This window comes from Eleginops maclovinus, chromosome 23 (genome assembly GCF_036324505.1).
Source record: "Eleginops maclovinus isolate JMC-PN-2008 ecotype Puerto Natales chromosome 23, JC_Emac_rtc_rv5, whole genome shotgun sequence".
In the NCBI taxonomy this organism is placed as follows: Eukaryota; Metazoa; Chordata; class Actinopteri; order Perciformes; family Eleginopidae; genus Eleginops; species Eleginops maclovinus.
This window is the reverse complement of record NC_086371.1, coordinates 19923809-19994274: the sequence shown is the minus strand read 5'-3', so window position 1 is coordinate 19994274 and position 70466 is coordinate 19923809. Positions and strand designations below refer to the sequence as shown.

The 70466-nt window shown below is 40.9% G+C and overlaps 7 protein-coding genes across 10 annotated transcripts in view; 5 read left to right on the top strand and 2 right to left on the bottom strand.

Annotated features, from left to right (window-relative positions):
• The first annotated feature begins 6391 nt into the window (after positions 1 to 6391).
• On the top strand, positions 6392 to 13245 carry tbx22 (T-box transcription factor 22). The gene is made up of 8 exons (XM_063877026.1): positions 6392 to 6524; positions 6937 to 7180; positions 8331 to 8432; positions 8503 to 8677; positions 10368 to 10532; positions 11232 to 11296; positions 11518 to 11603; positions 12464 to 13245. Exons 1-8 carry the CDS (start codon positions 6392 to 6394, stop codon positions 12958 to 12960), a joined length of 1467 nt encoding a protein of 488 aa, XP_063733096.1. The 3' UTR covers positions 12961 to 13245.
• An 8497-nt stretch (positions 13246 to 21742) lies between these two features.
• On the bottom strand, positions 21743 to 29873 carry LOC134860023 (charged multivesicular body protein 1b-like). Of its 2 annotated transcripts, none has more exons than XM_063876854.1 (9): positions 29764 to 29873; positions 29176 to 29232; positions 28815 to 28912; positions 28571 to 28717; positions 26519 to 26587; positions 26329 to 26436; positions 25821 to 25864; positions 24120 to 24192; positions 21743 to 22565 (listed from the first exon to the last, which is right to left on the bottom strand). In XM_063876854.1, the coding sequence occupies exons 1-9, from the start codon at positions 29810 to 29812 to the stop codon at positions 22518 to 22520; spliced, it is 693 nt and encodes a 230-aa protein (XP_063732924.1). In that variant the 5' UTR covers positions 29813 to 29873; the 3' UTR covers positions 21743 to 22517. The 2 variants fall into 2 exon arrangements, with proteins under 2 accessions (XP_063732924.1, XP_063732925.1); XM_063876855.1 differs by having other exon boundaries at positions 29695 to 29796.
• A 932-nt stretch (positions 29874 to 30805) lies between these two features.
• LOC134860022 (mucin-2) lies at positions 30806 to 38925 on the top strand. Its single transcript, XM_063876853.1, has 3 exons — positions 30806 to 31204; positions 33533 to 33847; positions 34128 to 38925. Exons 1-3 carry the CDS (start codon positions 31190 to 31192, stop codon positions 37503 to 37505), a joined length of 3708 nt encoding a protein of 1235 aa, XP_063732923.1. The 5' UTR covers positions 30806 to 31189; the 3' UTR covers positions 37506 to 38925.
• A 9601-nt stretch (positions 38926 to 48526) lies between these two features.
• hmgn6 (high mobility group nucleosome binding domain 6) lies at positions 48527 to 52050 on the bottom strand. The gene is made up of 6 exons (XM_063876260.1): positions 51886 to 52050; positions 50897 to 50929; positions 50680 to 50709; positions 49779 to 49826; positions 49536 to 49655; positions 48527 to 49436 (listed from the first exon to the last, which is right to left on the bottom strand). The coding sequence occupies exons 1-6, from the start codon at positions 51898 to 51900 to the stop codon at positions 49389 to 49391; spliced, it is 294 nt and encodes a 97-aa protein (XP_063732330.1). The 5' UTR covers positions 51901 to 52050; the 3' UTR covers positions 48527 to 49388.
• Positions 52051 to 52912: 862 nt separating this feature from the next.
• Positions 52913 to 63967, top strand: sh3bgrl (SH3 domain binding glutamate-rich protein like). Of its 2 annotated transcripts, XM_063876258.1 has the most exons (4): positions 52926 to 53186; positions 61240 to 61425; positions 62660 to 62740; positions 63124 to 63967. In XM_063876258.1, exons 1-4 carry the CDS (start codon positions 53142 to 53144, stop codon positions 63157 to 63159), a joined length of 348 nt encoding a protein of 115 aa, XP_063732328.1. In that variant the 5' UTR covers positions 52926 to 53141; the 3' UTR covers positions 63160 to 63967. The 2 variants fall into 2 exon arrangements, with proteins under 2 accessions (XP_063732329.1, XP_063732328.1); XM_063876259.1 differs by lacking the exon at positions 63124 to 63967 and having other exon boundaries at positions 52913 to 53186; positions 62460 to 62668.
• A 2096-nt stretch (positions 63968 to 66063) lies between these two features.
• si:dkey-237j10.2 (uncharacterized protein LOC568721 homolog) lies at positions 66064 to 68216 on the top strand. Its single transcript, XM_063875862.1, has 2 exons — positions 66064 to 66350; positions 67001 to 68216. The coding sequence occupies exons 1-2, from the start codon at positions 66191 to 66193 to the stop codon at positions 67657 to 67659; spliced, it is 819 nt and encodes a 272-aa protein (XP_063731932.1). The 5' UTR covers positions 66064 to 66190; the 3' UTR covers positions 67660 to 68216.
• Positions 68217 to 69661: 1445 nt separating this feature from the next.
• The window catches only part of LOC134860355 (sodium/hydrogen exchanger 2-like), a 7864-nt gene continuing 7059 nt past the window's right edge, over positions 69662 to 70466 (top strand). Inside the window, exon 1 of one of the 2 annotated variants that reach the window (XM_063877315.1) lies at positions 69662 to 70466. This exon is cut by the window's right edge and continues 267 nt beyond it. The gene's annotated coding sequence lies outside the window, so the exon portion shown is untranslated. The other variant, XM_063877313.1, reaches the window with a different exon arrangement.

Below are 70466 nucleotides of genomic sequence, written 5' to 3'. Positions count from 1 at the left end.
TCTCTTGGGTAAATGTAGCAGTCTGTGACTTGGTACCGTTAAGGAGTGTTGCTAACTAGCTAGCTAGCCAGCTAACAGCACTGATTGTCAGCAATCTTCAGATGGGTGCACATCAGCAGTGTGTGATTTGAGAAGATGCTAGTCGGACGAAATTCACAAACTGAGCATGTGTTCAAAGTCTACCACATGCAGTGCATTAGGGGAAGTCTGTCTTATAACTCTTATGGTGCGTTCACACCAGATGCGATGCGATTTTTGGGCGCGTCGCGATTACATGTAAAGTCAATGTAAAGACGCGGAGAGGCTTAGTCCCAGAACAACAGTAGAACCAACTTTTCTACAACTTAAACAGACATTCTTGTCTTTGTGACTGTTGGCTTTGAGACATGGAATTGTTAATAGATTAACAGTGTTTCCTCTTTTCTTATTCTTTCCTCAGTTCAGCCTGTCTACCCCAGCTAGAGTCTAGCTCAGGCCAAACTCTGACAGTTTAACCTTCCTCAGAGGTGGCTCCTATTCTTACAGCAGCCAGTCCAGCACAGCCTCCAGCTTCAGCTCAGGCCAGTCCTGTATAACCAATCATACGCGTACACAGGCCCATTCTGCAGAGATGAGGGAATGAAAGGTCCGATTAGGGCCTGCTGGAAGTATTCAGCGTGCAGCCCCCGCCCCGCCGGGACCATCACCCCAGTCAGTGGCCCCTTCTAACCAGCCCCCCTACCCTCGGCCCTGTGCTGCTCTGAGCTGTGATTGACATGTGAATTACAGTGTGTGGTGATGATAATAAGAGTGCTACCCGGGGCCAGGCCTGCTCCTTCCAGCCAGCAGCCAATCCCAGCTGGCACGGCCTGAAAGACGACCGCTGCCACCATCTGAAGAGGCAAATAAAAATGACAAGCTAACTGTTAAAGAACTGCACATTTTTCACATGTTGTTTTAAAAGCTTTTGTGGTCCTGCCAGATCTTTTTTCTCTTCAAATTTTTCTCGACCACATCCAGATATATGAAACCCCTCATTTATCAGGGCAATCTAAAAATAATTCCCCTCCTCTGTGGCATGGCTTTGATAAAAAATATTTGTGTTCAGAATGATTGTGCACAGTGGGACAAAAACAGATAAAGACGTGTGCTATTGCGGGGTTCCTCACAACCTCAAACATTATGGGTTCCCCCGATATAATTACTACTTCCTCTCACCATGCATGTTAACAACACCGAAAGAGGACGTCAACACATTTGAAACTCCTCTTTTAAGTCAGCTAACAAGCTGAAAGCATGCCCATGCTTGAGTGTTGACAATGTTTTGCATAATTTCATCCAAAATTCAAAAATAATGTGCTATTATTCTGTTAGAAAATTACACTCTAACACCATGTGGATTAGTTTTCTACCCTTTGACATCCTTCTGGGAAAGGTCCTGCTTGGCAGAGCTGCCCGTCTGGCCGTCACTCCAAGGAGCAAGGAGAGAAAAGGAGCTCCACTGAGATCCTCACATGCAGAGTCTGATTCTCATTATCAATTACGGCTGTTTTTGTTTCTTTTTACCGCAACCATTAACCACAGTTACTGGCAGCAAGGGAGCGAGAGAGGGAGGAAAAGAGAGACAAAAAGAGAGAGAAAAGGCAATTTTCATCAAAAAGAATTAGCTATCCAAACAAGTGAGATGAATGTGCCATAGAGCTGGATTCACAGTGGGCCTCATGAAAGCGCTGTGGACAGATGAAGATCTATATGTGTTTAATAGGAAGAGGGTGAGTAGCAAGGGGATAAGTAAAGGCTTACAAGGAGAAAGGGAGAAAGAAAAAAAGGAAGAGGGGGGAGATAATTCACAACACACTTGTGGTGAGAGGAGACTTGGCTGAGATGTTACTCTCCTCTCCTGTTTTCCTCCTGCCCTCATCCCCCGGTACTCAACCGGGCCGGGCGGAGGCAGATGGAGCCAGTGAAGGCTGGATGCCGTGGCACATGAGCCATTAAATCTTCCTACACTGTGGGCAGGGGGGGGGGGGGCGGCAATACCAGGCCTCGTGCCCAGGCTCCTCAGACACTGCCAGCCCAGAGAGCAGAGGTGCTCCTAAGAGGAATGGGAGGACAGATAAAGTTATACCTCTTTTGCACATGTTACACAACATTTTGGAGGCTCAGATGAGAATTCTTGATAAGTTTAAAGGACAAGCCTGGCAAAATTCTATATTTTTCTTACAGTTAACACAGCCTGTGAATCCCAGCTGGACACATAAGTTTCTTAGAAAAGCCGCAAGTTTTATGCTCAAGTGTCTATGCCAGCTGTTAATGTATTTGGGATTGACTACAGTGTCCATGTAAAGTACATTGCAACAGTGACAGTTACGTATGTTTTTTTATGGTTTTTGGACACCAATTGAGCTTAGAGGATGAAGATGTACCATAAACTGAATATTCTTATCAGTAGGAAGAAATTAATGTTGCTTTGGGTATTTTCACAGGCACCAAACAGGGTTTTGGGATTGTTTTTCTGTTCAGTATAGGATAACGTAAAATCAACTGGCCATAATAACACAAAAATTTGTGAAAAAGCTTTGCAGCAGATCTGGATGTCACGTAATGGATACATGTTTAACTTACACTAAAAACTGTGAGACATACAGTAGCATATGGCATTATTTGTTGACTGCGCTCTCCAAGTGCCTGTATAGTCTTTTCTATACTTTTTAAATGGTCTTTAATGATTTAATCTTTGCATTAAAAATATTGAATTATTCATAATTTAATCTTATATCTCCAATTTCTTATTTGTGCACATTCGTCTTTATTTGTTTACTATTTAAGTCATCTGTGAAGCACTGTTAACTACAATAATCTGCAAGGATGATGCTGTTCAAGTAATTTCACTGTTTACTTGATAATGAAGGTTGGTGGTAAAGCAGATTTGTAGAATCTGAGGCAAGAGGTAAGACAATGTTCCTCTAACCATGAATGTGTCATTTGGTGGTTCAAGAGGTAATCTTTATCCCTCAGCAGCCAGAATCTGGATGCTTTTCAAGCGCAGATCAAGAGACAAGATGCAACTGTGTGGGCGGACACAGTCATTGACCTCCCTTAGGCTGAGAAGGATAGGATGATCAGCATTAGAGCTGCTGGAGAAGCCACGAGGAGAGCTTTGTTTCCGCACAGCGAGGATTCCGGCGGGGACTTCAACAGTGGGAGAGACCTCAGACAGCTGTAGCCCCCGAGAGAGGGACGTGAAGGAGGTTATGAGGAGCAGATGTGACACCACACACCATGGAGCTGATGACATGTCAGGGTCGCTGGAATTTGTCGCTCTGTAATCATTCATGTTGTAGAACTCATGTTCTTCTCCTTTCCTACAGCAAAAATAAAAGCAGTCAACAGAAGTGAAAACAAAAAAGCCTGTAAACTACTTCAAATCCAAGAATGCATTTACTGTATGTAAGCAGTGTTGGAAACAATTAGCACGTCATTGTCCCAGTATGCAGTGTTCTCCAGGTGAGGCTCTGTTTATGTCCAATACGGAGAACTCACATCCCATTAGTGCCACAACACACTAAGTGTTTACAGCGTTCTGTACTCAAACACTCAAACGTGTCACGGCGGACGGGTGGTGCAAGTTTGACGTTTGGCAGTGCGTCGGCATCCGCTTCTGCAGACCCTGCCCAGAATAACCATTGCACACACACACACACACACACACACACACACACACACGTACACACGTACACACACACACACACACACACACACACACACACACACACACACACACACACACACAGCTCGGCATCAGGATTCAACTTAAAACAAACCATCAGGGGGCCCCGTCACATCCACTCAGCACTGAGCAACAGACAGACAGGCCTGTTTATAAACATACACACACACACACACACACACACACACACACACACACACACACACACACACACACACACACACACACACACACACACACACACACACAGTACAGACAGTGTGTGTTTGGCTGGTCGTGATTACTCTTTTGGAACCAGCCACACACACACATTCAAAAGTGTCAGTCATCAAGTCATAAACAAAGCATTTGTATTAAAAGTACGAAACATATACATTTTAGTCGATAAAAGCCATATTTTAAACAGCAAATTTCCCCTTTAACCAACCAAACTGAAAGGTATCTTAGTGATGAATGTGTTGCAATCTGTGGTTGCACATAAGGCCCAAACGTGTCATTGCAACCCAATTACCCAATTATTAATGATTAATAATTAGTCCATAGACACGCAAATCAAAAGCATGCTAGCCACCCTGAAGGCGCAACATGATTGGAAAGGCTAATTGCAGACTGATCATCAAACTTCCGCATTAATGGAAACCCGAGGCTTTTGCTAAATTGGATTTGAATCTCTCGTTTCCGCTATTGTGCCTAATAAGAGGAAACACGTGTGCCAAACATCCCCGGAACGGGACCCATGAAGATTTGCACTGGATTAAGCATCATAAAAACAATCCAGCAGCAGCTTCCTGTTGTGTGCAGCAGCGCAAGGCGTCACTTGCCTGCACGCCTGCCATCACTCCGGCTGACATCCCATAAACCCGTGACGAAGATTTATGATCTGACTGCTGAAGACAACATGGAAAAATAATCTCTCAGACTTGTGGAAACAAACGACACCAGCTATTTCTACCGGCGTTTTTTATTCGGGCCTGTGCACACGGACAGTTATTTGTGTTGCACTATTTCCTGTTAGGTCGCGTGTTTAGCAGTTTTTTGTTCCGGTTTTGGGAGGAAAACGACAAGTTAGGAAAAGAATAAACATAAATCCAGGCCGCAGTCCTGAAACAGGTTATGATGACAGAGAGCATGCGATTCCGGTTGGTCATAGTTCTCCATTTCCCGGCTGTTGTCAGAGATTTCCATCAGCAAGCAAACCAACCGTGTCGTAAACACAGCCCTCATTTGTTTTCTCCTCACAGCAATTATATCATGTGATTAAAAAACATTTTAAATAGAGCCTTCGCTGACTTTTATTTGTGTAAAGCGGATCTATTTCATGTTGAGCAGTAATGTAATAATCCCGAGCTGTCATTACGGCCCTGTTTTCCCCCCAGTGCGCCGAACTCCATCTGATCTCCGCCCTTATGAGAACCAGACCAAACTCTCACCGGGAACCGCAAAGAGAAGGAAAAAAAACCCAAAAACTTTTATACCGGAGGAACGGGAGACAAGAGACCACTTTAAGGAAAGCATTCAAATTAATATAGGAAATGTTAGCTTCAACATATATGGAGCGAGTTTCGGGGAGATATTTCACCTTACATATGGTTTGAATTAAAATACTTAAATATGTGTGCCTTGGGTCCCCCTCCGGAGCTCTTAAATGCTCAATCTATTTATCCATAGGATGTCTACGGGAAGCAATATGGACAACATGGAGGTTAATCTTTTTTTTTTTTTAAAAAGCCCTGAAGGTTAGATCAAAATGGAAGCTTACGGTGTTTCATCAATAATATTCATGACTTTATATTGTATTCTGCGGCCATCTATAGTCAAATTTAGAGTCCACTAAATCTGCACTATATTACATAATTCAATAAATCTAAATAAAAAAGACACTTTTTTACCATTCAGCCTTAACAGTGTGCGTAAAGATGCTGCTGCTTGTTCTGGAAGCTCAAATGCCTCTGAGACCAATGAACACTGGAAAAAAATGTAAAAGTATTTACTGAGTCTAGTTATTTTTCTCCAACTAAAGTGGGGAAATGATAATTGATTGGACAATTTAACCTTGCACATAAACTAAGAACAATACGTTTATTGAATAGAATGGCACCTGTTAATACTGATAAAGTGTTCAACAGGTGTTTCAAGGTTGTGACATTACCAAAATAAATAAATTACTCTACCTTTAGAGAAAATGTGTTTGTTTTCTCAGTTTTTCAGTAACATTTTGTGTAGACAACAATACTATTTAAGGCCGGTATAAGCATTAGGATGTATGTGTTTTGCAGCGCAGGCCCATGAGGAGTGCACGCTGCATTCTTCCCTCCCTCTCTGTGACGCACAGAGGGGAACCAGAGGAACAAGCCTTCTGTGAGGCAGAGAGGAAAGGGGAGACACAGAAACGGATTAAGGGGGAGAAGGGGAAACATTGTAGTGAGGAGGAGAGGCGTTCCAATAATCAAGGATTTTGGATGAAGGTGCGCGTCTCAGAGAACACATGGGAAGGCACCGGATCAATTACGCAGCGTCACGGAGCCGCGGTGAGAGACGAGGGGCTCCCTGAGGTGCTGTTGCTGCTGCTGCCTGTTCTACCCTGTCCTGTCCTGAATGCGCTGGGACTCTGAAACTTGTGCGGGACACAGTCATCGATCAGACGGATATACGAGTCGCAGTAAAACGGGTTCTTTCGCCAAGATGCAGGGTCTGAGTTCCCGGGCTCACGCGTTCTCTGTGGAAGCGCTGGTCGGGAAACCCTGCAAGAGAATGAAAGTGTCAGATGAGTCAAGTTCAGCTGCAGAAACCGGCATCGAAACGAGCATCTTCACCGGTGAGCCAAGGACTCCTGGACTTTTCGAACACCTTTACGCATTTTACGCACAGCATGGAACAATAACTGATCACACAATCGGTGTTATTTTTGCTCAGACACAACCATTGATTACATGTTCACAATTCAACATTATGTATACATGTATTCTTTAATTTTATCAGCTCAAAAACTAAAATGATCACATTCATTGGTTTTCGAGAGAAACATGTTTTGCTACTATTGTGATTTTTGTCAAAATGAAGCCACGTTCTCTCCCTTTAGAGGACTATATGTAATATCTACAGCTTATTCTATTAAATAGGAAAACATTCACAATTTACGTTGACTGATAAATTATTTTGGATAACACTAAATCTCATTTGGCTTCTTTCTGAACCTCACTCACCCCAGTCGTTGCCCCTTTTTATAGGCCTGAACGAATATCCTGTCAGCCAGATGAAGAAAGCCGGTACATCATCTCCGAGGAGGGCAGAGTCGGAGAGACAGACTGTCAGGTCCGGGGCTGAGGAGGCTGACCCCGGCGGAGAGGAGAACAAGCCGAAGGAGAGCAACCTCCTCCCGGACAGAGAGGTCCAGGTGGAGCTGCAGGGCTCCGAGCTGTGGAAGAGGTTCTATGAGATCGGAACCGAGATGATCATCACCAAAGCTGGCAGGTACAACATGTGGATGAGGAACACCACTTTAAAGAGCTCCAGTATCATGGTTTTCTGCTGAAAACACTGCCCTTCAGGTGCCTTTATCCTATCCTGCAACACTGCAAACGTATTTGACCTACATATCATGGGAAGAGGCATTTTTGAGGTCGGTTCATAAAAATATATATTTATATTTGTAATTGTAAAAACTGGAGACATTAGCTAAAACGAAACAAAAGTCATATTTAATAAATTAAATGTATTATTGGGTCTTTTAATATTTAAATGTTCGATACTTTCTTTCAATATGATACACAAAAACACTTTAACATCATATTAAAACCTGGCTTCCCGGGCCTTACCTTTCAAACGATGACATATTTGAATAAAAGTATTTTATTATCAAACCTTTCTATTATTGAATTTTAGTTTCCGTGTTCAAGTCAGTTGTAATACCTGCAATACAAGCTTGATAGGTCATTATCGGTGATGTGATGCATATTGTAAAATTTACATGAACTGATCTGCGGTCACAGGTGTAAAACAGCCCTGAACACAACCAGTCATAAGTCAGAATCTTAATAAAAAAATAAAGGCTTGTCACCAGTTATGGTGTCTATTTTATCCTGTGTATGTATTACATTGTAAAGACATAGACAACTTATACTTTTCTGGTCTATAAGATTTATTCAGCTGATATTTTAGAATAAAACAACAAATAGGTCACATTAAATACCCTCTGAGGTTGATGTTGAATTATTAAATTGTATTGAATTCAATTAAACGAACATTTTTAGTCGTTCTGGACAAATGTATTTATTTTTAAATTACGATCCAAAAATATAAATTACAATGCAATGTTGTGACAGTTGTTCTTTCAATTTAATCTTTCAATTTAGAGAAATTACTTTGATAGGTTTGTGCGTCTTTTTTTTTCCTGGTATGAGTTATAGGGACATAACGCTGCTGAAATGTAAGTTCCGTTTATTCTATTACGGGGAACACGCGCAGTGGCTGTGCCCTTATGGCCCCTCGAGGACCCTGAACTCTCCTCTGTACATGGCCGCGATTGGTCTTTCCTAACCTATCTGATCTGTTTCTGTGAGGTGTGAGGATGTAACTTTAAGTCGAAAACATGATCTAAAAAAACTGTATCTTCTCTCGTTAGGAGAATGTTCCCCTCTGTACGCGTCAAAGTGCGCAATCTGGACCCGTGCCAGCAGTACTACATCGCGATGGACGTCATGCCCGTGGACTCCAAACGCTACAGGTGTGTATTTGACTACATGAACTTCCACCGTGTCTTTTGTTTACTTACTTACATGCATATTCCCGGGCAGGTATGTGTACCACAGCTCGCAGTGGATGGTTGCGGGTAACACGGACCACTCCTGCATCTCCCCGCGGCTCTACGTGCATCCCGACTCCCCGTGCGCGGGAGAGACGTGGATGCGTCAGGTGATCAGCTTCGACCGGGTCAAACTCACCAACAACGAGATGGACGATAAGGGGCATGTAGGTAACCCATCTGAGCATGTGCAGCTTCACCTGATACCAGATAGTAATCCTGTAGATCAGGCCATTTACATTTTTTAAAACTCTTTTTAAAAATGTATTTATTATTTATTGCCCATTCTTACTTTAACTTTTTATGTTTATATAAGATGTCTTAATTGTATTTTGTTATCCTTTATTTATTAATTTATCTTTATTCTGTATCATGGCAACTAACACAAAACCTAATTTCCCCCAGGATAAATAAAGTATTCTGATTGATAAGTGTCCTAGGATCTGTATTTTACTTTCAAAAACAAAACAGATATATCTTTATATTTCTTTGTTAATCTAAGAGAGATCTTATTTTATGTATACAGGTTTTGATTGTTGTGGCACTTCTGCTTTGGTTGTTGTCACAAATATTTAACCATCGTGTAATATTGGCTGGTTCCTCATTGAAAGCCAGTGTGCATTTAGGGATGAAGGAAGTGGAAATCCTTCTCCGCTGCAGAAATTCCTATAAAGATTCAGTGATGTACAGATGTGACAGATGTGGTGACTGCAGAGGCTGTAGGTGGATTTTTACTTGATCCTCGTGTTTATAAACCACGCTGGAATTGGTGTGTTTAGGGGATTCATTTTTCTGGAGGAGTTTAGAAAGTGTAGAAAGAGCCTCAGAATCTCTTGTGAAGCTGCGGTCAATTCAACGCATTACACTGCCTCTCTGAAACAATTTACTACTTATAAACACTAATATTATGTTGATTTAAATATATCTTTAGAGCTGTTTGGCATTACACTTAGTAGTGTACCTGCTGTGTATTTTGGAAAAAGTATTGTTTCTTGTGAAACCTTACCTTAGTGTTTATATTTTGTATATGATCTCTAGTAAACCTGTGGAAAAACCTTAGATTTTTAAATCAGAAATTAAAAAGTGGTCAAACTGTTGTTTATAATTTTTTTTTAAAACACTAAAGATGCAAAATGAAAATATTAATCTTGCAAAAAATGCTACACTCCAATCTGCTGATTTCAATTTAGAACTTTTTTAATAGATAAGATAAGATTTATAATAATAGTCCCTTAAATCCCTTAAATAGTAAGTGGATTAATATTTGGATAATGCACTAATTAAATGATATATGATGTTTTGTTTTTAGATATATTTCGTTAATGTACGTAACAGCCTACACTGTTTTTTTTTGCAATTAAACATTTTGTCGTTTTAGATTGTGATGCCTGTTGAGATATTTAATAATGTTTGGAATTATTTTGCTAATGTCACACCATTTTTAAATAATAAGAAAATCTGTGCAAGGACTGAAAAATAAACAATTATTTGGATGATTTTCATTTTTACATAAGGTAACATATTTCAAGCAAAAATCAAAGAAGTTCTCTCATTCTAGACGCTCAGCTATGATGATAAGTTGCTTCTCCTTGTTTAATGTGTAAAGTAATTTGAAATCCTTTGGATAAATGTTTCAACAAAAATAACCATTTGATGATTTACTTTCTTTTATAATTCTTTATCGGAATTATCGATACGTTATTGTTTGACATGTACAATTATAATATAAGTGTTATGATTGATAATGTCATGAAACTTTGGTTTTGGCCTATTTGCATTTTAAAGCTTCCTCTCTTAAAGACAGTGATATAATAGAGGTTCATCTTGTATAAAGTGTCGTCTTATCTCTCAATCCAGATAATTCTCCAGTCGATGCACAAATACAAGCCACGTGTGCACGTCATCCGGCACGACCCTCGCATGGACCTGTCGCAGATCCAGTCGCTGCCTGCTGAAGGAGTGCACAGCTTCTCCTTCCCCGAAACAGAGTTCACCACGGTCACAGCCTACCAGAACCAGCAGGTAACAACCACTGAAACGTATCCTATAGAACAGCCAAATATGAAGCACACACTATGGATTTGAAACTGCAGCCTAAACAGAGAACAATGGGAAATATCGGAAATGTCTGCTTTTGAAAGCAGCATTTATGTTTTTGTTGCTATAGAACCATGCTACAAATTCCAATCCTACACCCTTTAAGCGCCAGAAAGCAACTATTTTCAATGGTCACGCCAACAGTGGCGGTATCCTCCAATGAGCCAATCTATGTAACATTGTGCTCTCATCTCAATCATGAGTTGCAGTGGCTTGATTTCCAGTTGCTCAGAGCGGGCGTTTGTTCCCGTGCAGGGGATCTGACTCCACTGTTGGCTGCAGCTCCTCCAGTAACCGAGGCGTCCGGGGGGACTGCCAGCTCTTTTCATCAGGGCTCCTTTTACGACCAGCGAACGTATTATTACAGAAACTCAATAACAAGCTGTGACCGGGCCCACTGCTGGAGTCCGCAGCCCATTAAAGCACCAAATAAAACCGTACGACCTCCAAGAACCCTGTTTGACATGGCTGATCGCCCTGGGTGCTGCTGGGAGATGCAGTCCCATAGGGGGGGAGCCCTGCCACTCTCCACGCTGTTGTAAAAGCTGAGCTCATTGTTGGCTTAACACGTCAGCGGCTGACACGTCCGCTCTAACCCATGTCTGTTCCTCTTTCCCGGGCAAGATCACAAAACTGAAGATCGATAGGAACCCATTCGCCAAAGGCTTCAGAGATCCAGGAAGGAATAGGTAAAGTAAAACCTTACCAAACATCCACACTTTTAGTTTTAACTCAGAAAGTGGACCCGAGAGGATTTGGGGGTTCAACCACCGACATTTGAAACCACGTAAAACCTTCCAATGAAGCTGAAATGTGTAGTGCTGAATTTCACACCTCTCAAAAGCAATATTTAAATACCTGAATAACACGTTGCAGTGCTTTTACAGTAACTGTGTGTTTGTGTGTGTAGGGGAGTGTTGGATGGCCTTTTGGAGTCGTATCCCTGGAGAGGCCCTCTGAGCTTGGACTTCAAGCCATTCACCATACAGCTCCAAGGTACTGTGCTGCAGCTCTTATTACCTTCGCCAGGTGTTATATGGGGGGGGGGGTTATCATATCTTTTGTCATGTGTATGTGTGCTTGGGTGTATATGTATGTCTATGTCTGCAGTCAATCTCACATACAATTGCATCAATCAGCCTAATAGCCTAATATTTTATTGCAGAAGGACCTCTCATGGTTGCGATGATTCATATTTTTAAAAAACCTTGTGTACCATCATTTCCTGCTGTTACAATTCACCTAACTGGACGGTAGTTTAGTACAACTGCTAAAACGAGGTACTAAATCCTTGTTTTTGTTACCTTTGCCACCTACTTTACTGTAAAAAGGGCTTCGGAAGGAATATTCTAGTTTAACTTGCATTTCAGCATGGGGCATACTATTTTTTTTAATGATAAATAAATAAATAAAAACATTTTTTATGAAATACCTCATTGTTGTGAACTAGACATTTGGTCTTATTTCGAACCAGAGCATTATCAGATTGATTCCATGATGATGACGTTCTAGAGTTATGCAAGATACCAGATGAATTAGTCAGATTAAATTACAATTCATTACAAAAAGTGCACTCAACCATAAAGACATTCACTCAGAAAGGAGAAACCTGCAAATACATTTGGTTAGAATAAGCCAATCTTTTTGAAGTGCTTTTTGGGGGTTGGGTTTTAAAGGCTTTGATACAGTCAAAGCCGGTGGGTTTTCAGTCTGCGACGGAGGATGTGTAGGATTTCAGCAGTTCTGATATCTAAGGGAAATGCCCATTTATCACAGTTGCACTCCACGCAGTTCAATTTCCTAGTGACTTTCTCTTTGTGATTCAAGTTTCTGACTTTAAAAAAAAATCTCGACAGGGAGCTCGGGGTCGCCGACCAGCAGTGTGAAGACTCTTCTCCCCCTTTCCTCTCCCCTACACCCGTTCTCCGTCTCGGCGCTCTCCTGCCAGGATGCCGCTCTCCACACCCTCGCTTTTCCTCTCTACGGAAAGACGTCCACAGCATCTCCGCTGCCCAGCAGGGCATTCTCCTCCCTGGGAGTAGACAGACTGAGAGGCCTGCCCCCACTTCCAGACCTGCCTTTCCTATCAGCGCTTCAGCCAAAGAAACCTCCCCAATGTAGGGACCCATATCCGGGGAGCCTCTTCCCCCTCCACAGCCCCCTCGGTCATCACGGGCCTTCTCTGCTCCCTCATCTCTCTGACACTACGGGCCCCTACTGTCTCTACCGCTACAGCTTCCCCTTAAACCCCCAACTCACAGCTCTTTCCCGGCACGCCAAACTTGCCGAAGACACCACAGACTGTCTGCTGCGCCCGTCGCCGTGGCACCCAACCACCAACCACTGCCTCTGACAGCTGGACCGCACTTCCAGGCTCCGGCCCATTGAGTGTTACGAGCCAGAGCTTATTGCAACAACACAGAGAGGCCTTATGCTCAATTCGAGAAGGACTCAGAGGAGCAATAAACTGTTTTGTACGCTGTGTTGGACTTACACAAGAACTGATCCTGAAGCAGATCATGTTGCTCCCTCTTCAGTGTTCACACCAGCCAAAAAGCCCATGTGAACACAAATGTAGGCAGGATGTAAATTTTCATTCGGGACAGTTTGTTTATACCACAGGGAAGATCCCTTTTAATTCGCCTTAACTACTTCACATGCTGTAATCAAACAGCGTCAGCATTAGGATCTGAGGTATGTAATATAAATATTAATGAATGACTGTTAAGCTGACCATGAGTGCCTATTAAAGTATTTTACATTTTATTTTATTTGTTTTGATCACACACAGCCTTTTCAAAAATCTGCTTTTTCTGCATAAACAAAATCAAAGAGGAAACACTTTTTTATCCTGTTTTCCAGTGATATTCACATGAATATGCAGCGTATTTAAAGGAAAAATAGAAACACATGGCTTTTTGAACAAGAAATGATGCAAAAACCTCCACGGAGGTGCTAGGACATACATTATGAAAACAAGGTGTATTTTGTGAGCTCTAAACTGAATCTCAGTGTCAGGCTTGGCCATTGACTAATAATATGAGCTCACCAGGATCTGTGATTTTTAGGGGAAGAACAACAGCTGCCAGGTTTCAGGCGGCCAGTTTCCATTCCTGTCCTTTATTACAAATAACAGGACTAATCAGAGACGCATGGAGGTGAAAGGGTTATTTTATATAGAGGCCTTTATTAGGCGCAGGCTATAACAAGACTGGAAGAAGGTTCCTTGCAGCCGTGTCATCATTATTGTAATCATGGTTGTAACATTGTTCCAGGATCAACAGTAAATCGATACTGCTGTGTGAAGACATGTGGAAGGCTTTCAGAGATCCCAGTGAGGAGCAGAGAATCAAAACCTACTGTGGGCCAACCTAACACTGTGTGTTTTTTTATCCATACCAAAGGGGGCACGCCCGTTCAGCCGCTGATGTGATAATTCCTGCCTTCAGCTCCGACTCAAAACCCTGCACCATATCTCCCTCCCTCCTCTTTACGCAGAGCGAGGAACAGCGGTTTAGGCAAAGCGGGGGGAAATAGCCTGTTTCCCGACAAACGGTCATAACCAAACAGCAATTTACTTGTCATGGCGGAGCATGGCAGTGAGCTAATGCACGCTGGACGAGGAAATAGCAGGAAGGAGTTAATTGAGGAACTCGTGAGGCAGGGGATGGCCCCATGTTTCAGTGGGCGGTCAGGTGCTCTGCTATCAAACAGCCTGCCCTTTGTCTGCACACACACATAATCTGTGTGGGTTATTTGATACTATCTGTCATTTCCATGTTTGGCTATATTGGACAATTTATGCTCCTGACTAATTCCTGATATTTCAATTAGACTGATTGCTTTCATGCCAGGATAGCTGAACTCCGCACCTGCTGCTCTCCATATAGTAACACTTAAACACAAATAACATGGCGTAAAGAATCCAGGACCTGTCATTTGTAGTGTGTGTAAATACAGGCTAGGTTGAAGTAAAACATAACATTTGGAAGATTAGCCTTTAATTAGCACATGCTAACATTTTGTAACAAATGTAGCTTTCTTAACTCAACCTTTAAACAACCTTTTTAGCCCGAAAAAAGTTTGACATTCTTGCCAAAAGTTAGACGAGAAGAATGCACTACTCTCATATTTATATCTAAATATGAAGCAACAGCTAGCAACCTTAACATAGCATTAAGACTGAAGACAGGGAGCATGGCTCTGCTAGGTGTTTTGTACTTTTTTGGACAGATTTAGGCTAGCTATTTAACCAAACTGGCATCATGTATGTAATCTCATGTTAAACAATCAAGAATGTGAGTATCAGTCTTATCACACAACTCTCTGCAAGAAATGATATTCATTTTAACTGTCATAGGTTTTAAAATGAAGTTTGTAAATGTTACATTATAAGCTTGTATATATTTCCTACTGGCCTTTCTTGTCTTATCAAACGTCACATTTGTTTAACTTGTTGAACAGAACTGTTGAGTTAACCTTCTACCAGCCTGTCGATGATTAACCACGCTGTTCATCCCCTCACATCATCAATTTGCTTTATAATGTGTCGACATAATCCTCATGAAGGTGGCGGCAGGAATAACATGGAAACTGTGCTGATTCGACTTTTTAAAAATAACACAAGGAGGGAAGTTTTCTGGGTCGTTTGGCAGTGATTGACAGGCAGTAAAGGGAGAGAAATTTGACCCTCAAGTCATTTGTTTCCAATCATGTGAAATGGCATCCTGAAACAGGAGAGACGCTCGGCAGAGAGACAGGACGTGTAAATATACTCTGCCTTCATTAGATTAACATACTACATGCACACACTTATAAACGTCAGTTATCTCCTATTAATAATTGCCATACACACATGCACAGATGTTTGCACGTCCAGCTTTGTGCCCTCCAGCCTCGCTCGCATTTGGCTATACGAGGGTTTATACTCGACGCTGTTTTCTCTGCAAACTCAATAAAAAGCTAGTTATTTATCAGCTCAGATTATGGGACGTGACTGAGCTCAGCTGTAAAGTTGAAAGTGAAACCAGCTGTGGCTGAAATTGAATTACACAGAGTGAGTAATGTGAAAAGCAAGGGCAGTTTAACTGTGATTAAGCGCTCTTGTACTGCACTATCAAGCAGGCATATTGTGATCCGTCAAACTCTTCCTCCTTGACAGTGAAATTCCTCTCGTCTCTTCACTGTTTTTAAATGGGCGAATATCCTCTGTTGTGATCTTGCAGGATTAGCTCAAAATGCTATTTACTTAGCGTGTGTTTGTGTGTGTGTGTGTGTGTGTGTGTGTGTGTGTGTGTGTGTGTGTGTGTGTGTGTGTGTGTGTGTGTGTGTGTGTGTGTGTGTGTGTGTGTGTGTGTGTGTATAGCTTGCAGCATCGCCATGAGTGTGTGCAGGACATGGGGTCACCCGGGTGTTGCATGGGCATGTGCTCCCTGACAGGCCCCTGTCTTCCAGGAGCAGAGGTCAAATGAGTGGAGGACAAACTGCGTTAACATGTGTCCGGGCACCTGGTCTGCTTGTTTTCTGTGTTTGTGTGTGTGTTTTGGGGTTTCCTCTGAGCGCTCCATCTGTGGACCTCACACTCGTGCCATTCATCAGAGAAAGTGTTAATGACCCAAACAGCTCTCGCACTTTCCCTCACGCCTCACCTCTCCATTTACACCTTTACTCCCTCATTCATGTGAAGTGAACTCAGCAGTACTGCAAGTTCATTCATGACGGGCACGTCTGTGATTAGTGTAATAAACAAAGCACTGATGCACTGGAAGTTATATGTACATTTACTCAATCGATGTAGACCGTTTTTTTAAATGCTATGATACTTTCTACTTTACTGCACTACAGAGAAAGAAATATTGCTCGTTTACTACATCTATTTACCCACAAACGTGACTATGTAGTTAAATATTTTACGATCAAAACATGTTAAATATATGTTCAAATAAAATGCAGTGATTAAGATTAAACCAACCAATATCAGGTTAATCTACTTCATCTAACTACAAAATTGAAGCAAGGGCACATTTTCATGCATCAAAAATAACAACATTATATTTGAACATCAGTTTAGAAAATCAAATTGGTTTTTAAGCTTTTATTTTTTCATTCATTATCTTAAAAAGTGTGAGCATTTTCTAAATACATTCAGTTTACCTTAAAAATTAAACAATTTTTCTTTAAAAAGGACACATTATCACATTTCAAAGAACATGTTTTATTTTTGGATGGCTACATATAACCTTTTGGGGTAAACCTGGATTTATACTTGAACTTAACTTACATTTTTAGTTCATGACTTTTACCTGTGGGAGAATATTTCTACATTGTGGTATTGCTACTAAGTAAATGACTGGAACACTACAGCTTTCCTGCTACATTTACCTGTTAGTTTGAATATGAAACATTTACTGAACATATAAAATCTGATGGGTTATAATGCAGTACATAAATATACCAAACACGGATTAAAAGGTTTTTATTGTAACCCTCTCAGCCTTACATTAAAAAATGTTTTACTGACAAAACCGCCACACACGAAATTGCTGCTACTTTTAATCAGATTTATATATTAGATCCACCATATATTTGAATTCATAACAGTCACAGCCACATTTATGCTCAAGTCTTTCCACGGCCTCTTGATTTAAATACTTTTCTTAAACTTTTTCTTTTTAAGCCGATTGTTTTTTCATCAATTGGGGCTGTGTGTTTGAGGGTGACTGGAAGAGGGCTGTCAGCACTCAGCTTAGGACCAACAAACAAAACGCACACTCTGACCTTGGCTGTCCATCACACAGGACCGTCCCTCCCCACCTAAAGAGTGTGTAGGTATGCTAATTCCCTCCAGTCTAATGGACCTGAGGGGGATTCTACAGGTGCATGTGTTTCTGTGTGTAAGTGAGAGAATAAGAAAGCTAAAGAGAGGTATTGGTTTTATTAAATCAAGACCCATAAATCAACCCTTTTTGGAACAAGAGATGTGAGATATTCTTTTTCTCTTTGCCCCTATCTCTGACAGTGGGATAGATGGTTCTTACCTCTATTTGCTTCCTGTGTATGACAGGTTATCACTCCTGGGACAGAGTGGAGAATAAGGAGAGTGATGGAGGGAGAATGATGCTCCGTGGCTGATGTATCGGATTGCAGATGAGGGGCTGGGGGGGAGAGAAAGAGAGTGATTTAGCGTTGGCCTGTACTCCCCTCTCCTCTTATCCCTGGCCCGCTTCTTTCATGTCTCAACCCAAGGGTCGACCCGCCTGCTGCCCCAGATGGTGCTGTCTGTCTGGGCTGCCCTCTACAGGATGTGCCCCTCCTCACTCCCACCAGTACAGACGTATACTCGCTTAATTGATTTCAGGGGGGAAGGCCCTCTTTCTCTTCTGTTTCACACACATACACACACACACACACACACACACACACACACACACACACACACACACACACACACACACACACACACACACACACACACACATACACACACACACACACACACACACACACATACACACACACACACACACACACACACACACACACACACACACACACACACACACACACACACACACACATGACTTGCCAACAGCTAGTGCCCCCATTACACACACACATACACATGGCTGGTGCTGTGCGCTGTGTCAACGCTAATTCAATTTGAGACGCGGGAGTGTGACTAACAGCAGACCTGCAGAGTGTTTTACCATATGCACACACTCACACACACTCCTAACAGATCACTCCACACACACAAACACATCGGCTCTGTCATGTCCACTGGTATAATAATAATGAAGGTCCAGAGGTATAAATACTGTTAATAGATTTCCTCTCTTCCTGTTTCTCTCATTATCAGCCTGTCATCAAGAACTGAGTAAAGCTTTATTAATCCCTTCAACTTCAACTGCCTGATCCAGAATGAATTTACAAAACCAGCAATGTGTTACACACTGTCATGGCATATTAATGTGAAATGAGTAGGGGCAAGTATGTAGGTTACAACAAGAGAGTTAATTCAACCTCCATTGAATTAGCTGTGATCATTTCAATTATGGCCTGTAGGGAGAATGGGCTGTTGATCGGTGTGTTTCAGCAATGTTCCTTTATGTTAATGATCCTCAAGTAGTTGATGTAATTCACAAGTTTAGAGAAACTATACTAGATTTGTTTAGCTGTAAAATGAAGGCTTAAATCGCAATTTGAATTTGAGCATTTGCAGATTAATTAGTGAGGATCTTTGCATAAAAGTGTCAAAGATGGAACTTATATACATAATTGTTGTGACCTAGCACACAATCATCACATGAAAGATATATAAACAAAACTAGGTTTGTTCCTCCATGCTAGCAGCTGAGTCTGTACTTCAGAACAGTGGTGCTTTGAGCAACACTTAGCTTAGTGCATTAGCATGCAAACATTTGCTAATTTGAACAGAAAATACAGCAGGGGAATGTCAATCATTTTGCAGATAATCTCTTATAAAAGCCATTTTTCTCTCCCTCTCACCGCGAAAGATAAGAAATAAAGGGATTGACAACGTTATTACACGGGATGTCTTTAACATATCATCCAAATGTTGAGGGAAAACTGATATTAACCGAGCTAGCGTTTTTAGCTAAAGAGTCTTAGCATGGCAGTATAAGAAAAGGCCGCTTTTAAAAAAAATAACTTTCATTTGTTTGATTTGGCCTGAAGCAGCAGTTTCCTTTGTGAGTTGATGCACTGTATTGTAATCATAAAGCGTGGTACACCTTCCACAGCACATCCATGTGTGAAGACACAATGACTGGCAGACAGCCTCAATAAAGAGCAATAGACAAGGCTATATGTCCATGTTCACGGCTTGTTTGACTGTAAGAGATATCAGGCTTGGTGATTGGGTGAGGCAAGGGTCATGTGGAAGGTTGGCAGGATCAGGTGTGTGTTTTTGTGCAACAGAGGTTGTGACGGTGTGAGCAGGACATTGGTTAGATCTTAATGAAGCGTGCTCTGGAGAGCAGGGATGGATAGGGCCAGCTGTGTCGGCGCGTGTGTGTATGTGTGTGCATGAGACAGTAAAACTGATTAAAAGCGGCATTAACACATCTGACAGGAAGCAATGGTCAAGAGGTGAGTGGAAACTGGGGAAAGCCTTAGGGTGGAACGATTAGACACACACACAGCGGCAGCAGATGGAGCCTGAGGAAAGCCCTGGGCAGCAGCGATTGGTCACACATGTCCATCGATATCCTAGTAGAACCAATCAGCTCGGCTTCCTGTGTTTGACCTGACCCTTCACGCATTGTAATTGAATATTTCTACTGAGGCGAAAGAAGATAAGGAGAGGATAAGAGCCACTGTCTGAAACTTTTCCATCTCAAAGGCAACCTTAAATAGATGTTGATTGTTACTGTCTACACTCAACACTGATGATAATATATATATATATATATGTATATATATATATATATATATATTTAAATACACATATTCCAGTGAAATCTACTACTGTATGTGATATAAAAGCAATAATCTGATGTTTCTTATATTGAGAAGACATATTAGTTTATGAATATGCAGCGTCAAGAGTTTTTATCTGTTGTATTTGGGATGTCAGTAATTAAAAGGGGAGTAAAGTTAACAATGTAGCCTATTAGGGGGAACTATGTTATTTTGGTCATTAATTACATGTTAGGACACATACGTACAATAGATATGTGCACATTCAATAGCAGCGATATCCATAAAAGAGTCAACGGTTATAAAACATCAGTACGTTTCTTTCAGGGCATTTGCTAAAAAGGCCGTTGCAATTAACTGGACACAACCCGAGGTAAATATTCAAATATTCAAAAACTCAGAAGACATTTTTGTTTTAAATGACATTTAATGATTTAATGAAGGCAAATACATGTAGTAAATCTTTAAATAAGAGAAGTTGGAGATAATATTTTTCTTGAATGTTTAAATTTAGCTTGAACAGTTTTGTGATAAATCTACTAATAAAACATTCATGACTTTTCTGACTAATTTATTTATTGTTTGAGCTAGAAACACAAGTGATTAGTCAATCCTTGTGAATATATTTTTGGAAACTGTATACTTTGTGTTTGATTCTTTGCTAGAATCTTTTTTTTTTTATGGGCTTTAGGTACATTTATAATTTCCTGCTGAATCCTGCTGGACATACCGTTCCTGTGTGTGATCAGTCTTGTTGCAATTAGAGCTTCCTCTCCTAGTCAGCATATAAGGCCCCCCCCCCCTCCCTGAGCAGCAGCAGATAGGTCGGCCACAGGGACAGGACCACCGGATCCCCTCCTGTCAGCAAGTTCCACACACTAGGAACCCAGACAAGGAGGTGTTGACGGCCCTGGAAGAAAGCCACTTGTTATCAACACCTGACACATATACAAACACAGGCTTCCCTCGCACAGGAGACGTCTGAACACACACATCTGGAGGAAGCATCCCCACACACGGAGCAGAGGACAAAATAAGCCGCGTCAGGATTTAATCATACTTAAAGATTTGGCCACTGAAGGTTCAAACTGAAAACAACACTTACCAAATAGATTGCGCGGCTCTGACAGCCGAGGGGACGTGGAATTTAAATTCCAGGTGATCTAACTCCGGGCAGAAATGACTGACAGCTGCTGGATCACTGAGGAAGTATGTGCGTAATAGGCAGAATAGAGACTTGTGTCAGTCTGGGGGGCACTGATGATGATTGTGAATGTAGTTAACTGCGTGCTGATGATGATTAGGAAGGACACAAAAAGGGTCAGAGGTGGCGGAGTGTCACTCTGGAGGACTCCCATCAGAACGGGGCTGTTCATGTAGAGATGTGTGTGTCTGTGTGTGTGTGCTCGGACAGCACCTGTAATGGCTCCCAGCTGAGTCTTGCCTCCCCCCTGGGATATGCTGAACTGTGTGTGCAAGTGTGTGTGTGTGTGTGTGTGTGTGTGTGTGTGTGTGTGTGTGTGTGTGTGTGTGTAATGAGGCAGTGGCATGCGAGCGGCAGAGGGCCTGCTTCCTCTACAGGTGACACCTTTGACCTCTCATCTGTTCCCTGTTGGGGAGAGAAAGAGGAGGGGGAGGATGGAAAGAGGAGGGACAGGGATGCACAAAACACAGCTATAAAATGACAACAAACGTGAAAGGTAAAACATGTTTAAAGGTTTTTTATTGATATTCAATATTTGCATAAAACTGCACCGTGAGCCTTGAGTGCTACATGCAGAGGATCAGCTATATTGCAGCTTTTATAAAGCATGTTCCTGCCAAACATTGACAATAATCCCTATCACACAATACAGAATATAAATATTACATAAATAAATACTTTTGTTTTATTTTGACCAGAAATAGACAGAGCCACAATACCAGTGGCCCACACATCCTCAGTCATGCAGGTAGGACATAACAGTTCCAATACAAACATGCATTCTTAGCAATCAGTCAGTTCATATATAAATAGGTACACAAATAATTTAATCTTGCATTAAATACATGGTGTTCAACCACTTTAGAATGAGGTATTAGCTATTAAGTAGTACATAATTGTTTTATTTTCATAAATGTGCGCAAAGAATACCATTTAGAAATACTTCCAAGGTGTAAAAAATAGGAAGCCAGCACAGTCGTGTTATTGCTGAGCTAATAAATAATCACAATACATGTTAAATAGGAGTGTGCAAATGAGCATTATAATCGAAACGCTGCATGTGATGCAGTAAGTTGAGGGACAGCAAATGTCCTGCTTCCTCCTCTCGCTGCCTCCCTGCTGGTAAACAGCTCCTTTAATTCTCACAACAGAACAAACCTTCACCACAGAGCTCTCAGGCGCACGGCACCTCTTTCTGTTTATTCTCCGCTTCTTTACCCCCTGTCTCTTCTCCTTCCTCCCGGTTTTGTGATGTTTCGACATCATTATGACACCTGGTCTCGCAGTCGGGACAGCCTCTGGGAGAGCTCATCCTGATAACATTATAGAACAGGAACAACAGTCAGAATAAAAAGAATTGTCAGTAGGGTTGGCTCTAAAAAAAAGAAGCTTTACCTCTGTGACTCTCTTCAAATAAGTTGCTCTTAGAATTCCTTAGAGAACAAAGATTTCTACAACAAAAACTGCCATATTATTTGTCACTAAAACTGAATAAAATATTTTAAACAGCTTTAGTTCTGATTTTGTCCACGCAGTATTAATATATTTTAAGAATGTTAACCTTAATATGCCAGTAATTTAAAATTATTTTCTGTATACTAAATGCTGAGGTTGTTTTTTGTTATATGGTAATGTTTGGCAACAATATCATTTTGATGCATTTTTTTTTTAAATCAGGCAACAACATGTATTTGGCTCATAGAACAAAGATGAGAAAATTGTTAAATATGGTGGAAACTAGCAAAAACTACACATTCTAAGCCAGGTTTCTAGATTTAAAGCCTGATATAATAGAATGCAAGATTCTATGTTGCTATAAGAGTTAAGATAAGAAGGACCTGTATTGCTCCCGGTAAGAAAATGCAGGTGTTAAAGCAGCTGCAGACTAAGAGAGCGTACATACAGCTCTGGAAAAAATGAAGAGATTTCTCACCGTTTATCGGTTTGTGTTTGAGAAAAAAATGAACATTATCTTTTATTTTATTTTAGAAAATACTGACCACATGTCTCTGTGTTGGAATTTAACAGACACTGGAATGGAATGGCTGCCATACATGTAGAGATTGAGATGTAAGTGCCTTGCTTAAGTGCAGCTTGGCAGTAAAAAGGAGATGAACTGTCACCTCTCCAGGTCCAATCGGGACGTGAACCTGCAACCCCATTGGTTCTAAGACCAAGCCCCTACAGACTGTCATTTTGTCTACACAGATAATTATTATACTTCGACAATTCAATTAAAAGAAATACTATGCAATATGCATCAAAACAGCCTGTACTCTAGTTCTTAAGAGTGTCACGCAACCACTGTAGGCTTTAAAGCTGAAGGCGTGTAGCTGTCCTTCACAAAAACCAGATGTGAACAGACTGAAGTATGTTGGTTACAATGGATTCCAATTGTGGCTTGTCAAACTGGAAAATGTATCAAAACATCATAGGGAGAACTCAAACACTTCCTGCCACATATTCCACTTTGCCGCCTTATGACCACAATGTTCCACACAGTCATTGTTTGGATGAAAAAGGCTGAACACACACTGCTTCTGTGTCACAGTATCCGTGAAGACCCAAAGCTCCACCACAGGCTGTGGGTTATTTATAGTGATACAGATACTGTTTTGAAGAAGATGAGCACACAAACTGACAGTGAAAAAGGGTACTGGACTGCAGGAGTGTGTTGAAAAAACAGTCTGTGTATTCTATTGTCTATATTGACTGGGAAATCTAAACTGTACATAATTGTAGCTCACCATAAACACTGTCCTTAAAGGAAAATGTTAGAGAGACACCTTTCACAATACCAGAATAAAAAAAATGAGTACATAAACACACCAGAAATAGCTACAGCAAGAAAAGAGTGGATGTGTTACCTGCTCTGTAGATGCCACAGATGAAGCCATTGAGGAAGTGTGGCCTGCAGGAAGCTCCAGGTTAAGATCCAACCTAAAAAAACAAGTAAAAAGGGAAAATACACAGAAACACTTTCACCATGAGTTCTGTTTGGCTGCTTAGCTCTTAAAGCCATTCCAATAAATCTAAGTACAGTTTCTTATTTGTTAAAGGTCCCTTATTATACTCTTTTCAATCAAAATATTATATGTCTCAGATACAGTGAAGGAAATAAGTATCTGATCCCCTGTGGATTTGTAAGTTTGCCCACTTAAGTTAAAAGTCTATACTTTTGTTGTTGGAGGAGCACGCGACATAAGATTTTCATTGCCAACATATACGTTGTATCTGCTGTGCATATGACAAATAAAACCTTGAAACCTTGAAACCTTTTAATGGTAGGTTTATTTTAACAGTGAGAGACAGAATATCAAAAAGAAAATCCAGAAATGTAGATTAAAAAAAAGATATAAATTGATTTGCGTTTAATTGGGGGAAATAAGTATTTGATCCCCTTGCAAACAACAAGAATGTCTGGCTCCACAGACCGGTTAAATAAGTCCTCTCGCTTTAAGAAAGTATTCCTGATGTCAACTCGTTACCTGGATAAAAGACACCTGTCCACAGTCAATAAATCAGATTACAACCTCTCCACAATGGGAAGACCAGAGACATCTTGTGGTCATGGTGGAACTAATGTCTAAGGACATCAGGGACAAGATTGTAGACCAGCACAAGACTGGAATAGAAGACAAGACCACCAGCAAGCAGCTTGGTGAGAAAGAGACAACTGGTTTAAATATGAGAAGATGGAAGAAGTACAAAATGACCATCAATCGCCCTCAGTCTGGGGCTCCACGATCTAAGATCTCGCCTCTTGGGGCATCAATGATCATGGGAAAAGTGAGGGATCAGCCAAGAACTACACAGGAGGGACTTGTTCATGATCTGCTCTCTACGCTGTCCAACCAGGCTTTCTCCACTAAGTACTAAGTCATGTTTTGCAAGGGGATCAAATACTTACAGTATTTCCCCCAATTAAATGCATATTAATTTATATCTTTAATCTACATTTCTGGATTTTCTTCTTGATATTCTGTCTCTCACTGTTAAAATAAACCTACCATTAAAAGTAGAGACTGGCAAACTTACAAATCGGCAGGGGATCAAATATTTATTTGCTTCACTGTATATACACAGTACAAAACTGAATGTTTGACTCAAATGTCAAACAGATCATGCATTGCAGCATGCCATAAACCCCTGTTTCCGTTTTTTTCCAAATCAGCTGACTTTCTGTGTCTGTAGTTTTAAATGGTAATAAGAGATTCAGGTGATAAGGTTGGCGGGTGATTCCTTCGATCATTATTGGCTAATGGTTGCACAACCCAAAAAAAACATTGTGACTTCACAAACTGGCCAAAATCTGATCGGGTATTTTTTGTATACAGATGGATCAGGACAAGAAGAGAGAGAATACTTTTTTCCTATAACTCCTCTCAACACAGATGGGACACATATTTATGTATAAAAGACAAGAAAAACTGGATTTTGCATAATTTGTCAGTACAAGGTAAGTACAGTATTAAGTAAGTAGTAAGTACCTGCATGTATGTGTTCCCTCCTATCAATGCATTTACTGATGCTATTACTGTTAATTGTTTGGAGAGGACCATACTCACCCTGCTTCATCAGCCATCTCATGCAGCAGTGTATCCACTTCATTCTACAGACCAACCAAGAAAACAATCATTCAAACATTTTTAGAGGGTTTATTGTGGGAATTAATCCTGGGATTAAAGGTATGTTAGGGTTATTTAAAATGGGTTTGAATGTTATCTTATCCATATTCAGTGTATGGTAGATTTTACTAGTGGGCTTCTATTTTAAGGTGGATAATTATACAGTTTTCCTACTGATCCTTATTGTTTTACCATTGAAAACATATTTGTATTTGATTCAAGTATTTTAACAACTACTGCTACTAACACACTAACTTTGAAGTACCTCATACAACACTGTCAAGATTCTATGAACCTGAAGTTAGGACTTGTCTACGTTAACGTTTTTTTCAAAGGCTAACAATTTGCTAGCTATTATCGTTAAACAAAAACGGACATGTTATCCAACCCCATTCCAAAATATGCCAACTATCCCTTTATGTGTCCTGCTTGTAGACGGCCTTATTACCTGAGGAGTTGTCAGTGTGGTGGTGTTGCCCATCGTGTCTTCCATCTGAGCTGTCTGCACGTCCAGAGTTTCAAACTGGTTTTCAAACTTGTCCATTAAAGCAGAAATCTGTAGAGAAACATAGATTCTGAAAACAACAGTCCAAAAATGGTCAAATTTGTTTTTCAATTTGTCATGTGAAATGTTTTACCTTCTCCAAGTTCATGCTTTTAAGAGTAGCATCCATAGACTTGACCACTCCAGACATGGATTTAGATACCTGGGCAAAAACACATCACACAAAGCATTAAAGCCTCTGTAGTGTTCTTACTTTTTATTGGTCTAATTTGTCTCATTAAAACAGGATCAGTATTTGAGGTTGCACAGGGAGATGGATTTTAGTGTGGCAATACTTGGAGTGCTGTTACCCTATATTTCCACTAGGTGTCACTTTAAGCTCTTTAAAGAGATCATTTGTTATGACTTACTCTCATCCTTATGTTTCAAAGCTGATGCTGATTAATCTTGGCAAAACCAATTTACCAATAATGATATTAAGGTGGATGGGTTTATTATCAATGCTATTGTGTTCATATTTTACGAGACATACATTAATACAACATAAAGAGGTGTTTTCCAGCTATACCTTCTCACGCGCTGCCTCCAATTCTATACACGCTATTAGGTTCTATTCTGTGTAATGATGCCTGCCCTGTAGTGAACCTGAATTAAAGCCATTTAAATTGGCAGGTCAGTCTCATAAGGGCAAGAAGGTAATAGCCTCAAGTCTACAGCAGAGCTAATGACATTATGTAATTGGTGGCTTTTTGTTTGCATGTCTGCCAGATCCTTTTTCCTCCTCGTTCTTCTCCCTGTCTCTTTTGTGTAGGATAACAAAATGAGTAAATGCCTACTTTCTGACTTTTTACCCACTGATGGCTACATTATAAAGCTCTTTAAGATCTTAATTTTGATGTAGAATTCAAAATACCAACTTTGAAAACTATATATCTGGAAGGTTGAAGAAGTTTTCCGATGTTATACTTTAGTGAAAGTAGTAATGCATTTAAATACCTGACTTTAAGAGGAAATATTCTGCTCATTTTCAGGTTAATATTTGTAAGAGGTGCCTCTGATGTGACATTTTAACATGCTTTAATGTTCGAGAAGGTCTTTATTTATCTCATACTGCCTGTGCTGCAGCACCTGTTTTCGCCCTCTGTTTGAAACCAGAGCCCAGTCTGCTCTGTTGGTTAGCTGGACGGCTCTGTTGTGATTGGTCAGCCACCAAGAGTGTAACATAGTGATGTCACTATGTTTAGAAAAATCAACAACAAAGGACTTCAATCGTGCGTTTCAGGCAGGGAGGGGAGTGTGGGAGAGAAACTCCCACATGAGAGAGAGTTTAGCCTTTGCAGAAAATTGACATGCACAAAAACATATATAACACACTACAGGAAAGGGAAACCCGCAAAAAGCATAATAGGGCCAAGTGTATTAGCATCTAAATATACTTAGTGAAAAGTCATCATGTGCAAAATGACCTGTTCCACAATAATCCAAATTAGATTATTGTATTTTAAATACAGATGCTTTGATTTGTTCATCCCTTTTATGTTGCAGTTGGTATAAATGAAGCTCATTTGAATTACTTAATATATCACATGGTAGTTTATACAATCACTTTTTAGTTGATCATATGTTGTATTGATAACCTAAATCTGTAAAATAGCTAGTAACTAAAGCTATCAAATAGATGTAGTGCAGGGAAACGTATAATATTTGTCTCCCAAATGAAGTACTTTGAAAGCATAAAGTAGCATTAGCCTAAGTGAAAAGAGTCTTGTCTTACTGTATACAAGTACCTCAAATGTGTATTTAAGTACAGAACATTTCACCAGTGGATGAATATGAAAAAAGCATATTTTATAAAGCTGTATCAGGTTGGGGTTTAAGACCAACTAAGGCAAAGCTTTTTAATAATCTTCTTCTATGATAGTAAACAGTTTAAAAAAAGTTGACCAGGAAATTGATAATAAAACAAATGTAGAGTTTCACTGCAGAACAGTACAACACATTTTCTCTACATGAAATGATCAGTCAACGATCAATTAATCAGTTAATACGAGGTTATTTTAAAAAATGATTACATGACTGTAGGAAATAGGTTGGGTATGTTTTCTTGCTCATTGTCATTTACCTGCTTTACCAAATAGCAATCAAGGCAGATCACTGACAAAGCATTTACTTCTGAAATCCTGACCTGATTCATAGTGACAGCAGTCTGGACCCTGGAAGCCACAGCATCCACACGTGCACTCATCCTCAGAAAGTTAAGAGACTGGTGCTTCTGACGGATGGCATTCTCTGCATGGATCTTAGCTGCCTCCAAGTTACCCTTCTGGATAGCCTGAGAGGCAAGCGAAAGAGGAATACATACACAACACAAAATATAACTGCACTGTAGCCAATGGTCTTTCATAAGTACACAGAAATAAGGAGCCAACCTGCTTCACTTTAGCCTTCTCTGCCTTTTCCTCTTTGTCACATTTCTTGGAGTTGCGTTGTAGCTCCTTTGTGGCAAACTTGAGGTTAAACAGATGCTCTGCATGGTTAGTCAAGGAATGGTTTATTTAATGGTTATACAATGAATGAGAAATGCATTTTAGGTTGACTGAATATAAACTGTAGCACAAGGGGACATGTAAGCTGCTAGCAAACCCGACATAGTTTTCGTTCGTAGTTCAATGACTGGGCAGAAGTTACTAGCTGTTAGCTAGCAAACCCAGTTTACAGTTGGCTAGCTAACACTCTCACTAGGTAACTGTTTCTACCCATATGCATGTCAGACTAACAAGGAAAGGATACTCTCCATTTTCGACATGATGAAGGTCTTTCTCAGTGACAAATTTCGGGTCTGCTTATCTACAGATACAAAGTAGCATCCAGTCAGTGACTTATTTCTCAGAGATGTTTTTTTTTTTTTTTTCAAACTGGTGTATCTTCGCCACTCTAGTGAGGTGAGAGGATTCCCCTAAGCGTACTTCCGCTTTTGCTTAAGAGCACATAGACAGAGCGGCAGTAACCTTATCACATTGTTCTTGATGCCAAAGCGTGTGTATCGTATTTTATAGTAGAAAACATCATTTTACTTGAGTCGAGCTTTGCCATATGCAGGTAACAAACTTTGTATACCGTCTTGAAACTGTTTAAAGTAGGTTTATGTCACGCATGCGCGCCTAACTGATGTTTAAGCAGGACTGACTACTCGATTTTTCCTTCATATTTAAACGGTTTTGCATTATAATAGCACGTCAGTTGCCTATAAAAAATTACATACATTTAACACATGTGTATGATGATATGTGTGCGAGATATCGTCCTTACTGGATAGAATCACCGGAAATGTGTCTGGATGTAGTGGCTAGACAACGGTATGGAGTGATCTTGATCAACCTTTTATCTTTGAATAAAACTTCTGTCTACCCCTCGCCGTCGTCACCATGGATGGTCGTCACACGGTCACGATTTTGCATGGCGTGCCCGCGCCTTCTACGTCACGACCGTTTGAGAGGTGGACGGGCGCGCGTGTCCAAAGCAGACAAGTTCCATCCAAGCTAAAAATAGTTTGTACCCGGTTTGTACCCGGTATCGGTAGGTAGTGGTACACGTCTAGTGACGTCATTTGTTCTTTTTTTGTGAGGGAGTACATTGACCTTTTCTACCGCTGCTTGCTTTTTAATTACATGTCTTTCTCTCAGTTTATGATGCGTTTACGAGAATGTGACATCTGGAACCTTTTTTTTTGGGTTGTGCATCGACAATAATCATTTGGAGTGGCCTGATGGAAAACAAATTAAAGAGGGCTTTTTAAGCTAGTTGTTGGTGAAAGAGACAGCAATAAAATGCATCATGCGGAAAATAGGGATCATCGGTTGTCCACAGAGAAAGGTTCCGGTGTGCCAGCTGAAGGGGGCTGGGGGATTAACGGATGGGCCAGGGGGAGGGAGCAGCATGGATGACTCATACTGTATGTGCTGATGATAGTCGGACACAGCACTGGATACGATGTGTGCGTTAGGGAGAGTGAACAAGTGAATGAAAAGTGTTTTAGAAATGTTTCACAAAAGCAGCCTATATAGCTTTGAGATGTTCTCATTTAGAGGTTTGAGTTAGCAGCATAAAAACATAGAAGTCTTTTTACTGTCAAGTTTGACTCCCATTTATACAACAAACAAGGAGCAAGCACATAAATAATAACACTTTTTTGTCTATCCCAAGATACTTTAGCTAACAGTTCCCAGCTCTGTCCTGAATTTATCTCGCTTTTTCAGCTTTTATTTTGAATACGAAAAGACAATGGGCTGTTAAACATTTATTATTCGAACTATATTATATCTGTTAACGCCCCTAGCGCCACCACCAAAACACGCTTCTTCACCATAATTGTTGTAGCCTACTTCTGTACACACACACACACACACACACACACACACACACACACACACACACACACACACACACACACACACACACACACACACACACACACACACACACACACACACACACGCCTCCCCAGTCATAACTGAATGACGGCAGGTCGCTATGGAAACTGCGTTACGCTCCGGGCGGCCGGAGGAGAAAACAAGAGCGCGAGGACTCATTTCAGTCTTCACTTCAGCACCACGCGAGCTCCTGGACAGCGCCCGGATGAACTCGCACACACATAGTAGCCTCGCATGCCTTATAAGGGACACATCAGCACCGAGCCTCTCTGGAGAGTAGGGACTTAAGAAGAGAAACCAACCCAGTCACTCAGTCCGGACCTGAAGCTCGGAGGAGGTTCTACTATCAAACCGGGAGCCAGTCGCTCCCTCAAATGCTACAGCAACAGGTAAGAACATTCAGTTCTGTGAAGTTGGATATTTTACTTTTTTTTGTGTTCTGCCTGAAGCTTATGCTGTGTATATAATGTGCTTTAAATCCTGGAGCTCAGTAGTACGTGTGCCCTTTATTCAGCGAGCACTTAATTGCGGTTAATTGCCCTCACCTGGTGTCTCAGGAGCGAGTAAATGCGTGATTAGGTGATTAGTGAGAAGACCAGCGGGGCATTCAGCAGGGCTCTGTTATCAGTCCACTAAATGTAAGGCATCAGTGGACTGTGAAGCAGAAGGTACAAAACTAAAGCCTGGTTATTTTATGTGGAAATAACTGTTATTATTTATCTTTTTAGAAATATTGCCCATGAACAAGTTTAGCAGTGCTATTTTAAATATTCTAAACTCCAAATATGTTATTCTAAATGTCTGGTGCGCAGGCATTGTAAATGCATTTGGTGGGTGGACACAACAAAGACTGAGTTGTTTCCTTCTATTACAGAATTATCCTGAGTTCATCATAACTGTTAAAAGTAAATAGAAGAGATAGAGTGCAATTTACAGACAAATATCACTGTATTATAATAATATTAATAAAAAGTAATGGACACATTGTTCTTTTTCTGTAGTTTTCTATAAACAGGACATTATTGTTTGTTTTCCTGTATTTATTCTGCTATAAAAAAGAATATACCAGAGACAGCAGCCTGAGTCTACAGAGCATCTTTGTTTGTATTTGTTTTAGCCCAGTGTATACGAGACCCTCCGTATGTGTTGAGTTTTCAATGGCCATAGATTATGTGCGAGCTGAGCCGATACGCCTGGATGAGTCACTCAGGCTGCAAGTTTGCAGAAGACTGCGAAAGGGGAGGGGGAGATACAGGGGCTAGCTGGAAAACAGTCCCGCAGTGCCTCTCTCCCTTCTCCAACCATCATTTAATGACCAGTGTCAACACCTCGGACTATTTTTTGCCTCTGGTTGTATGATTACTGTTTTTTGCAACTTGTAGTGCACCTTGTTAAAGTGTGGCACACAGAGGGGAGAGCTTTGTGTTCTCAGACTCAACTTTTCTGTGTTCTGGAAAGCAATTCAGTTGCTTAACTGTGAGCTTTTGAGGCTAAATTAAGTGCTGTTTTTCATTTGAAGTGTGTGCAACACAGATTAGAAGATTCATAAACACTTCCTATAGTAGATTGTTTGTGGTTATCACTGAGTATCACTCTGATGCCTGACAAACTGCGACCTGAAAGCATCCCATTACTGCCCATTAGTAGCCCAATGTTTACCCTGCTGGTATTGGCAAATCATAGCAATCAGCAGCATTCAGCCACAACACTGACTGACATATATTGATTAAAACAAACAAAAGATCATAATAGGCTGCCATGAACCACAGTGGCACACTCAGATGCAAGCACTCACCCCCCCACCCCCCCGAAATATTTAGCATGGGCCTCTGTTGACTGACTTGGTTAGGCAAATGTTATTTGGCTTATTGAAAAATGTGTCTTGTTTGTAGTGATTGATAGATGGAGTCTGGATGCAGAGGCTGTGTGCGTAACTGCCAGGAGGAGGATTACGAATGTGCGAGCCAAACAAACATAATTGGCTGATATTAAATCCCACTTTGTTCTAATTTGTGTTACGATTTACTAAGGTGTTATATAAAAGCAACTTGTCTGCACTGCACTCAGAGGAGTGTGCGCATGAGCTATTGTTTGTTATGTACACAATCATGTGCTTCACACACGGACACTAAAACAGATGTGTGTCTTTAATTAGTGACGTTGGTGTGATTAATGCAGTCTGCTGGAGATGACTCATTCAGCTTAACCCTTGCTCCTCTGGTGGAAACAATCAATAAACAAAGAGTTACTCTGCCTTTACATGTCATTTTAATTATATACTTCATACTGTCTTATAAAATAATTGAGTGTCTGCATATTTTTTCTTTTTTAAATTCTGTATATATATTTTTAAAGAACTGATTCAGGGATTGTATGTGACTGTGATTGGGTACAAATAAAGGACCTAAGTGGTCTGATTCCAGTCAAACTCTTCCTCTTCATTTGTTGTGAACTGGTTGAGCTGTGGAGAAATATTTATGCAAATCACATCTACGTGGATCGCTCCATGTGTCAGCATGTCCACACGGCAGTTACATTAGCATTGTGGAAAAGCTGTCAGCCAAGCTGTGACTTGCAGACAGCAGACTGGCAGGGAGTGTGTTTATGCGTGTGAGCGCTGTGTGTGTTTCTGAGGGACAGAGAGAATGACAGAGTTAACTCAGAATTTGTCGGTGACTTGTAATAAACTGTTGTCCTCCTCCTTCCTCTCCCTTCAGGGCAGCAGCATGTCTGAAACTAAATCCAGTCAGCGGTTCCACAGCCTGAACGCTGAGCAGGTAGAGGTCCTCCATCAGGTTTTGTCAGAGGTGGTTCCAATCCACGGCCGCGGGAACTTCCCCACATTGGAGCTTCGTCCTCGAGACATCATCATGGCTGTGCGGGCCAGGCTTCAGAAGCAGGGAATCACAGTGAGAGATGTTCGTCTGAACGGATCCACGGCCAGCCACGTCCTCGTCCGAGACAACGGAACGAGCTACAAGGATCTGGACGTCATCTTTGGAGTGGAGTTGCCCAGTCAAGAGGAGTTCCAGGTATGATCACTGCTTGTTAGGAAATGAAAGCAGATCAATGGAATATGAGTGGAGCATTAATCAGCATTCATTTTGCTGTGCTATCCTTGAGCACGTAACTGAATATCTTCAATCTCAGGGTTTTACAATATTGATTTTTATGGTGCTATATTGATAATGATTTTTCTGTCATCCTTACCTTAATTTAATTGTAGATTTTTTTTTTTTTTCAATGAAACAAGCATCTCTAAATTCTAGTCATAACTTTTCTCTGTGATTTTTTGACCTTTTCTTCTCTTAGGTGATCAAAGAGTCAGTACTGGGCTGCTTGCTGGACTGCCTACCTGCTGGGGTCAACAGAGAGCGGATCAGCAGCGCTACAATGAAGGAAGCCTATGTCCAGAAAATGGTCAAGGTCTTCAATGAGCACGACCGCTGGAGCCTCATCTCGCTCTCAAACAACAGCGGCAAAAACCTGGAGCTCAAATTTGTAAGCACGCTAAGGCGGCAGTTTGAGTTTAGCGTTGACTCTTTTCAGATCATTCTGGATCGTCTTCTCGAGTCCTACATGCAGCAGGAGTTGCAGCACAAAAATAAAAATGTTGAACTAAGGGAGCAGCCTGCAGAGACTCAGAAAAAAGACTCTTCGTCTATGATCAGAGAACCTACTGCCCCGAAAACAGAAAATGCCTCTAGTAAAAACTTATCCAGCAAAGCAGAGGCTCCAATCAGCCAAACCCAACAGAGAGATGAGTTAAATGAAAAGGAGTCCAAGACCGTAGTCAATACACAACAAATTGAACAGTCCAACCAGACAAAAGACTCCGAAATAGAGAAAGAGGACAGAGGCAAAACACCTGTGGAGCTGAAAGAAGCTTCAGAACACAAAGAAACCTTCAACTTTTCTGACCAGACTTTTCCAAAACTTTTGTCAGAAGAAAAACCAACCTCTGAGAATTCTGAACCACCAACTCAGATTGAACTTAGACGTGAGCCAGAGCTCCCAGACAACACCAAATGTCCAACAACGGTAGAAATGTCAGAGCAGACCCAGCCCTGTGATGACCAACAACCAGCACATTCAAATCACCAGGAACTCTCTGTCCAGAAAGAACAATCCAACCCCCCAAAACCCCCTGATGAACGGGAAGAACTCAAAGAGCAGACGAGACACACCAAGTCACCAAAAAGCTCAAACAAATCCCAGGCAGAGTCTCTAAACTCAGCAGAAGGCTATCACAGTGAAGACTTCTCCGAGTGTTTCAGTGAGGATAAGAGTAGCGATGAGAAAGATAAAACACATTTGACTGCTCATGACTCCAGCACCTCTTCACCTGCAAAGATAGAGACACAGTTAGAAGAAGAGAGAAAAGAAGAAACAGAGACAGTTGAGCAAGCAGAGAGAAAAGATGAGATGGAAATAAGAGAAATGACAGAAGAGATTATAGCCTCAGAAGCAACAAACGTAGACAACACACAGGGTATTGATTGCTCCTGCTCCACCTCTTCTATATCCCTTTCACTTGACACAGAGCCTGCTGGCACACAAGCTACAGCAGAGATTCACAGCACACTTCACACAGATAACTCAGATAAAACACCTAACGCACTTGAAGACGAAAGCCCTCCAGATACTCAGGATGTTTTACCTGCACCGCCTAGCCTTGTTTCAGACAAAAAGACCTCCTCTTCTCCCTCATGTAAGGCCTCAGAGAGACTTGCTCACATGGTGGTGCTCAAACACTCCTCTCCCAAACCCCCCCGAAGGATGTGTAGGAAGGTATCCCCCAATAATTACCCATATCAAGTCTCTGATAGCGAATCTGTCATAGCCCCCTGTCTAGATCCAAACCCTTGCCCTAGCCCTGAACCTGAGATAGTATCTGAACCCAAGCCAACAGCTCCCAGTTCAGACCCTACAACTACCCAAATAACCGGTAACTCTACAAAATCAAACTCTGAGCATGAATCCACCACTCCCAGTAACCTAACTTGTATTCTAGACCTTACCTCAGCTCCTGATCCAGCCCCTGATATAATCTCCACCTCTGCTGTGGATCCCAGTTCTGATTTAGCTCAAGATCCCTCATCCAGTCAGATAACCTCAGAGACAGCATGTGAGACAATTATTCAGAGCATAAAAGAAACCCCATCCACACATTGCGATGAGCAAAGCAACCCTTCAACTGGTCAAACTGTCCCTGCGCCCAGACCATCAAAGCCTCTCGGCTCAGTGGACACGTTAGTTTCACACACCAATACATCCACCTCCGACACCCAGGAACCTGTACATACCTCAGAAGATGAGCTCAGTGATGAAGATGAAAACAGAGTAGTACAAACCAAAAAGATGGACTTTAATCAGCCGATTAGCAGCCCACAAGCCATCACACTTGTCACTCCTCCTGTTCCCTGTCTAACCCCTCCCCTACTAAGTCTTTCCCCTCCCTACTTCACACCGTCGCCCCCCAGCCTCAGCCCTCCCCGATGTCTGACCCCTCCCTCTAATTGCCTCTCATCTGAGCTGCTGAACACCGTCAGCCTCGAGACCAGCTTTAGCTCTCCACCCCTGAGTTTCAGCCCTACCTCATCCTGCCTCAGCTCCCCTCCTTACCTCACCCCTACTATGCTTAGCCTCAGCCCTACTCCAGTCTGTCTTAGCCCACCTTCCCCCTGCCTCAGCCCTCCCATCCTCTGCCTCACTCCACCGGTGGAGTCAGAGGATCTGGTACCTCAGGTATCTTCAGACATGGAGCCTTTGATACTGAACACAGAAAGCGAGGAACAGATTAAAGAGTCCTCCCCGCAGCCAGGAAATCCTCTCCTACAGTTGGAGGATAAAAAGGAAAAAGATTATATCTCATCGTTGCCCGGGGTTTCAGAGCCTGTCTCTTTTCCAATCACAATTCCGAGCACCACCTCGCATGTGCTTCCTCACTCTCAGTCTGAAGACCCAAGGGAAATGGCCCCTCCAGAAGCCGATGAGGCATCCAGCCCTGTGCCTGAGAACAAAGAGGCCCCTAAGGTAAACGCAGTCATGCCTGAACAGTGCAACACTCCTCAGGCAACTGCCTCAGTCCCTGCTGTCGAGGTCCTGGCAGAGAGCATGTATGGTGACTTCGAGGCAGCCATGGACCACCTTCGCTACCGTCTAATCGCTACTAGAAACCCTGAGGAGATCCGGGGTGGTGGCTTGCTCAAGTACAGCAACCTGTTAGTCAGGGACTACCGACCGGCCAGTGAGACTCAGATAAAGACACTGGAGCGCTACATGTGCTCGCGCTTTTTCATCGATTTTCCTGACGTGCAGGAGCAGCAGAGGAAGATCCTTTCCTACTTGAAGAACCACTTTATCGGTGAAGAGAGGAGCAAGTACCAGTACCTGATGACGCTGCGGCGCGTGGTCGACGACAGCACAGTGTGCCTAATGGGACATGAGAGGCGTCAGACTCTGAACATGATCACAGTGCTGGCACTGAAAGTTCTGGGAGAGCAGAACATTATCCCCAACACAGACCATGTCACATGCTTCTACCAGCCTGCCCCATACCTTGCTGATCACAATACCCCCTATTTAGCAGAACCCAGCTACTGCAGCTACTACATACCCCAAGGGGGATCAACTCTGCTTTATCAACCCTACCCCTTACACTTGCACTCACAGACTGGACTAGTCTAAAATACACACACACCAATTATAATTATACAGCTCACACAATCTTGCAAGGAGAAGGTGCTTTTCATGAGGATAGAGCAGGAGAAGGGAAAAATAATCCAGGGATAAACTGTTTGGTCTATAATAGACCTATGTGGGTGGGATTGAGTGGGTTTTTACAGTAAACTCCCTGAGTACTGTGTAAGGGTCTAATATGATTAAATGTAATTATCTGGGCTTTGTGGGAAAATAATGATTCTTCCAATATTGCAGAAATTCCAGAAAATGCTTTATGCACTGCATGAGTCATAGCCCTTTGGTCTCCCCGGGAAACCAACTGTGCTGTTGACATTCAAAAACATTCACAGACACACACACATGCATACACAAAACTCACACTTCCAGGTTCTTGAATTCTTGTCACTCTTTTCATGTTCTTACTGTGTTGTTCTTAATGGGTTTGTTCAGAATGTGGACCTTGCCTGTGGTTGATATTGTGCATGGATAAATTAGGACTGTTCTCTCACTGCCAAATACTGTGTTACTACTATGCTTCTTTAACAGTTTCATGTAACTTTGTTAATCCTTTACTGAAGGGGTGTACTCTGAAAAAAAAAAGTTAAAGGGACAAGTCTACCAGTGTGTACAGTACTTTAATCAGAACACACAAACATGCATGCACATCACATACACACACATATGTGCACACCAACTGGCAGACTGTATACTGTATTAACACAGTTAGACAATGCATGAGTAGCTAAATATATACAATAGACCACATCCTGAAGTCAAAACAAAGTCTTTTAATTTAATAAAAATATATCTATTTTTGCAAACTTTCCAAGATTATACTCAGTGGTAAACAGACTGGTTAGTTCCTACAGAAAAATGCCAACAACAATGCCTTTGCAATAGACTGTACAGTGTATTGATTACAGTATATCGTGTGCAGACAAACTGCATTGTTTTCAGGTAAAATGTGTTAAGATGTAGTGCTTGATTCCTTTGACTTGTGAAGTCCTTTCTGTAATCATGTGAAGTACTGTACCATCTAGTGTTGATTTATTTAATGCTAATGTTTACTCTATGGAGGTGGTCAGGTTATAACCATCTTTGGGTCACCTCTAAACATGGTCGATTGAGATCTGTCTAAACTGAGGGAGTGCACTTTAAAATTGTGTGACTCCTTTCGGCACAAATCAGCATCATCTAATTCACAGTCAGAATCAACATGAAACCAGTTTAAATCCACCTCAAACCTTTTTGAATCCAAGTTCAAAGCCAAACAGCAACTATGACCAAAGATGGTTCGGTAGGGAAATTAAGTGCCTAAATGTGAGACATCATTGGCATGTCTTTATCTCACTGCACTGGGGGTGTTAATGGGGTGGGCCTGGGGCTGGGCTGGGTTGGGTATGTGTTCAGTTGTTGACCCCTGTTATTGCTGCCCGTTTTGATGTCTTCTTTAATGTAGTCCTTTGTTGTAATTTATTCATGTACATTTTTATAAAATAAAGGCGTAACACAACAAACCTTCAGAAATTGAATTATTTAGACAAATTATTTTAAAGGTAATATGTTGAAATTTTGTGGAATCCTAGTTACTATTGTCTCCATTAGTCACTATTAGTTTTGGCAGTCATTATCCATATTCCCAAACAGCCATACCAAAGTAGTGACATGACAATACATTAAAATGTAATATCATTTTTAACATGAGGTTCCTAATGTTCCTATATTATATTTTGATCATTGGCTTCATGATAAAAACTAGCTAACCATGTGCTAATTACCTTTTGTGGCTAATGTTTAGAAGGAACCAACACCAGATCCATGCGGTGGGGTAAAATACAGCTAGCTGTCTAATTTTAGCTTGGATTAGGTTTTAGTAGCGATCATAAATGATATGCCTACATCATAAGACTAGATCCCTGCTTATCATTTATTGTTAGCTAAATTCCACTCCATTTGCCAAAACACATAAATTGTGACTGTTTGACTTTGCTAGCAATGACATTAGACAGCAACCAAGCTATGGTTAGCAAACTTGCTCTCACTTAGCTACACTGCTTAATCTGGCATTGGTTCTGTCGTACGTTAAAAAGTAATTTGCTCAAGGCAAACTAGCAACTATACCAATGGGAGTGTGGATTAATAAAATACAGTTATCCACTCAAAAGTATTTTGCTATGCTAGCTGCTCACTGTTGTCGCTGAAGATGAGCTTAAGAGAGGCAGGGCAGTCTGACGTGCACATAAATGTCATATCCATTGAATTTTTGTATAAAAGCTGTCCTAAGTCCACAGGCTGTTTAAGATAATAACGTTTATAATGTACAATTACACATTGTTAAAACCAAGTAATTGATGTTCATTTGAACTAATAGTAGGCCTACCTTTGAAAAAAATGTTTTGCATCTGTGTGCTCCATTCTTATACTCCAAGCTACTTTAATTTTCCCCCCAACCGACATGTTGTATAGCTGACGTATCCTCCCCATGATTGTGCTCTGCAATGATCCACTTTAGCGTGACCGTCGAATCACAATGGTGCCCAGGAGAGCGACCCAAAGCTGTGAAATGCTGTCTGTGTGAGGCCTCTTATCACAAATCACCTGTCCTTCAGATGCGTTTGGATCAGAATGACGCACGTTCTACGCAACAAAGCAGCCTCAACATCATGTATATGTGAGAAAAATATGGTCTGTGAGGTGTGAGACTGAAAGGGGAAAAGGGGGAGGAGAGGGCCAGAGAGTGTGTCTGTATAAACGTGTGTGTGTTTGTGTGTGCTACAGGAAGGAATATGTGCAGAGGCGGCATCAGGTGGTCCCCTTCTCCACTGAGTAATTGAAGAGACCTACAGGATAATGAAACAATAGGACTCCCTCCTTACTCCCACGTTGCCTCCTCCCAATTCACAACACTGATAAGTCATAGGCACAAGAGAAGATGTGGGTGTCTCTTTTCACTGGAGGGGACTTGTGCGATTGCAGGTAGTGGCACCGTCACACATCATCTATTTACACAAACTATAGGCTTGCACTTGTGTGCGCCAGGTTGGGAGCATGTGGCTCGCTGGGAGAGAAAGAGAGCGTGTGAACTAATAGGTTCTGTATCAGCGTCTCACAGACCTCAGAGTCACTCTTGTTCACTCGGGGTTTCCATAGAGACAGAGTTGGGCAGCACGGTGGGCGCAAAGAGCATGACGAAAGACAGGGAAGACCCACACACCAAATGAGGGGGTGAGAGATTAAAAAACAAGCAAAGAAAAAAGAGGTTGGCAAAGTAAAAGAAAGATGATGGAGGGAGAGAGATGGATGGATAAGGAAATAGAGTTAGAGAGGAGGGCGAGGTTTTAGATAAAGCGAGGCGAGACGAGCAGGGGAGTTTATGGGGAGAACGTGGGAGGATGTCAGGCCTTCAGTCACAGGGGAGTCACTGTGAGGATTCTGCAGTTACGGCAGCAGTGATGTTAGAGCAGCAGCACATGCACACATGTATGAGCGTGCACACATACACACAGCGGCATGCACATCAATTTTCCTAATAGCCTGCCCACCCGTCCACCATCAACAAACAGTTTTCAGACTCATTGAGACTAAAAGAGAACATCACCCACACTTCTTTCCTTATCTCTTGCTGTCCATCACATGCTCTGGACAATACATTCCTTTTCTCTGAATCATTTTCAGAAGTATGAGTATTTGTTCAGATTTCTAAATAGATTTATACCTCCTGGTTAATATAGGGAAGGTTTGTGGGCAGCCTCTGCAGTATAAATGAAGATCATTAGCAGAGGCTTAAGGCATGAAACATGTTGCTCTGTCTAAAGTGTGAATGAAGGTAATTATGGCTGCTGGCCAATCTCTATTCATCTTGTTGTCCAAATGAATTCCTCAGTAACTTTCTGTCAATTAGCAGCACCCTGAAACTCTCACCTGGGAGTAATGTTTATTGAATGCCCAGACACTGATCCTGCTATTATAAAGCACTTAGTGGCACACAAAGAATAGAAAACGTAATCATTTGTGAGGGCTTTATGCGTCCTTGCAGACTGCATTTCTCTTGATGTGAATGATGAACACCGGGTAACGAGGTCGATCCATAGTACTCATTCATCTTTTCATTTACTACAGCCTCCTTCTTACCCTCCTTAACCCGCACCACCCACAGCCTCTACCTTTCTCACCCCCCTGCCCACGTTGGGCCTCCCACCCACCATCCCCCTTGACTGCTATGACTCAATCCTCTTCCAATGGAGGGTACAGCAGGATAAAAACCTTGATGAAAAACAGCCAAGAAAACCACTTAACTTAAAGAAATAGAACAATTGGCAAGGCAAAGCAGCTGCTGCCTCTTCAGCTCCAATGCCACACACACACACACACACACACACACACACACACACACACACACACACACACACACACACACACACACACACACACACACACACACCCTCATCAGAAATACACACACTGCCTCCACTTTGTAATTGATGCACTCTTATTTTATCCGAAAACAGCAAAACTTGGAAGGCAGGGAGGAGTGTTTCAAAAATAGTTTTTCATTTCTCTAGATAGAAGTCTGTGTCGTCACGAATCAGTGACATGGATGGATGGTTTCTTAAAGGCGAACTTGCCAAATGCACGCCGTACATGGAGCCTGATTCAGTAAACCTTGAGGGATTGAACCTGTCGATCAAATCACTCTGTTATTCCACTCAACACAACTGTGCTATTTTCAGACTAAAATTATATCACCATAACTTTAACTCGTCTTGCATCAAAAGAAATTGAGCATTGAAGCAGATCATACGGGTACACGAGTATGTGCTTCCTGTCTGTCTCTTGGTATCAAAGAACATGTGGGTCACAGACACCTTTTTTTCATTTGATTATTTTGTCTTATGTCCTTTTATCACATGTTTTATAACATGTTGCATTGTTGGAGGAGACCTAAGTTTTTCATTGCCATAACTAGCTACTATGCATCTGGCAATAAAAACCCTTGAGCCTTGAACCTTGAGATGCAGCAAAAATAATGGATCTTAAAGGGAACCATGTGAGAAAGAGACAAGCTTCCATAACAAGCAATCAATCAGGCGAACATGAAGGCAGGTTTACAAAAAAAGTTAGAAGAATACCAATTATTTGACTACACACAGCAGCCCATGGGCCACTTTCTGCCTGGTTAAGGTTAATAAGCTCTGAATAAAGTGAAGGTTATTGTTTTAAATTGGCATTCCATCACGTTTATATAGAAAATGACATTATTTCCCATGAACTACTGAGCTTTTATGAAAATGATCAAAGTTTTCTTGGCTTGAGACTTCCGATTTTCTGTCATGAAGTCCGCATTATAAACTTTAGCTGTTGGCATTGCTGGAGATGTTGATGTTAACCATGTAGGTTCAAATCAAAAGTAGGATCCAGTGTTACAGTGCCAGACCCATAACTAAAAGTCAGAACATCTCAGCATCAGTTGCTTTGATTTTGACTTCTCAAGCCCAAAATCATAAGATTTGCTCAAATCCAATGCTAAAATTGCTCAAAGTTGCTAAAATAAATTGCTGCAATAAACCTTTAATCAAGTGGTAACAGTGGGAGAAAAGTAGATATACTTAAATAGTGCTATACTGAAGAACCTTTTATTTAAGTATATATCATGTGACTTCAAAGGGAGACATTGTACCGCATTACATTTATCTGATTGTTGACATGAGTTGCTTTAAAGACAAAACATTGACATGAAAAACCTAGCGTAAGATGTACAATTATTACTCATACAATACATTGCAATAGTGAAGATTAAACCGGTGGTTCCTAACCTTAAGGCCTGCAACCTAGACTTCAGTTTGGATCTCTGTGTATTATACATAAAGCCCCAGAAAAATGTAAGAGACCACTTCAGCATTATCATTTTCTCTTGTTTTATTATTTGTAGGTATGTCTTTGAGTTAAATTATTATTATTATTTTGTATTGTATTCTATAAACTACTGACAATTTTTCTCTGTGTTGAAAAGACACTGGAATGATTGCTATACATGTAGAGACAAAGATTTAAGAAAAATTTGGAGTGGTCTTTTCCAGAGCTGTATAGTTGTGAGCAGTTCAACCAAAATTGAATCTCCTCTTTAAACTTATCTGATTGCCTCTTGGGTACTTAGCCAATGTTTCATAAAAAAGGTCAAATACTCAAAAAGACTTGTACACATTTGAGTAGAGGAACTGACTTCTTTTCTGCCATATTAAGTATCTCACAACACCCAAAAGGATCTTGTGTAGAACAACTGGATTATAAAGTACTTCATTGCATAGAGCAATATCAACCAATACAACAATTTCAAGATTGCTGCATTAATATTCACAATCTAATAAGATACTGATTATAACCAACAAAACTTGTCTTACCTCCCTAACCATATTTCTAGAGTATATTTTGATTTGCTTATGTATGATTTTGAATGAAAGACTACGTGTAAGATTCTGTCACGCTCCTTGTGCTGATTTTACTTGAAGGGTATCGTATCAGTAAAGTACACATTTGAGTACATCTTCCACCTCTGAGAAAAACTTTTCTATCAACATTCTCTAATCATTCACTCTAGCACACATTTCACTTTGTTCTTATGAATGAAAGAAATGAGAGCCTGAAATCATCAGCCAGGTCAGAGTGTGTCTGCGTTTCTCTGTATGCCTAATGTGTGTATGTGGTGGGGGGGGGGGGGGTGAGGGGAGGGGGTGTTTTTGTGTGCTGGTGTTTATGTGTGTGATCTGTGTACAGCACTGCTGCTGTTTGCACTGAAGCATGTATTAGCATGGGACCGGTGGAGGAGGGGAGTGTCTCGCTGTGTGTGTGTGTGTGTGTGTGTGTGTGTGTGTGTGTGTGTGTGTGTGTGTGTGTGTGTGTGTGTGTGTGTGTGTGTGTGTGTGTGTGTGTGTGTGTCTATCTACACTGATTGACGTCACAGACGCCCACTCATTTCCATCTTGTATGCGTGCGCTGGAGAGAATAGATCCCCATCTGCATCCAGCTCTCCCCCCACCCCCACCCCCTCTCCTCACCTCCCGGTACTTTCTCTTTCTCTCCTTCTCACCCTGCTTCTTCCCATTCACTTGCTCTTGTACATCCCACCCCCGTAGGGTGCAGCCAGCCTCGCAGATAAACAACACTGTCGAACAACACAAACAATTTAAGGCAGCCAGACAGCAACATCCTCTCTCAGAGTGCAGAGCCTTGCCACGCAACATCTGGTCACTTCAAGCATCACTGAGGATGGGAGGACAATTGACTTAGGCTTATAATGTCACACACAACAATGTGTACACTGAACAAACAGAAACATTGACTTTAATTAAATGTATTATGTCAACAAATTTCACACAACTTTATTAGGTTAGTTGAAAGCAATAATATTAAGTTGAACCTAATATTTTTTATTTAAACGTAATATTCTTGCTTTCAACTAACCTTAATTAAAATCTGTTGACATGATACATTTAATTAAAGTCAACGTTTCAGTCTTTTCAGTAGACCAGTTGAGAACTTGTCTAAGCATGTCCAAAATTGTGACATCCTTCTTTTTTCAAAACCAATGCTCAGTCGCACACTGGTATCCCTGGTGACGACAGGACATCATTTAAATCACTTCCTCGTGAAAGGTCATCTTTTTATGCAGAGAATCCCCACCACCATCCCCCTCTTCATGCCACAGACCACCACCAACACCAACACACAGCAGCTCACACACCAGCACACACTCCACCTCTGCGTGCCGGAGTGATGTGGACGCCGGTTTGTGAATGGATGAGTGTGGGGAGGAGACAGGGGGGATGGAAGTGCGTGGGATGACAGAATAGGATATGCGCATGTTTAAAAAGGGAAAATGTGCTATTTTAGTCATATATGATAACCCATCAGAGAGTCAGAAAGGACAGAATGAGAGTGCACTCTAAGGGGGGGGGGGGGGGGTTCAACACTGCCTTTGTGATTACCAGACAGTGAAAAGTGACTGGCAGATGGTCAGACAGACATGCCGTTCAGACAGACAGGCAGCCAAGCATGAACAGACAAAGATATAATAATATTGAAATAATTAGCTCTATGATGCTCGCATAAACCTGGAGGGGATAGGGGGGCTGCGTGTCTGTCTCTTAGTCTCAAAGCTGTTAATGAGTCAGAGGGCTGATCACAGGAGACAGCAGGAATGGTCGGATCAATGAGTGTGTAGGAGAGGAGGAATATCAGAGATGAGGGGTGGCACGGAAGACAAAGAGTCTGAGATCAGAAAACTTTCTCTCTGATCAATAACACATTTCCATTTATCAATAGATGTCACACATGAGGATGCTGACATTGTAGCTTGAAAATGTGCTTTCTAGTTGAATGTTGTTGAAAGCCTGAATGTATCATTTTGAAGTTTCTTTTCAAAATAAATCCTGTGATCTGTCTCCTATTTATTGATTCTTAATACACCCCCCAGCCACGGCCTGTTCACTTTGCTGCCTCAAGGCAAGAGAAAATAAGTACCCACTGCTTTTTAGAAAACGTTATTTATATAGTTTGAACAAGATTACAATACAAAAACTACATACAAAACGTCACATAAGGTACATAGTACACAAATAAAAATCCCAATACATAATAATACATGCAGACGGCAAAAAAAATCCAGTGTCCATTGTGGTAGGTCTGAATAAATCAAATTACAGACTAAGCACGTGCCATGGGAGTGTCTGGCTTTTATCGAGGCTTCTCCTTCTACTGAGAGAACATGCAAGAACATGTTTTATTTAGTGGTGAAAGAAGTACTCAGATTTGTTACTGAGGTAAACGTAGCAATATCACATTTTAAAAGTACTTTGATACAAGTAAAAGTCCTACATTCAAAATATTACTGAAGTAAAAGTATAAAAGTATCGTTATTCAAATGTACTTAAAGTACCAAAAGTAAAAGTACTCCTTATTCGTGATGGCCCATTTCAGAATCGTATATATTGAGTTACTTGGTTACTATTATGATTATTCTTGTGTTTTAATTACAACTGGTACATGTAAAGCTAATTTTAATAACTTGATATACTGCTACTTGATATCTTAACCTATAAATATGTGTCAAAGTTTATTTAGTACTTAATTTATATTTTGTATTAGCTAATAATAACCGTAAAAGTAACTATTAACAAAAGCTGTCAAATAAATGTAGTGGAGTACAATGTTGGCTTCTAAAATGTAGTGGAGTGGAAAATTGTACTCCAGTACTTGAGTTAATGTAGTTTTTTTACTAGTAGTTCATGTCACTATTTATTATGGTCTTGTAAATGACTTTAGTACATACAGTCTTTCTATACCAGCCAATTACACAGCTGCTTTCCCCCCCCAAAAATAGTTTTCTGCCTGAGTTATTCGTTTACATGTATTGTTTTTTTTAGCACAACAGTATTTCGTTGTGGTTATACCATGCCAAATTACCACTGTATCATGTATGTATTGAGATATTATAGGCCGTGGGAGAAGTATTTAAACTATGAATTTATTAGTTAATAAAATGTAATCTAATAAGCAATAACTCCTCTGTGTTTGCAGGAGTAAATGTAAGGCAAGGCTGCCATCTAGCGTCGGGGCGGTGCAATAACGCTCTGCATAAACAACCAAAATATATCGACAAAATGGAGCCCGTCGCTCGGCCATGACAATGCAGGTCAGGGGGGCTGCTACTGCTGCACAGATATAGCGGAAGACAAACACAATTGCGACATATTCTATGGAAAATGACGGCCGTGATTCATAGCTAACAAAACAATAACAAGTGCTCGTTTTTAACAAAAAGGCCTGCTCCTGTGTGTCTGATATACAGCTAATTTAATATGTTTACTAACATTATAGAAGGCATTGCAAAACGTGTGCACTTTATATTCAAAAAATATCTTCCCTTGCATATTTTAACACATATTAATTGAATTTGTGGCAAATAAAACATGCATTAACCATCCATGTTCAACACTGTCAATGCCGGAGTGGACACAAAGCTCAGAATTTTTTTTAAAAAGTACACCTATTCATTCAGACAGACATTTTCTCATGTCTGCTTCTGCCTGCCAGGCTTCTAACACGAGCAAATGCATGCAGCTTTGTGAACTAAATGTGGAGCTCTCTTTAAGTGAAGCCGCTGAATAGATTGGTGATATTTTGTGTGAAGTGAATGTGGGTCAAGGCAGTTCTCATGCTTGAGTTCATGTAGAGTTAAAGGAGAACGTGTAGTGCCTAAAGGGGAATTAAGAGGAAAGATAGTGCACTTCAGTGGGTGGAGGCCTCTGCACTTCAACTTTCTCTCACATAAAAGGAACAGGCTTCAGTTGAGGCCTTATTTCTTGGTTATTTCTATGATTCACATCAAAGGTGAATCATTCTTTTAGGGGGGAGAAAGGGGAAGCAAAGTGCCCCAACAGGACACGTATGACTTAGAATAGTGTCCCAACATTGACATCTTCCTGACCTGCCTTCTTCATGGATCTGTAGCAACATATTTGTGTGGCAAATCCTGGTCGTTTAAATCCTCAGCTACACCTACAGCAAGTTTGGAGGATCAACAACGTCCACTGTTAAATTAGACAAAGCAAAACGCCTCAGTTTAAGAATCTGTATCCCGCTGCAGCTGTGTCAAAGTATACGTGGTCTACAGTTACATTGCAGTGCAAGCATGTATCATTTTGTCAGGTCACAGCTGCCGTCTGAATCCTGTTTTATGTCTTGTATGTATTAAAAGATCTCTGCATGAAGATTAACACTGGAAAGCTCTTACATGTGGTTAATAATGGATTGCATGAACATAGAACTACAAGTGCAAGTTTAAAGCTACAATGTAGTATTACAAATGAATTTTTAGATGCTACATTCAACTACAAATCACAGGAGTTTAAATAAGACCCTTAAGTTGAGGGTTACAAAGAAACCTTTTTTACTGCCTATATTGTGTTAATTTTGAAACGTAAACTTGTATCGCTTTGAATCTTTTGAAGAAAGGAACTCAGGACACAGAATCGAGGAAAATTCCCAGGACTCGTTTTTATTAAGAGAATTTCAGAACATAAGAGAGGGACCAGACACCTGCATTTTGTCAGAGAGGGTTTCCAAATTTGATCGTTTAAAAAAACCAGAGTGTTTTAGAAAAGCTGACATGACAGCGTGGATGGAGCAGGAGCTGTTTCCGCACGCAGGGTCGTCTAGGAGACAGGTCGGAGGCCATCGCTGTTCCCGGAATGTTTCACATGTTCGTCTTCCTCTTTCTTATGGACAACACGCTTCAACACGCTTTTTTTTTTTTAAACACGATTTCAATGAAAAAAAAACAACAAAAAAAAAAAACAAGAGACAGAAGCAAAAGGGAACTCACTGCACATTTAGAGGTCTAAAAGAATCACCCACTTTAACATGGCTGACCGTTAATAAAACATGGATAAAAGGTTGAACTGTAGAGGGAGGAAGGTCTAATCTGTGGCGGGAGAAAAGGGAGGGTGAGGACAGAGCGGGAGAGGGAGGAGAAACACAGGAATACACAACTCACGACATAGCCAATCCGGCAGGGACGCACTTTCTACACCAAACAAGCCTTCAACAATCATGAAATGCCATTTAAAAAAGATTTTAGTGTGTTCATCTTGCTTGCAGACACTTGATATGACCACTGCAAATCTGCAAGGCGCTCCATAATCAGCTTTGCTTTTTGTGCTAAAAATCTGTACGGATACTTATAAAATCATTGATAAAAATATTCCTCTGTTAACAATACGCCTTGGAGGGAAACCGTGTGAGAGACTTGGGGGGGCTGGCTGGCTGGCTGGGGGGGGTTCAGGGGATAGGAGAGGGGGGGCTTGTAGAGGAGGAGAAGATTGGGCAGTGGTGCTACTCGGACTTGGCCTCCTCCTTGGCCTCCTCAGGAGCTGCCTCCTCCTGTAAGACAGAGCAGAGTTTAAAACTTTGAGCCATTTCTAATGGTTACTGTAAGTGTCCGTATAAACTAATGGATGTTTTGGTTTGGAGTCCACCTACCTCGTTGGTCTTGGCGTCTCCGTTCTCAGAGTGGTTTTCCTCGTTTGCCTCGGCCTCTGCGTTCTCCTTCGCCTTCTTGGTCTTCTTGTCCTCCTTCTTATCGTTCACAGCCTTTTCTTTCTGCGGGGGCAACACAAGACACAAGGTTAGCAGGCTGGATATTCCTTCATATATTTACACTACCTGTGTCTCCTTTCTTTTTTTATACATGTTCATTCAGGATCAAGGCTGAGCATCTCTTACCTTTGCTGCCTTCTTGACCTTTGGTTCCGGCTGGGGAGCGTTCGGTCTCTGTGGTGGAGAAGAAAGGAAAAGGGATCAAGTAATGGCTACACATTCTTTGTTTTTTTTTAAAGATACTAGAACACTTAGGCTACCATGACACTTAACTTTTGGGTATGATAATGAATATAGGTTTAAAATATTCCCGTTTAATACAGACACTGTTTTTACAATAATATGACTGATCCTAACATTCGCCTGATTGATTGCTTGTTATGGAAGCTTGTCTCTTTCTCACATGGTTCCCTTTAAGATCCATTATTTTTGCTGCATCTCAAGGTTCAAGGCTCAAGGGTTTTTATTGCCAGATGCATAGTAGCTAGTTATGGCAATGAAAAACTTAGGTCTCCTCCAACAATGCAACATGTTATAAAACATGTGATAATTATTATTAGGGAACTTAGACACTGTCAAGATCATAAAAGTAGTAAGTCTGAGGATTACATACAATATTGGGGTTTAGTGTGTACTGTAATAGCCATATAGGTTTTACTACCAAAATAACGTCCTAAATTATGTTTAATTTGTATAATAAAGCATTATTTGAGCTTTACCGTACTCCTGATAACTTTATTAATACCAAATTCACAACTTACATAATTGTGAGTAATTCTTAGGCTTGATTATGAAAAAAATCTGATGTTTTTTAATTTTTGTATGGCTAGGAATCAAATTGGATTACATGTTAAAAAGAGAAGCCATTGTTTAGATGTATTTAATTATTTTAAGGCAAAAATATTGCTCTATCCAACCAAATATACAAATGTTTTCTGATTTTAAGCATTTTCCTTTAATACCATGTTTTCTAACTGAATTTGTTCATGTAAATGAGTTAGTTGACTTTGTATGAGTGCCTTCTTACCGCTGATAGCCGAGCTGATCTCCTCTGAGGCTGAAACAAAACAAAGACTGTTATTATGGCTCTTTTATTGTGATTTTGACTGTATTAAGGAAACACACATTTAAATTAAATATTAGTGCTTTGTTCCTGATAATGCCCTCCCATTTAACTAATATTAATTTAAAAATCTACTTTAAATCACATGTATGAGGTTTTACTCAGGTGCACCCCTTCTTACCTCATCCCTCTCGCCTCCTTCTGTTACCTGTGGCTGAAAAACAAAAATACAACAGGTTAAAGTAAAATACAAATTCAATAGCATTATTTTGAGAACAAATGGTGTTTATACTGACAAGAAACAGTTGTTAGAGACTTTAGGCGCATATTACGGATAATTACAGACCTCCCGAAAAAACTTTTTGGTTTCATGCGAAAACACATTTTTATGTCAAATATAGGTCATTTTAAAGGCTTACAGCCCATAAATGTTGAGGTACTGCATGATTTCAGTAATATGCTATGAGTACTCAGCCATGTGAGACTATTGAGCCATATTTTGAGGGCCCAGGCCCTGCTTCTTCCTTTCTCTCCCCCATCTCTTTCTCTCATTCAATGCATGAAGCCTAGATTTGAAAGCTGGCGCGGGAGTCTTTGAGAAGGGGGAGGGACCTGCTCGCGGCTCACGCGCGCCCTCTCGCGACAGAGCCACGCCATTGCAGCCATTTGGGACTATGAACAAAGAGAGAAAATATACATTTTTATCGAAACGCGACGGCGAGTGTTTGTTTTTGCGGCCAAAATGCAAAGTAAAGGCACTAAAGCATTTTCTGGTGCCACTTTTCGCCGGTTTGGTGGTGAATTGGCGATAAGTGAAGCGTTTGTTCTCGGTAGGTCGGCGACGAAGGTGGACAAGAGCTGCAAAGCATGGCTGCTGCTTGTGCTTTAACTGCATGGAGACCGAAAGAGACTTCTGACTCCCCAAAGGACAGCGGCTCTGGCGAGAAAACGCATTTTAAAGGCCGGGTCCGAGCGGGAAAATATTCATTCTAACGCATAAAAAATGTACATTATATCTAGAAAATAGGCAAAAATTACCAGCGAGCAAAAACGGATATACATTACGTTATAATTAAGTAATGTCTCAGAGGGATGTCTTCATAATCGTTTGCAATGCCTTAAGAGCCGATATCCCCCTCAAACTATTTTTATTATTTTCAGAATACGTACCTTTCTCTTGGGCATGTTGATCTCTTGGAGGTTTTCTTACAAATACAACTAAAAACTGTTTTTCTCAGTGGGTTCAGTGGATGTGAAGACGAGTGTCTCCCTTATGCTCGGCAGTGTAGTAAACACACTGGAACAGAGAGGCGAGTGGTTGAATGGGGGGAGGGGTGCGGCTAAGGGCATGATTGATAGGCCCTCAGCCAATCAGCTGACGCCATTCGGGGCTGCAGAACACTTGGAATTTTGGAGCCGGTGATGTTCTGAGGTCTGCGCGAATGGCTTCTTGCAGGGAAAGAAGGGAGGAAGCCTGCAAGAATGAAAAGACATATTGCCTCCATACGAGTGTGTTCAAATACAGTAAGAGAAAAGGCCGGGTCCCTGTCCGCCCCGCCATACAGGCCCTCTCGGCATGCAACATGCCCCAGTGTAAGCCATTCATCCCCGCTGGCTTATTTTAAAACTAGACCTCACATATGCTGCGGTCAGCGAGGAGAAAATTCACCTCAAATTCACTTGGTGTTTGAGTCCAATATGGCGCCCACTCCTCTTCGACACATTTTTTTTGTTTGTCAGTCGGCTTTCCTAAATTCGTTTCAGAGAAATGCCTCGCGACGTCTGCCCGTGACGCCTGCAGGGGGCCCACAAAGTCCGTCTAATGTTATGGCTGCTCTAGAAGGACCGTAAAGAGGCTGTGCTGCTACACAAAAACACCCCAAAAGTGTTCGAAATCACAGCAGATTTTATGTTTTTATTAACATAACATCCACTTATTATCACTATTTATTAGAACACGTGCAAAAGGGCATTTGTGCACGGTTAAAAAAAAGGGACAATAGCCGATAAAGCCTGGCTGCAGACAATGGGGTCGGTGCTGAAATATTCAGACAATATAACCCTGTTGTCTTGCCATCATGATAGGCCCATCGCCCCCCCTGTGTGTGTACGTGAACGTGTCTCGGAGTGTGTGTTCTAGCTCCAGAGAGAGAGAGAGAGAGAGAGAGAGAGAGAGACTAGAAGGGGCGGGTAGGCACAGTAGAGGCGGAGGAGGAATGCGAATCTCCATCCAGTGCCGAGATCAGGAGCATTTGCGCAGATAGCCTGCGCTGCCTTCATCAGACACACAGCATTCACACTGGGAAGTTTGTTTTGTTATTATTTTGTCCCCGCTGTCGATCAATCCGTGTGCAAAGTGTCTGCAAGGAGCAGGAGCAACCAACCGCTGCTAACCGGACTCGTGTCAGCAGCACCAGGGATTTACCATGGTGATCAAAGTGTACATAGCATCGTCCTCCGGATCCACTTCGGTAAGGGATTATAATACTAGCATTGCTTTGATAAATGTGATGTTTTAGCTGGATTCACCTGCGGCATTCAGTGCATGCTAGAAATAAAAAAGGCAGCTAAAGTGTTATTATACTTTCTTACCAATGTCCTTGCAGCTGTCATTCTCTCTATCTGGAGTGGTCTGACTCCTCATGCTGCAAAACTTCGGACACATATGGGCTTTCCACCTCTCTCCCTTTTCCACTCCTTAACTTTGTCACAGAGAAAGAGACAAAGAGGAAGTTTGATGCTGTTAACTGAATAGAGAACACTTCTCACTGTTTGTCACAGGGTTTCCGCAATTCACACTTTTGTGTTTTTGCAGCTAAAAGCACTGCATGCTGACAAACAGGAAAGGCATGCAATTCAAAATCCGTAAATGTACTTAGTAGGTCCTGTCCCCTGATACCAGGATAGGTTGGTTAACAGTCTATGTGAGTGATAGAAGGACATACTGTATACTTATATGTTGCATTCACTGTCCTGCATCCCCATCAGCTTCAATATTGCAAGTTTATTCTAGAGTGGAGAGGAATGATGGTGATGCAATTCCCCAGACTCCCTTTTTAAAACATGCAGCTGCAGCCCAGGACACTCAAGCTCTATTTAGGACTTGTTGGAGGTCTTGGTTTGTAGGAATTTGCTATTTACTACGATAAAAGTTTAGTAAATTGCATTATCCTACTATAATAGTGCATGCTTTCTGTCTATTCTTGCACTGTTTTTCCAAGCTAATGCAACATTTCTTATCTTAATCAGCAAAATGACTAGTGATTGTCAAAATCCAAACTGATATAAAAGTGCTTCATAGTGCAAAATTAAAAGTGCTGTGAGGTCACATTCAGGATGATTTACCCTCATTGAGCAGCTTGTCTTTGCAGCTCACATTCAGAGGAAGTAATCAAGCATGAAGCCAGTTTTCAGTTGGATGGCTCTGAGTGACTTTATTGCTGTTACAGTAAATGACATTTGCAAAAGTTCAGCAGCAGCCTTACAGGACCACAGCTTACTGTAAAGCCAGAGCGGTCTCAGAGATGCATCACTGGGATGGAGCCTGTCTGCATTACCTCTCATTGATCTGTATTAAGTAGAGTCTTCTAGAACAACTGGACACATTTATGTCCTTGTAAAAGATGAAGAGACCCACGTATACTCATACCATCATCCCCATTCCTAATCTTCTTTTAGAGTTGGAAAAATAACAATAGCATTACTGATTAAAGTAAAGTGCCATCAAAATATCCGTTTTGTATTGATTTACTCGGCTGTGATGACGTATTTCTTAGAACAAACATAGATATAGGATATGCTATCACATTGAAGAGTTTATTTGACCTACTCCATGTCTGATTTACAGTCTTTATGTTATTATCTCTCTCAATGGAATGTCTGTTTTGGATATGGTCCATCAGTGAGACATTCAGACTAGCAAAAAAGCAAAACAATGTGATTGCATTCCACTATCTACCAGTGGCTGCTGAAATGTGAATCACTCCAATGTAGTTTAGCATCTGAATGAAACAAGAGTCAAAACCGACAGACAAGTAGGAGTATTTCAAAAAGCCACATTCAAAGCGTTCGCTCCACTGAGGAAACGATTGCAGGTCACAGAGAGACACAGTGTAAAATTAGCCAGAGGGAAGTATCAGATTTAGCGCTTGACAAGCTAAAAAAAGTCAGCATTATTCAGGCCGATATATTCCGAAGATATAAAGTTCTGTTCAATGTCAGTTTATATTTTTATCCATTTTTGGTATTGATTTTGAGCAGAAGAGAATCCATATAACAGCCAAAATGGATCAGAAGTGCTTCTATGTAGTGATAAGGTGGGTGAGCATCACGTTTTTAAGGTTTAATGGATTCAATTTCTAATATAAGACAACCAAAGCAGTTTCGATGAGGATGTGGAATGCACAAAGGTTAGATAGACAGAAGTGCAGCAGGGAAATTACAGAAGATAGAAGAGTTCTGTCAACATGATTGCACCTCAACATTTCCCATTTGCATGAATGGTTAATATATTAGGTCGGTTCAATTTCATAGTCCTTGAATGCTATGTTTGTGAAGCTTTGATGCTGTATTTTGAGGAAAGAATATAACAAAAATGGGGCGAAGCCTGCAAGCTAGTTCAGACAGTCAACTCGAGCACCAATGATATCATTCGCTCATAACGCCCCTCGTCATTCTTGCAACCAACCAAACATAGTCTCCTAAATCTGGCGCTTTATTTAAGCTGTTGGATCTGCCTACCTCTGCCTCGCTAATGCTGCTGCCGCCACTGCTGTTTCCACGCTGCTAATGTGTTCACCTCGCTGCTGCTGCTGCGTTCACGTTGGCGATGCTCGCCTGCCCCACCGCCACCCGAGCTTCCACCTGTGGGCTCGGGGGTTAGTTATCCAATCATCACTCAATGTTCTATGTAAATATGTTGAGTGATGAGGCCCGAGCCTAGACGCCAAACTCAAACTATATACTGGTTCTAATAAACATATTATTGAAACACGTGAATTATTTGCCGGAAATGCCTTAAGATATAATGTTATTTAGCTAAAGACCACAAGCTTAACTATGTTGTATGTTATGTGTGTAATCAACACTTTCCTGATCGATGCAAGCAACCTAAAAACCTACAAAAAACGGATTGTTTGAGCTTCACCACTTGTCGCAGTAAGAGTGGGATCATGTCTTTAAGCAAAGCCCTTATTGCCAGCTTAGCTCTCCTGACCTCTGACCTGTGTTAGTCTTATGTGGAGGCAAACTCAATGCGAGCCGACATCATCGTATTTCCACCCAGTAATGAGAAGCAGAACGTTTGAGCCACAGGAAGAAATGGTGTTGTGACTCACTGTGAATTCTCCAGAGAGACTTCTAGGGTTACCGTCAATGGCTTTGTAAAGATTAGGTCAGGCTATCTGCTTCATACGCCACATTTGAACTGCATGGAACAGTTTGACGCTGATCAACTCAAATTTCTTTGGTTGGTTTACCGTTAGCAAAAGTTGTGGATAAGAACTGGTCCAAGCTAGCTAAGCCGATATTAAAAGGAGGAGTTATAACGAGCAAACCACTGATTGGTCAGAAACCTATCAACAGGGCAACACGGGACATCCTGCACAAACCCGCAACTTGTAATTGGCTAAGCTACTGCCAAAAGCGAATGCAACTTTTATTTTTCACATCCCAAATGATAGAATTTAGCTAGTGTGTAGAAATAACGTCACCGCAGTTTAATGCTGCGTCACTTTAGCAATCAGCTGATCACCCCACCTATAATGACAGCGTTCTATCTCCAGTGGAAAAAGGAAATAGAGAAAAGCACCTGGTAGTTTTAGTGAGTCCGAGCACAGCTGTAAAACGCAATTAAAACAGGACTTTAGGTTACATTGAGGCCATGTTTGAATAACAAACTAGGATTTTGATTTAAATTCACATATGTAAATACACACTTGTACCAGGGCATCTCAACTGTGGAGCACTAATGGAAAAGAGCCAAAAACATTTGCCAGCACCAGAACATATTTACTGCCCCATTTCCCTTTATGTGCCGCAGCAACACAAATTTCCTCATTGCCACAATAAATGTACTAAGAAACAGTAACAACTTCTTATGGCTATAAAGCATTGTTTACGCCCAAGTCTACTGCACTCTGTAAAAGATTTACTGTTATTCTTCCACTGTACTTTTGACACCAGGGCCTGTAAGTCAGGCTTTAGTCAGACAGTGAGTCTGTTAGTCTGTGTGAAGTGTTATTTTTTGGCCTTTTGCTGTTGTTGCTCTTTCAGGCAGCAGTTAAGGAAACCCAGCCAGAGCAACAGTGTACGGCTCTTTTGTAACAATGTTGTAAAGCTGACTGAGTTCTAGATTGGGAGGCTACTGTTGCTGCTAAAATTCCACTGAGCGTTGATCTTGATATAATCAAGACAAAACCTTTATCCCTACAAAACACACTTGCCTGGGGTTGATTCATATTTCCTGAAGTCATGTTTCCTACATTAAAACCTTGGACACTCATGCCCATGCCATTAAAAAACAAGTCATTTAGTCTGCAAAGAATGCCTGACAAATGAGGTTTAAGTGTCTTTTTGTTTACTGCAAGTGATTTGCACATGGATTGACCCCATTCCATGGTCGACATAGCTGATTGAATCAGTCTCCACTGTATTGATCTAAGCCTGTGCTGTAGATACAGTGCATCCAATCAATGCCTTCCATTGTCTGGCAGCTGTTAAAGCCAGAGTTCTACTCTTTATACAGGGTTTGATCAACTTTGGATCTGATCTCAAGGCCCTGCCACAGCTCACATGATGATGACAATGCGGAATTTAAACCAAAGAGCGTGTGTTGGAGATTTCCTCTTCAGATCTGGGTTTTTGGTTTGATTGCCTACTTAGAGTCAAGATAAAAATCCATGCAACAATATATTTGTTTAACTGCAACCATATATATTCCTTTATTCTTACGTATTATTTTGAGTAGTAAATATATTTTGGACACTAGAAGGAGTTTGGCACAAGGAGAGCGCAGACCTCTGCCAATTGAAAAATAGTTTTTTCATCGAACCCGTGATTTGGATCCACCAAATATAGTGGGTTCTTCTATAGTTTTTCTGTAATCCAACAAATTAACGACTCAAACAGAAAACATATCACCCCTAGGGTTGGTAATAAATTAAGCAAAAAATGTGAATGTAAACAGATCTTGAATAATTTAGAACCCTTTTAGTGTGCTAATGACCACTCATTTTGTTAAATATATCCAAAGGCAGTTTTGCTCTTTTCAGACTTTATACACAGTCCATCGTCTAATGGTTGCTTCTCAAGTTCTTCCACCGCAGGGTTTCCCGCAGCACTTCACAGCTTAACGCACGCCTGCCACCTTAACTAAGGTCTTCCAAAATAAAAAAAAATATATATATATGAGCGATATTTGTCGTGTTACTCTGTCCTGTTTTCTCTCATTCCAAACCGTGGCCAACGCCAGCCTCCCTTCTCTGCAGAACGCATTTAAAAAAGTAATAATAATAAAAAACTGTGTCATGAATTGGAAAAACCAAAAATTGCAGGCATCTTCATGCGACGAAGCAGGCGTACCTCACCCTGCTCGCCTTCTCTCTCCCCGTCCGTCCGTCCTTTAGGCGGCAAAACCCCCTCCCCCCGGACAGCCCACCACCTTAACTGACTAATTTTCTGCGGGAAACCCTGCACCGGTGTGTACATGGACATGTTCTTTGGAATGTGCAGTAGAGTGCCAGGGCAGCGCTGATAAAATTGATATTAGGGAGAAGTGAAATAAGCATTTCATTTCTGTATCTGTGTATGGCAATCAAGATTTGAAGTAAAGTAAACTTGATTCGAAATTACCCCTGGCAACACTTTCATGTGAACATGTTAGCATGCTGATATTAGCATTTAGCTTAAAGCACCCCTGCACAGCCCTCAAAAAGCTGCTAGCATGGCTGTACAAAACATGGTAGTTCTTGAGGAATTGTTCATTTATTTTCTGTGGACTGTATATTAAATGAAATGACAATCTACAGTTGTTGAGAATTTCTGGATCAAAGTAGCCTACTGACCAACCATTGTCTTCCTCAGAGCCATGGAGCTAGCATGGCTACAAAAACAGAAGGGTTTATGCCGGATACATGACAAACAAATCCAACAACAAAGAAACATAGTGTACTCAACATCAGTATATATTTGCATACCAGGGCAAGCCATTTAGGTATTGTGAGAGAAGAATGGATGGAGTGAATAGTAACATGAGGCCACATCCTATGCCTATGATGATGTCAAAATGTAAAACACTTCCTCAAAAGTGATTTTTAAGCTTGTTTGAGTTATTTTCCACCTATGTTGAAAAAATAGTGTTGATTTGCTTAACATGATACAGAAACATCTTCGCCAAATAAGTTCAGATGCAACATTGAATGAACATGATTGATCAGTGATTTCAGTTGTGCATTAAAATCATTGCAACCTCTGACGGAAATACACTTTAGCCTAGGTTATTTGCTCCAAAACAGTTTTGTAAACATGCTGAATTTGAATGTCTTTTTTGTGACATTTAAAAAGTCCACCTGAGATTTGCTTGACAAGTCAATGGAAACACAACTCTGGCTCTTCTCCCTCCATCTCTTGTCTATCTTATACAGAGGAGTTTATTTTCAAGCATTCCAGAAACACAGATAAGGAGTGACTAATACAGGGCAACAGGAGAAGATTAGTTGTTTATTACTCCACCCAAAGACAGTGGCAGCCTGTCTTCTTCCATATTAAAAATCACCAGGAGCTCAACCAAAGACACCAGAGAGCCATTCACAAGGGAGTAGGGGGCAAAGCTGGGCACTCTCACTGTGCAATTACAGTTAGGGGCAGATGGCATGAGGCCAGCTCACCCTACAAATTAATTTTACTTGGCAACAGTACAATGCAGGCTTCCAGGGCAATGTTCAGAGTGCACAAAAAGGAAGGGAAAGGGAGAAAGTGGAACCGTTATTCGTAACTTGTCTTTTGAGTCAGTTTATTGTTGTTTTGGGTACCAGCGTCATGTGTACTCTGCTAACGTTAAGTCAAAAGCGATGATTGTCTGTGTTCAGAGAAAGCCATTGAAGGTGATTCTGAACTCTTGACGTTCTACTCCGTTGCTTCGTCCCACGCTGGTTTCCAGAGCAGGTGGGCAAAGAGCTTGTTTTAGGACTTTGGCCAAGGGAATGCAACTAAATGATTCAAACTGCACTACGACTAATCTGCCAGCAATGTCAGCTCCCTCATTTCCATGCTTTAGTGTTGTTTCAGCTGAATATGGACTCATCCACCTGTCTATCCTCACAGGACGAGCCGTGACGTGGAGGTGTCTGGACTGATAGCAAGACAATAAATTGATTATTAACCAAAGAACCTTGTTGTGCTTTTACCATGAGGTTCTAGGTGTGTGATCTAGTGTGTGTGTGTGTGTGCAGCTGAGGCTGGTTGTTGTGTGTCTCCGTGCAGCAGGCCTTATTTGGCTCGTGTTTGACCAGTTACCTCCTCTCAAGTCCCAGAGGAGCTCTTGCTTCCGTGTGGCCTTGTAGGGCCATCCTCCCTGTTACACACACCCACTGAGATCTCATTGGACTGCTGTTTCATACACTTAATAACACACACACACACACACACACACACACACACACACACACACACACACACACACACACACACACACACACACACACACACACACACACACACACACACACACACACACACACACACACACACACACACAATCCATAAAGATAGAGGCAGAAGCAGGAAGAACACATCCAGACAAGCACGCATTTCTATCCATTCTGTGGCTTTTTTAATTGCCTTACGGTGTGTACTGTCTGTATTTGGGAGAACCCATATAGTGTCAACGTGTCATTCTTGATACCTTTTTACTTCCTGTTCAGTTATATCGTTGGTGTTTTGCATCCTCTTAGATGCCAAGCGTGTGGTTTTGCATCACGCAGGTTAAAATATTTCGTGTTAGATAAGCTGCTATGCCAATGCAACAGAACTGCCTTTGTAAGAATGGGGAGCCTTCAAAAATAAGCACATGAAAGCCTTGATAGTGAGAAAGACACCTACTCTGAAATGTGTTTCTTTGTGGGTACGCTCACTTTATTCTAAAACAATTACAAGAATGCAACAAGTTACAAATGCTTTTGATATGGTTGTTTTTGTTACAATAAAGTGAGCAGGATGAAAGCAGTCTACTCTAAGGAGTTGCCATCCTCCTCACTACATTTTTCATGCAGATAAAATACTTTGCGCCCTGCTTAGCCTTGCCCGAGTTCTCCGTCGTCAATACTCTGGTTGTATCACTTCATTCACTTCTCAGCAAACGAGTGGTATCTTAGTAACAGAGCGGCAAGCGACCACTGTCATTTCACACATTTTTGCAACAGACTGATGACAGTATGGTCAGCAGAGGCCCTTATGTTTCCTCATAAGTCTGAAAGTTAACACACGTCTAACTGACAACTTCCCCTGTCTCATCTCCCCCGCACGCAGATTAAAAAGCAGCAGCAGGATGTGAAGGGCTTCCTGGCAGCGAATAAGATCGAATTCGAGGAGTGTGACATCGCGGCGAATGAGGGCAACAGGAAGTGGATGAGAGAGAATGTTCCGGAGGAGTCCAGGCCGGCCACGGGGAACCCTCTCCCTCCACAGATATTTAACGAGAGCAAATATTGCGGGGTGAGGCACAAAGACACTGTACATAATGAATTACAGAACTAGTCTAATAGGTCACACAAAACTGTAGCTCATACTCTCAGTACACACAAATCATTATTCTGGGTTTTTATAAACTAAATATGTTTAAAGCTGCACTCATCAACAATTTTATACCAACAATAAATCAATAAAGCAAATCAAATTGCTATTTGTAACCCTCCGGGAATTATCACCCAGATTTCTTTTATTTTTATGGCCTACAACTTTACTGTTTTTATAAGTTTCAGCAAAAATTACTCGGATAAACACCTTCTGATATTTGAAATTTGTCAAAGCTTTTTTTGCTTACAAAAATTGGAGGAATTTATGAGCATATTCTTAGCTTGTGAAAAGGTTATTGGGAATATGTTTCTATGATACTTTTGCCACATTTTCCAACATTTTGGTCATCTAAAAATATCACGTTCAGTAGCATTTTGATGTCACTTCTGGGTGCAAAAAACAAGATCTAGACTTCCCAAAAAACAAGATGGGGACATAAAAAACCCCCGATTATGGCGCTGGCCAAAACGCCAATTTCAAGTCATACATTCTTTTCAATATATATATTGTATTGTTTGGACGGAGCCAGTTGATCTGTTTCCCCTGCTTCAAGTCCTGGAAATAGAATACAATTAAGCAAATAAGCGTTTTTATCAAAATGTCAAAGTATTTTCTTTAACAAAACTCTAGAAAAGCAATTTCACAGCCCTCTCTCCTGTGTTGGCGGATGATATTTTATTCCCATTAGAATGACAGAAGTTGGATGACTGTAAGTGAAGTTGCAGACAGGGCTTTATAAAATGTCACTGACCAAGAAAACAGCCCCTTTTATAAAAATCTGTTTTTGTGTGTACCGGTATGTGTGTGGGAGCCAAAGAGAGTGAAACAAAGGAATGAGAATGAGTGAGGGAATCAAGAATGAAAGAGACAGCAGGCAATTAAACAGTAAACGGGTGAATGTGTTTGCTTGTTTACCGTGGTTAACATTCTCAAAGACAATACCCTCCTATCAGATCCACGACGGAGGCCTTTCCTTGGACAAATACCACAACCCCGACTGATTCTCACAAAGAGTTCTTCATGCATTGCCGCCCAGATTGTCGCCCTCAGGCGCTGATCCAAGGCCTGCTTCACATTATCATTCCCCAGGTTGGAGTTCATCCGCTCATCGTTGCGCATTAAAACTTATTTTCCGTGTCTTCCTCTGTCTCAGAACTACGAGGCCTTCTTCGATGCCAGAGAGGATAACGCTGTGTATGCCTTTCTGGGTCTGACCGCTCCCCCGGGCTCCAAGGTGAGCTTATGAAAAAAAAAACACACGCACTGATATCTGTCCGTTATTTGAACCGCATTCCTCTAACCATGTTTCCTGTAACACCGGCTTACGGGCCTAAATATATATTTATCCAACCCAGTGTAATGTCCATACAGAAACACACATATTACATAATACATCTGTTCCTGATATCCCTACACCCAGACAGGCCTCCTCAGTCCTTCACGCTGGCGCCTCCTCTGTGCCGCAACAGGAACTGCAGGGAGGTGTGCCAGTTACCATAGAAACAGAGGGGGTTTTCCTCTGTGCCGTGGCAGGGGATGTATAAACCAATATCCTCCATTTTAATATAACCAGCTCTTCTTTTTCCCCCTCTGTCTCTGCCTCTGTTTTCTCTGCAGGAGGCCGAGGCTCTAGCAAAGAAAGCCCAGCAGTAGCAGCTTTGCGTTGTTTCTACCTAAACCTGAACCCAGACCTGGAAACTGATCCAGGACAAAAAAGAAGAAGCAACATTTAAATCAGCGTATACATATGTGGACCGTTTTGATATACTTTACAGTTTTTCCTATTAATCTGTGTTCAGCTGTGCCTTATCAGCTGTAGTGAGAGGAGGTACTAAAGCAGAGCATTGTGGGTATCTACAAACCGCTCTGCTTCCTACAGTTTAACTCAGCCCTCTAAGCCTATTGGCCTAATGACATGTCAATCAACCATAAGCTTAAAATGTAGCTTCCTTTTTTAAGAACACATCATAGAAACAACAAAATGTATGCACAAAACACAACAAAAACATAGATTCATCATTTGGCCAACAAAAAATCACCAATAAAACATTTCCTTAGTTATTTCAGTAGTTAGAATAATTAGAATAAATTGTAGATGTTGACATTGAGTGAAAAAGCTCCTGCCAATCACATCATCGCCAAACCTGCAGACCTTCTGTAAAAGTGATCCTATACAATCCTAATCTCTCTTTTTATTTACTTTATAATGTCTTAATGCTGTTTTAAAAGCAGACTTTTTTCTACAAGGTGATGTATGTTGGAGAATTATGCCAAAATTACAAGTCTGCATAAACAGAAGGATGTGAAGCTGAGTTGTTTTGTTTAATTTGTTGTAATGTTTTTTTAGGGGAGTTGGGTAGCTTTTGTTCTGCTATTAGCATCCTGTGTTACCTTGTGTTGGTAATCCCTGTTTTACATTATGTTCTCTAAAATAAAATAAAAATAAGACTTCAAATGAAAAGCCTGACTTTTGTTACTCTTTAGTGGTTGTCATGACATCAGTTTTAACAATGACAGACAGTTCAGTAAGATAAAATCTGCCTTTGTGTAACACAATGATTTCTTTCAAGTTTGGGCTGACTGCATGCTGGCATTCAAGTATTTTGAGATGCCAGATTTAATTTTCCTGAAAGACAAAACATTGAGAGAAAGTAGGATTTGTTTTGAAGAAGTCATCAATCATTGAGTTCATTCTTTTTTTAGTTGCAACATTTCAGAATTTCATGTAACCACTCAAGCACTTCTCAGCAGTTTTTAGGTCTGTCTATTTCTTAAATTACTTCCCCATTTGAATATGTTTTATTTCTGCTCCATCACATTTCAAGTCAACGTGTGGTTTAACTCCACTATACTTTTGTGATTTCATACTTAACATAAGCTAATCAAATATTTAAGAATAAAATTGCAATACAACAACAAAATGGTATTAGAGCATCCTTCATGTATGTTGACCTTTTTTGGGTTGTCCATTTGCAAAAAAATACTTTTAAATATCAAAGCCTGGATTCCAGATTGGTACTACACCTTTTATTGCATTTATTAACGTTTTTGTATCCAGGTTTTGTAGATGCAAATATGACTATGCTTACTTTAACCAGTCCTGGTAGCGCAAAAGTTGGCCAATTAGATTACTATTACACCCCCAATTTTAGGTGCTATGTTTGTTTAGGTCAGGTATTATGGTCACAATCAACTTAAGATCTCTTTATGAATCTGCGCAGAAGTTCAAGCATGAAGACTGGGGAAACGTTCATTCACTCCGCAGCTGTATTAATCAGCTCATAATGGGCGTTCTCTTTTAACCAATTAAATTTCAACACAAACTCCAGCGCTGCAGTAAAACTTTAAAATGGTTCTCCTCTCTCCTGCAGTCAGCTGTGATTTCAGGTGCTTATGCTGCGCCCCGCCTCCACCCCATCCACATCCAGTGCCAGGAGAGCTAATCCAAAACCCACACCTCATCACACATTCTTATCAAATCCAGATCTTCAGCATCCTATTCTTCCCATATCCTCATCAGATCTAATCTAGTGTTAGTTACAATTACAAACATAGGCCCTGTAATACAAAATACAAATAAACAGGACCTATAGTCATGAAGAGGTGGTAGAGCGGAGAGGCTGCTAGTGTTCCGCCACCCGGGAGTTGGGGGTTTGATGCCATGCTCAACGACAGTGACCAGACCCAAACTGGCCCCTCTCCAGTTACCAGCTACCAGAGTCCTGTATTTTGATCCAATCTGGCCTTAAACCGGCGACCCTTTAGTTACCAGGCCAAGACCCTGCAGACGGAGCTACTGCAGCCCCTTTTTCTTCATCTGTAATTCATATTATGTATGTGAATTAGACTTTATGGTTGATTATTGAGATTCTTTCTGAGTAAAAATCACGAGTCATGATTCTTCTTTTGAGTCGGGAGCCCTATGTCCTTAACGCTGAACGAGTAAATAAAGTATCTCTCACCAAATTGTAGAAGGCCTTCAGCAAACGGCAGCTTCTGTTTGAGGCGTAAGAGGGATTTGCTTCCCTAACTTCTCATCTGTTTTAATTTAAACTGCCCAATATCCTTCAAAAAAAGCAAAGTTGTTATTTTGTTTTTAGAAAAACATTTCTTCTTCTATCCCTACTATTTGAATCATATAATGACACCCCAGATGCACTCTTCAAAGGGCTTTAACCCCAATGTAGGAAAAGCTATTTTAGTTTACATAAAGTAGCTCCAACTTGACCATTTTTCAACTATAAAATGCTACAATTCACGCATCAGAATAAACAATATGATAATGTAATACATTATAATATATAGGTCACTGGGGTCATAAGTTAGAAAACTTGAAATGCCTGCATAGATACGTCCTCACATTTACTGGGCCGGCTCTCTCATAATTTTAGAGTATTTTTAGATGTTGTGTTGTTACTTTGACTTCTGCCTGTTTGACTTCTGCCTGTTTGTTCACAATATGTTCTCTCAGAGTCCATAGTATACTGTTCTCCTTTCTTTAACCTCTGATTTTCAGTTACAGATTAATAAAGGAAGTATGTGGGTGGAGGGGCAAGTTCTCAGTTTCAGAAGTGAAACAAGCTAGAAGCACATTACATTTGTCATTAGTACTTAAGACTGACGACCATAAGGAGCAAACGCGGATAGAAATAGACAGAAAATAAGAGGACTGTCGTTCTGTGTCATGTTGGCTGAAAGTTTCCTCCGATTGCTGCCTTACACGGAGGAGAGAAAGTCTGACTCCAAGAAACAGAGATCACAGACTCCCTGTACGGACCCCTTTAGAAGCTGTATCCTCTCTGAGTCGATCTCCACAGACCTAGAGGCAGAATCCGTGGAAACAGGTAAACAGCCTCATTAAAAACATACAAACTGTCTGATGTACTGTTAAGTGTAACTTTATAATGTTAGTGGTGTACTGGTGGTAACTTTGCACGATCTACTTTACTCGCTTCCCTTTTACTATAATGCCCTTCATTTGTCAGATATATTCTTGCTAATGCTTTCATGCTAAATAGCAGATAAGTCAAACTAAACCATTACATTGAAATGTATGGAAGTCATAAACGTCTATTTTAATTGTATTTATCTCAAAGTAATAAATGTTATTTCCCTGATTCCAGGATCATTTTCTTGAAATAATCTCTAGCCATGATAAAAAATAGGTTTCATTGATTTGTTGTAATAGATCTAGGCGTTTATCTTACGTTTTTTTTATTTTGAGATAATAAAGAAAATAAAAAGTGATCTAGAGAAAACTAATTTAAACTAATTTCATGGGAAATTGAATAAATAGAAATATTTGAACTTTTGCCTTTTACCTATCATTTTGGGAACACAATTTAGAGATGAGGATATATAACTTGTCATCTAGAAAAATACTCATAAAAAGGAACTTGCTATAACAGGTATTCCGAGGAAGTAATGTCTTGAAATATGGCAGTTTATGGCTTCCAAAGAATATCCGAATAAACATTTTACTTTCTTTGATCAGCTCTAAACCAGGATGAACTAGATCCCAACCAATTCCAGGGCCTGAAAGTGTTGCCTCAAGGTCCTCTAAGCCTCTCAATCCCTGGGTGTCCCCCGGTCCTCACCCTTGACCCTGACCTCACAGTGGGCTTAGAGGACTGTAGCCTCCTGGAGCAGTACCCAGACCTGCAGGTGGCCGAAAGTGGTCGCATCTCCCACAACACACGCAATATCCCCCAACACAAGGACAACTCCTGGCATAATCCAAAATGGCCACAAGGCAATCATGTCTCTATACCGGACCAGGGGTATCTGGTCATGGGGGCCAGTGTGGACGTCAGCATGGATCTGCCCGGGTCAGGGTTGGAGCCGATGTCTAACTCGGTTCTGAACGGGCTTCTGGAGAAACAGCTGGAGGAGGTGTACATGCAGCATCTGACTGACAACTTGGCTCGATGTCACTCCAACCTGGGGAACAGCCTTCTGCACGGCCTGGTGCCTCTGCCTGGGACCCAGCCTCAGGGGCTAGACTCACTGGAGGCCAGTCTGGAGCAGGGATCAGGCGGGGACGTTGGCAAGAAGATGAGTTATCTGAGCACGCAGAACTTAAATCCCTGCTCGTCCAACTTCAGCTCCCCGGTGCTGAGGATTTCAGAGGCTGACGATACTTATCTGCAATGAACGCAATCACGCATGCAAAATAATGAAATGTGACACTCCAATGTATTTTTTTGCACCTCTTACCTCCAAGTTTGCATACAACCAAATGCAACTGAAACATGACAAACAAGTGCAGTTCCGTAAATCAATGGCTGCTTTTATTTTGGTTTACCTTTGTTTACTTGCTTGATAAAATATGCTTTAAATGTACCTGCTCTTATGTGCCATCTGCTGTCAGCTTTTAGGAACTGCACCTATTTTAAGGCAAAGTCTAATCCAGTGATATATTTAGATTTACACTGCACATTGAATTTGCCTTGTAAATATTGACTTGGTGCATTTAGATTTAATTCTGTTGTTTTTTTATTAGCTGGTAGTGGCATGTTTGGGAAAAAAAAGTTGTGCCCCTATGTCTTGATTGTAAGTGATGTGGGTCTCAATACTATTTGGAAATACATGACATGTATTAAATGATTAAGTAACATTGGTTGACTGTCTAATTTGTATGATTACTTGTAAACACACGTCAACATATGGATTTTGTTAAAAATAAAGTCAGAGTGTTATTTAAATTTTTATTTAGCCTCTGGTTTGTGTTATTGTTGTATATTAAGGCAGGTTGTTATATCAGGAGTAAGACAAATTTGAAAAACATAACAACTTCTAGTCAGAATTTCAAAATTACACATGATGTATACCATTATGCTGGGAAGAAAGCAAACACAAAAATACTTTATTACTCCATATGATGTAAGTTTCTTCCTACCGTATCTTGACAGAAGACCTTCCTGCATCCCATTATAGATACATCTGGAGGTGAACTGGCCTACTAAGGCTGTGAAATTTATTATACAAATCAAAGGATGGCTTTTAAGGATACATGGCCATTTGCTGTGCCTATCAGGTACAGCTGTAATAAATTATGAAACGTTAGCTAAAGTACAATTTAAATTACATTTAAAGTGTTTCCACGCCATCAGAATATCTCACTGTAAGCAGGTAATAATAGAAAAACACATTTCAAGACTTTAAAAACACTAAAGACAATATGTGACAATGCTGTTGAAGGTTTAAATAACCAAAGTAACGTGAGTAAGCTATTTATAACCTACAAATACTGTAAATGGAGGTCATTTAAAATGAATAAATATCATTTTTAGCCAAATAATTCCTGCAATGATCACTTGAGCACAATGTTGGTGTGCCATAGTGAGGAACCGTGTACCACAATTTGGCAGGCAATTTGGCACATTTCCACCATGCTGACTCTTTGGCCGAGTATTGAGTCTTCAGTTGTCCTGCAGGCACCTCACAGTGAGGTCCAGTATAAACTGACAAAGCAACTACCCCGATGATTTATGGTGCGTTTGCCTGCTTACGCTTGATTTGTAACCTGTTAAGCACAAATCCTCGCCGCTGGACTTCTTCTGTACCCACAGAGAAGGAAATGGTGATCCATCAGCATGCTCTGATTCACTAATCTGTGTAACAAGAGGGTTTTTAGTAACATATTGCGGCTGACAGTCTAACAACCCGACCTTGCTACATATCGCCTCCATCTACTGATTTGGGAATCTATCTTTGCATATGTGCAACTGCAAAATTGAAAACTTAAATTATTCAAAGAAGAAGCAAAAAAAGATGTTATCACAATATCACACTGTAGAAATAGTATAGTACTGCATCAAGAATGGTACCTAAGAAAAGAATATTTAGGTATTATTTGGAAAATGAACCTAAAGTATAAGGAGTAAAAGTCCTCATCACAGAAAAAACTATTTAAATAGTTTTTAAATCTAAAGCTGGAACTATGAAATATCTTTGAAAAATTCATAGCAAAATTGCTCATGGTTTTAGTGACTTGAATACAATATTTGATGGTTTTATCCTTACCAAATGTATTATATGTTTTATTATAAGTATTGTTTGTCAAACTGAATGTATAAAGTAACTAGTAAATAAACCTGTAAAATAAATATAGTGGAGTAAAAAGTACAAAAGTGGCTTTCAAAATGTATAAATCAAAAATACTCAAGTGAAGTGAAAGTACTTCAAATGTTTACTTAAGTATAATAATTGAGTAAAGAACTTAGGTACTTTCTATCACTGGTTACAGGTACTTTGCATGTCATCTGAACTGCACTCAAATGTTCAAAAATGTTCATCACAATCAATAAAAAAATCTGGCCCTCTTTTTTTGGACACCCCTGGTTTACGCTTTCAATTCTAGAGGCTGCTCAGCTTAGAAGTGTTGTGTATACCTGTTATCAACACCTGTTATAAGATATGAAACTCTATGTACTTGAGTTGTAACTTTACACTCTTCAGTCCTCATTCATATTATTAATTACTACCCAGATTTTCCTGCTATGTCAAATCCTCAAAGTATCTAAAAGCAAAGTAAGTATTCCACTTTTTTATGGGCTCCCTCGAGCCAGATGAATTAGGATCCTTAGGCCTAAGTGTAACATGTTTGTTACATTGTACCCATACTAGAAGTACAATGGCAAGAAGATGCTTTTACCTAAAATAACCGAAACATAAAGTGTTTATGTAATGGGTTGATGGAAGTAGCATCCTTCTAAACCACTAAAAAAAGTTGTGTCCTGACATAGTCAAGTATGTGGGTTTCTGTGTGTGTGTTTAGCTCTATGCTTATGTTGGCTATCATTGCTAGCTCAGGGATTCCTGTGCACATTAGTGACTGCATGAGTTGGGTTTAGGTTGTTTTGTGTGTGGGTGTACATGTGAGTGTGTGTTGTGCTTGCTCTCCCTTTATCTCCATAACCCCTGCCTATTCTCTCCCGGTCTCTCCCTCCTGTTGTCCC

What these genes read in the sequence shown, in the direction of transcription:
- tbx22 (XM_063877026.1), top strand. Translation starts at nt 6,392, where the DNA reads ATGCAGGGTCTGAGTTCCCGGGCTCACGCGTTCTCTGTGGAAGCGCTG. An exon ending in CGAAACGAGCATCTTCACCG is followed by an intron (nt 6,525 to 6,936) that starts GTGAGCCAAGGA and finishes CCCTTTTTATAG; the next exon opens with GCCTGAACGAATATCCTGTC. An exon ending in GTGGACTCCAAACGCTACAG is followed by an intron (nt 8,433 to 8,502) that starts GTGTGTATTTGA and finishes ATTCCCGGGCAG; the next exon opens with GTATGTGTACCACAGCTCGC.
- sh3bgrl (XM_063876258.1), top strand. Translation starts at nt 53,142, where the DNA reads ATGGTGATCAAAGTGTACATAGCATCGTCCTCCGGATCCACTTCG. An exon ending in ACGAGAGCAAATATTGCGGG is followed by an intron (nt 61,426 to 62,659) that starts GTGAGGCACAAA and finishes CCTCTGTCTCAG; the next exon opens with AACTACGAGGCCTTCTTCGA. An exon ending in CCGCTCCCCCGGGCTCCAAG is followed by an intron (nt 62,741 to 63,123) that starts GTGAGCTTATGA and finishes TTTTCTCTGCAG; the next exon opens with GAGGCCGAGGCTCTAGCAAA.
- hmgn6 (XM_063876260.1), bottom strand. An exon ending in GATCAGCTCGGCTATCAGCG is followed by an intron (nt 49,827 to 50,679) that starts GTAAGAAGGCAC and finishes TCTCCACCACAG; the next exon opens with AGACCGAACGCTCCCCAGCC. An exon ending in AGGTCAAGAAGGCAGCAAAG is followed by an intron (nt 49,656 to 49,778) that starts GTAAGAGATGCT and finishes TTGCCCCCGCAG; the next exon opens with AAAGAAAAGGCTGTGAACGA.
- LOC134860022 (XM_063876853.1), top strand. An exon ending in CCAGTCAAGAGGAGTTCCAG is followed by an intron (nt 33,848 to 34,127) that starts GTATGATCACTG and finishes TTCTTCTCTTAG; the next exon opens with GTGATCAAAGAGTCAGTACT.
- si:dkey-237j10.2 (XM_063875862.1), top strand. Translation starts at nt 66,191, where the DNA reads ATGTTGGCTGAAAGTTTCCTCCGATTGCTGCCTTACACGGAGGAGAGA. An exon ending in GGCAGAATCCGTGGAAACAG is followed by an intron (nt 66,351 to 67,000) that starts GTAAACAGCCTC and finishes TTCTTTGATCAG; the next exon opens with CTCTAAACCAGGATGAACTA.
- LOC134860023 (XM_063876854.1), bottom strand. Translation starts at nt 29,812, where the DNA reads ATGGTGACGACGGCGAGGGGTAGACAGAAGTTTTATTCAAAGATAAAA. An exon ending in CCACACTGACAACTCCTCAG is followed by an intron (nt 25,865 to 26,328) that starts GTAATAAGGCCG and finishes GTTGGTCTGTAG; the next exon opens with AATGAAGTGGATACACTGCT. An exon ending in CTGTGGCATCTACAGAGCAG is followed by an intron (nt 22,566 to 24,119) that starts GTAACACATCCA and finishes TAATGTTATCAG; the next exon opens with GATGAGCTCTCCCAGAGGCT.